At 42.0% G+C, this 72,089-nt stretch overlaps 1 protein-coding gene across 2 annotated transcripts; it reads left to right on the forward strand.

Moving 5' to 3' along the window:
- The first annotated feature begins 20,414 nt into the window (after positions 1-20,414).
- LOC147891129 (trihelix transcription factor GT-1-like) lies at positions 20,415-53,432 on the forward strand. Of its 2 annotated transcripts, none has more exons than XM_087390012.1 (5): positions 20,415-20,520; positions 20,769-21,449; positions 50,534-50,668; positions 52,438-52,662; positions 52,800-53,432. In XM_087390012.1, exons 2-5 carry the CDS (start codon positions 20,999-21,001, stop codon positions 53,018-53,020), a joined length of 1,032 nt encoding a protein of 343 aa, XP_087246138.1. In that variant the 5' UTR covers positions 20,415-20,520; positions 20,769-20,998; the 3' UTR covers positions 53,021-53,432. The 2 variants fall into 2 exon arrangements, with proteins under 2 accessions (XP_087246138.1, XP_087246139.1); XM_087390013.1 differs by having other exon boundaries at positions 20,419-20,520; positions 20,939-21,449.
- Positions 53,433-72,089: the final 18,657 nt, after the last annotated feature.

A 72,089-nucleotide genomic window follows, 5' to 3' on the forward strand; every position in this document is an offset into this window, starting at 1 on the left:
ATATAAAAGTAACTATATATATGACTTCAACCTTTAAAATAATGATAAATTTAAAACATTAGAGAAGCACTATAATGAAATATACTCCATCATTATCATTTTGTAAAAGAGACATGCAGCTAAGATTGGACAAATTGATTAAAAGGTTCAGAGACATGAAGGGGGGTCATCCACACCTATATAAATAAAATGGATAAAGTAATTAGTTTAATAAGGGAAAACATTAAATTGAAGCACTGGATTTAATAAAAATATTCCATCATCTTGCTAGAATTAGCTAGCAGAAAAAGAACTTATAGGTTAGACAACAAATTTTGCCCATAAGAATCAAATTCAACTAGTATAACTTTAAGGTAAAATATCAAAACTAAAATAATTGGACATAGGAATACATAAGTAATAAAATGCACTATTAATTTAAATAAAGCATTATCTTGATTTACACACAAGCTAGCTCAATTTTAACAACGATCAATGAATGAACCATTGAACCATGGTTAAGTGTTAAATTTTAAATAAATGGTGGAAGAAGGATTAAAATACAACAAAATAAAAAAGCCATGGTCATAGATTAAAAAAAGATTTAGAAAAAAGAGGAAAACATAAATATAAAATGCTATATATATATATATATATAAAAGAGGACATTGCAAACATTAAAAGAAAGTCGAACTCCATTACAAGAAGTAAGAGCCGAGAAAATCATCGCAAAGGGTGAGGCATGAAGTAGGAAGGACCCACGAAAGGGCTCCAAACACCATGCACATAGTCAAATACGAAGTGCAAAGGTTAAATTTATGTAGTAAGGTAGAGAAAAGTGGCAACGTACCATACTGCATGCCAACCCTAGATGAATAGGAAGTCACAGAGCTAGTCAGGAGGCTCAAGATGATGAAGTGAAATTAAAGGCCCAAGAGTTTACAAAGAGGCAACACACATTATCTATCAACAACATTCACCCTGCCAGCCCCTGAAGATGGTCGCTTGAGAAAAGAATGAAGGGTCTCATAGAGACAAGCTTGGAGTGAAGGACAGAGGCAATTGCTAAGCACAAACTCAAGTCCAAGAAGGGACAACATATCAAAGCAAAGCTAGTTGAAGTGATAACAGCATTGTGAGTTGATTTTGACAATATCAAGAGCAAGGACTGAGAGAAGGTAATGCATACATGCAATGAGAAGCTACGCAACAACAGTTACCAAGAGCAAACGAAGTACAAGATCAAGGAGAAGATCGAGAAACTATAGACCTGAGAGGTCACCAGTAAGCGATCTTGCCAAGGAGTAGCAAGAAGTAGGGGAGTGCACTACAAGAGGCACTATAGACTATAAGAGCAGGAGGAGAAGACGATCAGTGTGAGAGGATAGGCCAAAAAATATCAAGTGCATAGTAGTTCAACTAGGCCAAATTAGAGAACATAAATAGGGAGTGGTAGGATGGAAATAAAAGAGGAGAGCATAACGCTCTATCAAGAAGAGCATGTAGATTAAGGACATGCAAGAGGGGAGGGCAGTGGTGGTAGGGGTTGGGCAGTGGGTAGGGAGAAATTAAGGGTTTAGTATTAATTAGGGATTGGTTATGTGATTAGTGGGTTTGCATGATTAGGGGGTTAAGGAGTGGTTCGCAGGCAATCAAGGTTAGGGACTGGTTAGGGGAAGCAGGGGGTTTTGGATTGGGGTGTGGGTTAAGGTAGCATTATAAATAGGGAGGGGGATTGGAAGGGGGGACACACAAAGGGGAAACTTAACATCAAAACAAGCATTAGTAAGTCTAAACATAGTCGAAAAGGAAATTATGGAAAGTACATACGAGGAGAAGGGAGCGAGAGGGGTTTAGTTTTTTAGGGTTTATATAAATAGGAACCTTGCAAGTATGTAGTATAGATAATAATTGGCAAACTTGGTGGCAATGGTGTTCCTAAATACAAAGCTTCCACAATGCAAATGGAAAAAGCACAATGAGAAATTTAAAATACATAACACGTATTGTTATATGAATAGTAGGAATAATACATTAAAATAAGATTAATTAAAGTTAGATGTAAAGATACTACACACTAAAATTAGCTTCTTTATGTCATCCCAAATTTGTTTGCAAGATACTACCACCCCACACCTCCACTCCATATAGCATGGTTTATAATACATACATGTCAAATATCATATGATGTGCGTGTCATCTCCTTGTGTGAGTATTGTTACAATCATTCTCAAACTTGTACTATTTGCCCAATCCCACATCAATCCCCCATTGTATGCATTGCCTCCTAGTTGGCTGGTACATCAACACCAAGGTACTTAAATATACGAGGACACCATCTCAATGGTTGCCCATTGTACATTACATAGGGGAGTGCTTGGCTGTGTTGTCTTACTAGTATTAGCTTTGTTTTGTTGATATTAACAGCTAGCTCACTTTTTCTTCCCAAGGCTTACTACTGTAACTAATTAAATAGGGAGGGGTTTAAATTTTATACCGAGAGTGTTCATAATAAAACTATATTACTTTATAGAGTATAAATATTGTATGCGAAAAGATAATAGAAGCAAAGGGTTTGAGTAGAACAATGATTACGTAATATTTTAGTGAAAAATGACAGGGGAGGGGGGGATAAGTCAGGAAGAATGGTAAGGGTTAGGTGGTTAGAGAAGTTAGGGAAAGCAATTAGGGATATTAAGTAGGTCTATATGTATAGGATCTAGGGGGTTAGGGGGGTCACATAACAACAAGAAAGCAAATCAATAAATATATATATACATACAATAAAAACTATTACTAAATGTAAACCATTTAGAAGGCTTGTAAGATGATGAGGTGGCATATCCTCATTACTAGGGGGAGTTATTTATATAAATAAATATACTACCAATAATTAGGAAGAGGGATTTTAATGTATAAATGTTCATTATCGGGTCAGCAGAATTAAATTGGATTCTATATCATTAGTCTATAATTAAAAATAAATTGAAAATGGGGGGGGGAAACTTTTACAGTGGATTCTAAAAAGTATGACCTTTGGTGAGGGGTATTTAAGGTTGACTCTATGAACAATTAATGTGAAAGTGAGGATAAATTAACATAAGAATTCCCATAAACCTAAGAGAATCTTAAAGCTTATAACCATGACATTAATGTCCATAAGAAAACCATACCACTAATGCCTTTGGACATTAAATGATGTCAATAGATCCGAATGGAAAAAAAAGGGGGCCGGGAAAGAAAATAAAAATAAAAATTTATGACTGTGTAATTAAAAGAAAATAATGGGGAGGGCAAATTTTCAATACAGAGTTTAAAAAGAAGGGGGGGGGGGGAACACAACAAGAGAAGCAATATGGGGTAGGGGATTTAGGAAATTTTGACCCCGTGTGTGTGTGTGTGTGTGTGTGTGTGTGTGTGTGTGTGTGTGTGTGTCCTAGTAAACAATCTAGCCTATTCACTGTGGACCAATTTCTGTATTAAACAAAATGTTTACGTAAATCCTCTGCACCCATATGTAATTTCCCTTTTTAAATCACAAGTGGGAGTGCTCCATTACTATTTAGCCCCTTCTGAGAGAGTGGCAAAGTAGGAGTCAACTTAAATGCTCACATTCTTATAAGTGAACTGTAAAAAATACGAAAAGACTCAAGAGTAGTCTCCAACAAATAGTTCATTTTTATTTTATAGTAATTGTAGATAATCTGCCATAGAATAATCCTCGAAGTTGCAAACACCATATCTTCAATCCATCAAATCACAACAAATATTTTTCAATGCAAATCCAGCGGAGAGGTATGCTGACTCACCTAGTGCCATCACAACACAATGAAAGTTAGAACATTTCATTTATGTTATGGAAGCTAGGCATTGAAGCCGACACACAATTGTTATCCATGTCACCCTATCTAGATTAGCATTAATCAAATCTTGGCATTCTGATATTCCAAAGATAATTAAAGGGTTGGCATGTATAAAGAGTTTATGTTAATCTCAAGTTCAAGAAAAGAAGTGAAGTAGTACTTTCAAAAAAGCACTTGTTACTATCCTCGAAAAATAGTAAGGGGGCACTTAGGGAAAAAACGCTGGTGCCTCATAAAAGTGATAAATCTACTTTGTGCCAGAGGAGACCATAAATAGCATCGGGAATCCCTTATGGGAAACATATTTATATCCATGGCCTCTTTTGACTTTTCCTACCTAAGAGACATAAATAACCATGGCAACTTAAGAAACATATATATCCATGGCAACTTGTCCTACTTAAGAGATGGCCATGGGAAACATAGATATCCAAGGAAACTTATCCCACTTAAGAAGTATTGGAATGACTTCTAATGACTTTAAAAATAATGAATTTAAAATTATTAAAGGGAGAGCTTAAATCAAATGTTACGATTAGTAAAGGGAAAGCTTAAGATTATCCTACTCAAACTACATCAAAAACCTAAGAAATGGGTCTATTCCAATATTTTTGTCATGCCACTCAAGCATTCTAGGCTTCTTTTCTGCATTCATACCAGATAGACTTAGCAAGAGATGCTGGAGATCAAGAGGATAAGGGATAGCTCAACACTTATCTTCATTACCCAAAGATGCTAAAGTGAAAACGTTTTGCATGTAAGAGAAAGCAAGAAACCAAAATCTTTGAGTAGATTATAATCTAAGACGAGAGAACACATCAAAAGAACTCATAGTCATTCCATTCCAGCATGCATAGTGTTAAAAGTATCAAGCCTTCAAAGTGATGGTATAGTCCATAGAAATTGAACTCCTACATCTTTGTCACATATAATTATACTATTAATGCATGAAAAAGGTCATGAATGATGTACAAAGCGTATATTTTAATTCAAAACAAAGTGTCAAGTTTGTCTCATGCCAAGCCACTACACTTTGATGTCAATCATCCAATAGCTACATTAGTGAAGAAGTACCTCCAGAGGTAACACCATCTAGAAGTAATAGTACCCAAAGTCATCTCTAAAACTTTTTCATAGATGATACTAGTGCTCCCTATTGGAAGTGCCATTGAATAAGGAAAGCATAAGGAGGGCAAAGTCTGTTGGTTTCTAGCAACATGTTGGACCTTTAGAAGCTTGGGCAAGGTCTTGAGATGTTCCACTTTGTTGTAGACCACGTAAAAAGCATGTGTACCATCATTGATATGAAGTTATAAAGCATGGAGATACATAGTATTAAGTCTCAAGGTCTCGAAACCAAATTTGTTGGTAGTAACAACCATTACTAGCAACTCGTTCTGGCACCTGCTAAGCTAAAAACCATATTCTCACATTGGCATTGTAGCTCGCTTCACTAATGAAGAAAAATATTTTATTACCTGTGAGATACTCTCAGGAAAGACAACTTCAACAACTATAAACATAAAATGATCTTTTGCTTTTTAGAGAAGACACCGTTCATAATGTCAAATGCTTAGGAAAAGCCTTGTGAGGATCCATAGCAGTCACAACTGCAAGGGATGTTGTAATCCCAGGCATGTAGAGTGGTCAAATCCTAAGCAAAATCGACATTCTTATTTTAGCCTTCTGGTAAAAAGGAAGACCGAGCTACTACCCATGCTTCATGGGACATAGCATCACGAGAGCTAAAACCTTTTAGCAAGTAATTTCAATGCGTAAGTAAAGCTTACATAAGTCTGCATAAGTAAAGCTTACATGACTAAGTTCTGCAATGAAGCTAAATGAGTATCCGATGGAGCAAGAGGGAGCTAAGAGAGGGAAGATGAAGGAAAAGCATGACAGGGGAACCTATTGGTCATCCAAAACTTGCATGTAGCTTGTTGTTGTAAGAGTAAACACACTTTGGCTTAGAGGGATGCCTTGAATACCGGCACACATCTTCTGTGGTAGAGTCTCAAGACACACCCCTCCTTGTAATGGATCCCTCCTCAACTACGGTTTGCTCCTTGATTTCTATGAGTGGTGAATGGGCAAGATTCCCAAGACCAAGTTGGAAGGAAAACAAAGGGCAACGTGGCCACTTAATCTGCCACCTCTAAATACCAATCCTCTGAACCTGTTGGTCATCCAAAACTTGCACACAGCTTGTTGTTGTGATAGTATACACACTCTGGCTCATAGGGATGCCTTAAATATCAGCACATCTTCTGTGGTAGAGTATTGAGCCATCTTTTGTGGTAGAGTGAACACACTCTTGCTTAGAGGGATGCCTTGAATGTCAACACATCTTCTGTGGTAGAGTCTCAAGCCACATCCTTGTTCTTTATGTGGTGTAGCCCTCCTCAACTACAATTTGCTTTTTGCCACCTCCAAATACCAATCCTCCACATTCTCCATTAAAGTCCACCTAGGCGTACTCTCCATAAGGTCCCTTGGTTGGTTTATGGTGGCCTATTCGCCCCAAGTCCCTATTGACAAAATCCATTGCATGTGTAATCATTATACACATGCTCCATCTCAATCTAAAACATAATAAAAAATCTGCTCCTCTACTACCTTAGGGTTGGGGAACTTAACAACAACCCCCTTAACATTATACTTAGTAGTCCATATGGTCCATAGTGGTCCCTAATAGTAACATGTTAAGCCATAGCAGGGTTATTTATAATGTTCATGGAAAGGCTGCACCACATGATCCCTAATGATGGCATTCCTTCATGATAGAGGTAAAAGCCAATAATGGGAGGGCAATGAATACAAGGATATACTCAAAGAATAAAAGGATCCCTCAAGGGAAGAGTGTGTGTTCAACCTTCTCTAATCATTATATGAGATATCTTACTCAAACAATATTAAAGAATTTAAGAAACCCTTTTAATATCAAATCAGAGAGCCCTTAACTAGTAATATCAAAAATATACTATACCAATTCAAGTAATCACACCCATTTTTTGCAATATTCCAAAGTCAAATGTATTCCAAGTTTTATGACTTCCATCAAAATAAACTCCACAAGTATTTGAAGATATGCATAACATTGCTGTCATTTATCTACCCGAAGTTTCGGTGGTACAAACCAACTTCATATTGTAGAAAAGGATATATACTCTGCTCCAAATCTCTCATATGCAATTCATCCCATTCAAATCCATCATATTGTCAAATGGGAGAATTTTAGCAATAAAAAGACATATGTCTGTCCAAAACTGTAGATTATGATCATAATTAGGTATATTTATGTTCTTCCAAGATACACCCATGTGTGTAGCAAGTCCATATGAAAATGGCTCCCTTTTCAAAATTATGGGTGATACCAAAAAGCTATGTGTAAAATAACAACAAATACTATAGGGAATAGAAACATGTTCATTCATCCCACCAATGCTAGTTCATGCTCCAGTGTAATATTCAAACATATCCATCTACAAATCTGGCTAAGAAGCATGCCAACTCACCTGCATCCATCCACACCAAGGATCAGTCAAAACTGGAACCTTTTAATGTGGGGCTAAAGGCTTCTATGCTAGCACACAATTGTTATCCATGTCACTCATCTCGACTTACAGAAGTAAAAAATTTTGGCAGTTAAATGCTCAAAAATAAAAAATTGTTAATTGATGTATATTGCTTTCCTTTACATTAAATTCTGTTCCACCTTAAATCATAGAAAATAAGTATCTTTGAAACAATCAAAAATATATCTGATCTAGGGTCCTTGGGAGGGCCCTTTGGAGAAAATAACCAAGTCTCTCATCAATGATGATCTTTGTTTTGCCTTCTTCATCCTACCGACAACTGTTAGTATTTATGCCACACAATATAAGTTTATTTTCCATCTAGTGGGGTGTGGTAATATCTTCCCAAGGATCCAATTGTAGCATATAAAAACATAAGTTTTCCTAGAGAAATTTCATTAGAAGTTCCTTATAAGGGATAATACCCTTGTTTGTTAATGGGTATAGTATGGTGTCCTCCAAGGTTAGTCCATCAATAATTGTTTTAGCTTGATTAATTCTTTATAGGAATCAATTATAAGCAATCATGTATATAATTGGTATGAGCACCATGGATAGTTTATGTGACATGCTATTTGGAGGGGATGTATTAGTGCATCCAGTCGTTAATCATATATAACTCAAATGCCAAATTATATATTCTAGGGCATGGTGTGATGTGCGCGAGGATATACTATCCTCGGGTATCCATTGTATATTCTTCTATATATAATATCATGAATTGCCACATGGGTCATATAGAGAACTAAATTAATCTAGTCAGTAATCTATCGGTTGTATCATTATGGCATATTAGAGGGTACCTCATACCATTCATAACTAAGGTATCATTCCTTTTCATTCGAAAAGATAACCCCATTCTGGTAAATGTTTTCTATGGGAAAGAGTTCCTCAATTTGTTAGAAAGTCATGAAGGTTAGTATCAATGAATAATGCTCCTAATAGAGTGACTAATGTTGATCCCAACAAAGTTCTCTATGGGGATGAAGCACCTTACTTAAGGGTGCTAAGTATATCCTCTTTATTGGAAGGGTTTATGTGTGTGCGTGCACATGCACGTGCATGTGCATGCATATCTATGTATGTATGTATGTGTGTATCTATGTATCTATGGATGCATGTATCTATTTATGCATGCATGTACATACATATGTAAGTACGTATGTACATATGTATGTATCTACATACTTGCATGCTAGCATGTGTACATATGTATGTACATATGCATGTATGTATATATGTATAAGATTGTGCCTTGCAAGCAATGATCTTACAACCTTTAAGTCACGGAACCTTCTAGCCAAGTGTAGCTACAATGAATTCACATATAAAATCTCTTGGGTGGTGCTCTAAAACACAATATGAGACTCATTTTCTATGCAGAAATCTTGGTGAGTTAATGGCTAAATCTTTAGGTATACCTAGATTTGAAGGGGTCACATCCCTAGTTGTCCCAGAAGGGTAAGGATGAAAGGGGGATTGGGGAAGAGAAATGGGATAGGGGGGGAAGAAGTGACAAGGTAGTAAAGGCTTGTACAATAGCTCGATTTGCAAGTAGGTGGTCTCCATTTGAAGGGGGCTAAATCCTCTCTTATTCTTCCATTTGTGGGGGTTGGGGGTTCCAACCTAAAAGTAGGCACCCTTAAACAAGGTATCCTCAAGTAGATATTCCCTCCATGACCCCAAGAACCTTTAACAAAGTGGTCTTGACTTAATTTATTAAATTATGTATGTGGCAAGCATGGATTTTTTAATCGAAGCTATACTTATATATTAATCTAAATCCTGGTGAAAGTTTATCAAGCTAGTTTTTTTAGTTTCACAATATTGATAGAACATGGTAAAATTATACATTTTATATTTTGAAATTTAAAGTAAAAGATGTAAATCCTAGTGAAACTTTAAATTTTTTCTCATTAAAGTTTCAAATCTTGGCAAATATTTCAAATGTTTATTCTTATTAGGGCATACAAACTTCGACACCAATATAAAAGTTTCACTTCTTAATGAAACTATCATGAAAAAGTCATCCATGGTGGCAAGGGCACCTCCAAGTGGGCCTTAACATGGAATGATGTATAGATGGGAATTCAAGCCCTAGATATTACAAGCTATCATTGTGCATAGAACTTATAATTCATTCTAGCAAAGTATTGTCCCCAAAATATGCTAAGTCTCTCCAAGGGGGGCTTGACCATCAACCTATGATAATGGCCCTTTAAGTAACTCCTCTTGGTGCTCTCACTCTCGTAGAACCATAAATGGACATGATAGCAACACAATTTTATGAATTAAAAGTTTGCCTTATTAAAGTGTAAGGGTTAAATGATAACATCTTCCCATCCATCTCCATTGGACCATGAAAGTTCCAATTGTTATAAAGGAGTTAGAAGGAACGTTATGACAATAATATACAAAAATCAAATATCTCAACTCCATCATTTAGGGCTAAAAAGGAAGGCCTACCCTCTGACTTGAGTGCTGCTGGAGTACTATAAGGCAAGTAAAACTTGAGGCTTTTGTTTAAGATAGCAAGGGAGCCCCCAAAAATAAGAGGTTAAACCAGCTTCCAACACCTCTCATTTTAGTGTTATTCAAAACTGTAGCTAAACTCACAAACACATAGGATGGAAGGAGTATTCATATGTCTATGTAGACATATACAAATTGGACCTTGGGTCCTATAAAACCATGAGCCATACATCAACACTCCCCCATCATTGGATTGTCTCATCATGAAAGAAACAGAATTATGTTCAAAAAACCTCTCACAAGGGTACGCATTTTGAAACAATTCTATTGCATGCTCTTGCATGATCCTCATAAAAATGGTGGAATGGCTCAAGAATGCCTATGTCTACTTGAATGTTCAATGAAATGATACAAGATGTCAGTGTACTTGGATCTTGATTTGAAGAGCCTAAGGAATAGGAAGGGCAAGCACTTTATTGACAAAAAAGCCAAAAGTGGCCAAAACGCCCCAAATGTGCAAACATCAAAGCAATGTTGGTTTAAATGCATGATTTTGGGTCATCCAAGGTTTCAAGGAATTATGACTGATAAATTTCCATATTTGTTGGGCATAATGGAATAAGTTCCAAAAGACTTAGCATTATTTTTAAACATTTTCCCAAAAAACCAAAGGAGTAAAAGCAATGTTTTATGGCCCCAACTAGTTATAGAGATCTCTTAATCCCTATCATGATTTGCAAGTGAGTCCATTTGGCTACATGATGTATTAAAAAATCAAAACCCACACCCCTTTCAAGGTATCTTGGGTCTTATGCTTGCACAAGAGGTATCAAAAGGTTGCAAGAAGTTGCATGAAGGTGAACCAATTTGAGCATCTCATGATGTAAAAAACACCATTTATGCTCAAATTGTTAGGTTCCAAGGTAGTAACTAGCTACAAATGAGTTCCCCCTATGAATTTTAAGGAATTGAGTCCAAAGTGATAGGTCAAGCTTTCATGATGATCATTTGGTCCCAAATGTTCTTGTGGGTGGTGCAAGCTTGTCACTTCTTATTCCTTGTGAATAATTGAGCCAAATGTATACTGAACAGTTGCTAATTTGAAGTTGCAAGTTGCATCATCCCATTGAAAACAACCCATTCAGGTAAAGACAATCAAGAATTAAAGGGTTCCTTTCTAGCTACCAACTTCGTGAAATATTCAACTTCAAAAAGTGCAATTAGTAGTGCTCAAACGCACTAGGGCATAGACTAGGGACTAATTAAAAAAGATAATGCCTTTTGTCCAAGAAAATACATCATCTTCTTAAGTGAGCAAACCGAGTATAAAGGCATACATGCTCTACCACACTTGTTAATTTAGGAATAAGAGGCTAACCAAGAAGACTTTGGTGAGCATGGTAGCTGAGAATGATTTGAATATTTTAGGGACTCTAGAGCTATTTTAGGGAATCTAGAAAGACTCATCCACTCCAAATTCTATGGGTAGTGAATCGGCTTTGCTGATTGCCAAGTGTGACCAAATGGAAGGATGCTACACACATGTTACACATTAATGGGAGATCAAATATAAGAAGATGATGGATGATTCCAAATGGAAAAATGCAAGAACAGGTCATGAGTCAAGCCATCAAGTTAATAATCTAACTCTTGGTGTGATGATTGCCAATGATGAGTCAATGGACTTATGTAAATATTTGGTTGAATCCTAAGATTCATATCTAGGAGCTTCAACATCTAAGAGCTAGACTTTGAATCCAAGCTTAATCAAGGACTTGAATATTGGAAAATTTTCCAATGTAATCCTTCTTGTGTGTATTCAGCTAGCTTGCTGCACCAATATGAGATCAAGAAGACCTAGCTACTCTTTGGCATATTTCAAGGTCAACTTTTTGATCCTCCTCCAAAGGTGAATACGTTATTTTTAAAGGGCCTCTAGAAATTTTGGGATGTATATACAAAAGGAATTATTATCTCTTCGGCCTTCCCAAGGTGATCTCATGGTTGTTTATTTTAATTGTTTTCACATTCATGCCAGCGAGGATGCCATTATTTATACTCTTAGTTATTATTCTTTTTCAAAAACCTATTATGCTAAGTATCATGAGAAGTTTTGCTGCAAAAGTTTTATCAAATGCCCATAGAAGATCTAGATAACTTTTCCATTCAAGCTCAAGGGAATGAAAAACTATTTCAAGATGAGGAATGGTAGAATCAGTAGCGTGTACTTTGCCATGCATCTGTTGTCATGCAAAGATTGCCTAGCTTGATGTAAAGAATGCCATTAAATTGTTGGATGAATAAAGATAGGTTGTTCCAAGGGAAAATATAAAATATAGATGTTTATTGCCTTTGGGGTTAGCTGAGTGTGTAAGGTTTGGCAAAAAAAATCCCTTTTCCATTTCCTCTAGCTAATGGGTTGTAGTGAAATCTTCTTTATTGCCAATCTTTCTCTCTTTTCCAATTCTGAGGGTTTTGGTCACCTGTAGTTTTTCTAAGATTTTCAATTCAATGATTGCTTAAGGATATATATTGGCACGAGTCATTGCAATTCATGTGTCATCCCTTGTAAAATACTCACCATACTTTACATTTTCCTCCCCAAGAATGGTGCAAAAATGTTGTCAATTGTTACATTTTTTAATGTATTGAGGTTTTAGTCACCAATATGTGGTATGTGGGCTCAAGGTAGCATGGAGCATAGGGCCTGAAGTCATATTCTATTAAGAGGACTTGTGAGCTATGTCTAGTTGAGGTTTTACAAGAGGTAGATACCATCCTTGGGGTTAAAGACATCCTCCCCCATGAGGTCTAAGGGTGGGTTAGGGGGAGTCTGTAGGGTTTACAAGGGGTTTGGGTTGGGTTGGGTGGTGTTAAGAAATGGAGGGAATGGAGCACATACATATAAAGGCTTTTGGCTTTCAAGAGTCGAGTTTAAGAGTTTGTAAGTTTCAAGGAGTAGAATTGAGTCTGGGGAGTAGGGAATAGAGAGTGGTTCTGGGAAAAGGGGTAAGAGGAAGATTTGAGTTTTAGAAATTAGGGATCAGGGCTAAATAAAGTTGAGTTTGAAAATGGTAACAACAACTGGCGAGTTGCTTTTGAAAATTGTAGGAGAAGGAAGTGGGAGTTTAGTGGAAATTGCAAGGTTTGAGGGTAGGTTGCATGTTTAGGAGGGGAGTGGGAGATTTAGATCATGTTACTATATATTTCAAGGTGCAATGAAGCATAAACACTTGGAAAGAGTGAATGCACAAGAACACTAGCAGCAGCAAGTGAACTATACGCAATGCCTAAAGAGCTTGAGCTTCATTCCATTAGCTCACTTCACTCTATTTCACTCTCACAAAGTTGAAGCATAGATTGAAGTGATCTAAGGCCTCATAAAATCTCTCATAATGACAAGTGGAATTATGCTATTACACTTGTAGATATAGTTTGCTAATTTCTCCTTGATTAGACACACACACAATGTCAATAAATCTATTGTATCCTCAAAATGTTCAGGATATATTTCATCTTGGTTTAAAGAATAGATTGTTTGAAGCAAAAATCTCACTATAGCTTTTGAATTAAATTGCATTTATGCCTACATCATCAAAGAATTGATAAACAAAAATAGTTAAACTTTCAAGAACCAAAACTTGTTTCTCTTATTAACATGCGTGAGAAATCTTGCACCTTATTCAAGCGTTATACATTGTGCTCTTCTCCTCCTTATTGTAAGAAGTTACATGAAGACAAACTACCTCAACATTGTTTCAAGCCCCCAAATTAAAATTTACTGGTTATGGTGGCCCACTTGGACTTACTATATTTACAACTATCACAATCATGTCATGCTCAGCCCACTACACTCCTCTTCATGCTTTTCTTCACAATTATGTCACAATCTTATGCCTTCCACCTCAATTTTAATCTCTTTTGTCTTTGCATAAATAGAAGTAATACATTTGAAAGTCCATTAAATTCTATGGATCAAACATGTAAAATGTCATCATTTTCTTTGTTGAATCAACCTTATGGCAATATTAATAAATGTTGCTGTGAGAGGGAAAGAAATCCCAACTTTTTATTTGTTGGGACTTGCAAACTAGACTATGTTTTTACCTCTTAGCATGTTATTAAAGTAGATTTTATCATTTTTTTCACAACTAGTGTAAGTGTTTTATGGTCACTAGGGATGCAAGGGTTGCCCAAGATGCTACAATTTTGGGTATACTATTAAAGACTTAGTGTTCTATCTACAACATGTAGCTGTGCAAAAATACATTCTTGTAATTCTCGTCATCCACGGTTAGGTTGGATGTCATCCATGGTTAGTTTGGATGTCATCCAATGTTATCAATCTACATCTTGTGAGTGCCAATACCTTATCCTTGTTGACAACAAAAGGATAATAAAGATTACACTAAACTATCTTCCAAAGACAAAGTGATTGAATGTTCCTTGGTGTGCCATGCTTTGCTAGAATTCATCATTGCTTACCTAGATTATCGCATGCCGTCACAAAGCAGTACCAACCACTCTTGGATGTTCCACTAATGCACACAATCAATTTATGCCAAAATCCAATCAATTGAAAATGTTCTCTTTTCGTGAAAATTTCAACTAAGCATATGTTGACTAAGCATTATGCAAACTAGGCCATTCTTCAATGCCACTTTGAGCACTCAAAGAGCGCAATGAAGTTGGAAGCAGCAGAAGCAAACAACGCAGAACGGCTCACAGGTAGGAAAACGTGCGATGAAAAAAAAATCACAGCAAAAGAAGTCGGTCATATGTAGACAGATCGAAGCCTGTGAACGCAGACCCGCGCCTTACCTCCTCCAAGCGTAGCACGAGAAGCACACACACCCCGTGTCCTCGAACAAGAACTCACAGCACGCATCAGATATCGGACACCGCGTACAAGAGTGCAACGAAGTTCGAAGTAGCAAAAGCGAATAGCGCAGAATGGCAGCGAAGAAAAAAATCACAGCAAAAGAAGTCGGTCATACGTAGACAAGTAGAAGCCATACGATAAAGGCGGCAACCAAGGAATAGTCCTTGGCATACCTGGCACTGAAGGCACCGTTGGTTGCGCATGAGGAAGCCTTGGGAGATTGCTCTAGCTCAAGTCCCCTTAACAATTGGTGACTATCCACTAGATCAAGTCACTTTGTTGCTCTATTCTTTGAAGTTCCTAGTCATAAAGATATCCTTCAAGGCAAAAGTGCAAACCAGGGAGCAACCCAACGGATTTTGGAAGAGGAGAATCTCAAAAGCAAGTGTTCACAAGAGCAGGAGCTAGTCTACAAGTGCTATCGGACACGAGCTTTGCTTTCTACCTTGCAAAGTGGATTCACTTGTTGGAAACGTGTGAGTTTGAGAGCCCACAGAGATACTATTCGTCTAATAGCTGCTTTCAAAGCTTGAAAACCGAATTGAGATAAGTCTTGTGTTTGTGTGTATTTCCTTTCATACTGATTTCTTCATTGCACCGTGCACATACTTAACTATGTCTGGAAGGCGTATTCCATCAGAGATATGTTATCCTGAAGATCTACATCATGATGAGAATGTGGAAAATGATCACCATCGGTCAAGAAGAAGTTTAACACCGATGACACTTACTGAGGACGAATGGTGAGAACGCTATTAGCATGAGAAGTAACAACGTTAAGAGATTGAAGATGCTCTATGCCAAGTGATGACAACTTGGAAGCCACCTATATCGATTGAGGACGAAGAACCTATGCATGCATCAGATTCACTGGATGCATGGAAACATCATGCATGGGACCTTGAGCATGAACTTGAGTACATGCGCAACATGTGCGACACGCATAAAGCCAACGAAGAACGCACAAATCGAGTGTTAAAAGAGATGACTGAAGTCACAAAGAAGCGTATGAAGGACAGAGATGATGATAAAAGTGAAAGTAGCAAATCATCAGACACCAGTGATAGTGAGCATGGAAGAAGCAAGACGAGACATCAAAGGAAGAAGAAGTGACATGTGAAGACTTCACTACGACGACATCATGACACTACTCCTTCACATGAGTCCAGTGATGAAGACAACGTGGGAAAGGCCATCTTGAAAGAACTCAAGCTTTGTGATAAGAAGAAGTTTGGTAAGATTAATTGCAAAACTTTTTATTTTCCAAAATATGATGGTAAAAGAGATGGACAAGCTTTACTTGCGTGGATTAGTTCTTTCAATCAATACTTTTTGGGAGAACGGTACGAAGAGATCGAGAAGGTAAAACTTGCTACGAGTCACATGACAAGTAGTGCGCAATTATGGTGGAGTGTGGTTGCCGAAAGCACTCATGTTCCAAAGACATGGGAAGCATTCAAAGATAAAATCAAGAAGCACTTCCTACCTACATAGTTTGAAGAGGATACTCGTAGCCAATGGCGAAGATTGAGGCAGTTGGATAATGAGAGTGTGGACGCATACACCGAGAAATATCTTTCCTCTCTACTTCAATTGCAAACTTTGAGAAAGTGTCCCGAAAGGAGCAATGTCATACCTTTGTTGAGGGTTTATGCCCTACGATTCATGTTGATGTACATATGTTTCGACCATCTACAGCTTCTAATGCTATGGATTTGGCATTAGAGTCAGAAAGAAAGTAGGGCAGAAGCTTTGCTACTCACACCCCTCGAGTAAAGAAGCATACTTCATACTTCACAAGCAGGAGGGGGTAAGTGGTAAAGTTAGTAGATATGATGGTAAGTCTAATTAGAAACTTGCTAAGTCACGTATTAATTGAAGAACCAAAGAACTTGTCACATGTTACGAATGCAAAGAGAAAGGACACTACTCTTATGAATGTCCAAAGAATCCACTTGCTACACACAAGACAGGTACCCAAGCAAAGAATGCTACTAACAACAATGGAGGCAATGGAGGGAGAACCAATGGACGTACCAACGGTAATAGTCAGTGCAACAACTTTGCACGGATCAACTACATTGATGATGGATCCCATGATAAATCTTTCAAGCAAGAGGGCGAAGATGAGGACGACACTGAAGATGCCGACTACACCCCTTCAGGTAAGTGTTATTTAGGTAAAAGTGCATCTTATTTTTGTTTTTCTTTGTTACATATGACTGCACTATTGCACAAAAAAGAACATAGTGTCTTATTTGATGATAGAAGCACCCATGATTTCATTTCGCAACATTTAGTTGAAAAGTTAGGGCTCGCAACCATCAAAACAAAATATAAAGTCAAATCAACTTTTCAAGGATTGAATTATAATTGTTTGCAAATGGTTAAGGATCTTGACGTGACTTTAGGGCCATTAGTTGAGAGCCGTGATTTCCTAGCCGCTCCTTTGCGTGAGCAAGATCTCATTTAAGGGATGCCTTGGTGCATCGATCATAATGCCAAACTTGATTATCTTGAACGCACCATTACTCTGACTCAAGGCATTGAGACTATGACTCTAGAATGTGACAATAATCTTCCCTCTTGGCCTATATTGTCACATACCCAAGCTAAAAGAGCTTTGCGCAAATGTGAGAAGACATATCTGGTTATGGTCAATAAGATTGAGGCTAGTCCTGAGACTAAGAAAACTAAACAAGAGCCTTTGGATCCTTTTCTAGCTACCTATGACGGCGATTGCTTTATGGAAGACTTACCCCCTGGCCTACCTCAATCTAGACCTGAGGATCATAAGATTGACCTTATTCCAAGTAGCGCACCAGCATGTAAATTACCATATAGACACAATCCTATTGAGCAGCAAAAGATTCAATCCCAAATAGAAGATCTTTTGGCTACAGGGCTAATTCGACCTATTAGCTCACCATTTGGGGCACCCGTTCTCCTTTTTATCAAGAAGAAAAATGAAACTTTCCGAATGTGCATCGATTATCGTGCCTTAAATAAAATCACAGTGAAAAATCGATGCCCCATTCTGAGAGTTGATGATCTACTCGACAAGTTGAAAGGATCCACAATCTTTAGCAAGATCGATCTTAAGTCACAATATCATCAAGTGAGAGTGATCGAGCCTGATATTTTCAAGACTGCTTTTAGAACCCAAACTGGTCACTATGAATTTCTTGTTATGCCTTTTGGATTGACCAATGCACCTGCCACATTTAGTCGGATGATGAATCGTATCTTCCTACCCTATCAAGACTTTGTGGTAGTTTTCTTTGATGATATCATGATTTATAGTAGCAAGAGTCGAGAGGAACATGAGAAACACTTGAATCTTGTTTTCTCTCTCTTACGTGAGAACCAAATGTATGCCAACTCGAAGAAAAGTTCTTTTTGCCAACCTGAAATTGAATATCTTGGGCAAAGCCCTGCCAAGTAAAATTGGAGCCACCCAAACTTGTCACTTTTGGCCTCACTACATCAAACTCTTGCATAGCACATTAATCATGCACTTCATTATATCACCCTCCCGCTTACCTTACTACCAAGTCCTCAATATATCCTCAGCAATCTGCAATCAGCATCTTCCACCCTACTTTACTATCTTGCATTAATTTGAAGTACCAACCGGCACCGTCTGATGCCTATGGTACCTTGCCTCATCGCAATTGATTATTTCACTGGCATTTGCAACACCTTATCCTTTGATCATTGATTCAACTGGCTACTCACAATATCATCAACTCATCTGGCAATTCGCAGCACCTTGCTCGACGACCTTTGTTATCTTTCGCAGTATCATCAATTCATTATCTCTAGCGGCTAAAGTCTTCTACTCTAGCAGCCTATCAACCAACAGTTCGAGGCCAACGGCTTTGATCAGATGGCCAACTTTAAAGACTACCTAAAATTTCAACCAACAGTTCGAGGCCAACGGCTTTGATCGAATGGCCAACTTCAAAGACTACCTAAATTTTGTCAGGTAACGTTTGTCCCCTGACAAATTCAACAACTTCAAAATTGAAAATGAACGACTTCACAATTGAAAATGATTTTAAATTGTATGCTATATGGTTTCAGATGTTCGATGACTACATGGACAAAGAAAGTCTACTACTCTTCAGAGAAAGCTGAGAGCTTAGCTTTCTGCTTCTGTGGGGCTACCTGGATCAAAGCCATTACACTGGATACTTGAATCGCACCGTCATCTCATGGTAAAATGGTAGATTCAGGCAGGCAACGATATCTTTAAGAGGGGCAATGCAAATTGGATTTTACACTTCACTAGTTCTCTTATCCTTCTGGCATTCCAGTGTTCGGTTCTTTTAACAATATCGTTGCTAAATCAAAGGTTTATTGCATTGTTTCTCTATAGCATGTTGCAAGGTCCAAACACATACATGGAAACGCTCTTTCGGGTAGTGAATTTGATGGTTCGGTCCCTATTTCATGGGCCTTTCATCCATCGCCAATCGCTAACGCTTCTCGGAATCGCCTGCCTTGCTATTGTTGCAAAACTAGAGGAAAATAGCCCTTATAGTGGGTTCTTTAATTCAACTACATTTGACAATTTTCAATGAACCTATCAAGTTTACGATAACATAGAGTTTTCACGTCCGAATTCCGGAGTGCGATGAGTGATGCCTTTAAACTTGGGAAAATTTGTTTCGAGCCTAAAGAGCTACTTTGGATGGAGAGGGTGGTGTTGGATACCCTCAAGTTTGAGTGTTCAATCCCCACTACTGTGACATTCGTGTGGTGATTTTGCTAAGTGCTAATTGCTCTATAAAGATGCCCCTTGAGGGGAAACTATAGCTGCTAGTGTTCCAGACTTTTGCTTCTGGAATTGACGAGCTCAAGTGTTAACTTTGCAAAGCCCAGGTACTATCTGAAGGACGTTAGAAAAGACAAAGAATTAGATATTCTCACAAAGTAAACAAGAGTGATTGCGTTCCTGTCGTTGGCATATTATGAGATTCTGCACTTCTGAGCATTTGTTGTTGCAGCTTCAGCCGTTTTGCTTGCCTGTCTTCACAGAAACCATTGAAGGACAAAGCAATCCTTTGAACAACTTTCACAGTCCGAATCTTTGGAGCAGACAAGTTCCTTTGGTTGCGAATAGAGATCATAGTAGAGGAAGAGATATACCCTATATTTATAAGCGAATTGAAGCCGAGCATAATATCTACGGTCACAGTGCTATGATTTCTCGGACTATGGGAACCGCTCGATGCGAAGAGGACCTCACTCTAAGGTGACAAGGTAAACTCCTCCTACAAGTAGCACACCATAAGGTTTCTTTCTAAGTAGAGTAAAGGCAACAAATTGAGAGCCATGGCCATGTATGGGGAGATACGTAAAGTGATAGGAGAGCAGGAGAAGGATGAAAAGGCACCCCTCCCATGTATCGAGTGCTAAAAAGGGGAGTTCTTAGTTCATTCACCCAAAAAGAGAGCTTGCTAACTTCAAAAATTTCAAAAAAACTAGGAATAATCACAAAAACTTGGGGCCAACTCAGGAGAGCCAGGGCTAACAAATGACCTAGGGGTTATTATTATTGTAATACTAATGTGAGCATGTTTTTTCTCCCTCTAGAGAAGAGGCCTCCTCTCTCTATTCTGTCTCTCTCCTCTCTCCAGCTTTCTCTCTCTTTCTGAGCTGCACCGAAGCCTTGAAAACTGCTCTACACAGAGCCTCCTCGGAGCTCTCGAGTCTCCATCATCAGTCGGTGGAGATTAACTTTGTAAGTACCCTTCATCCATTCCAGGGAGTTTTTGCATGCCTTTTCAGCCGCACCCATCGATTTTCCTCTTGGTGCTTCTTCCTTGCCTCCCCCCCTCCAATTTCCCTTTTGGGTTGCAAGAAGACTCAACATTTATGTCGCTTTTTGCTCTGCTTTTTGTATTTCCTTGAGATTCCATGTCCTCCATACCTTTTCCATAATGTCTCGGCAGTCTTTCTTGCGCTAATGAGACATAGCGCTTTTTGCAGACCGGGAGCAAGCATGCAATCAGAATTCAGGGATATTTTGTCACAGAACAAAGAATGTCCGCGTAGCTTTTGACGATTCCCTGCCACTAGACATCGGTTAGGGCACCGCATTTCGTGTAAATCATTCGCAGAAGCCGTTTCACTGATGCGACATGCAATTTTAAAAGCAGGTTTCGGAAGTTGCGGTGGCAACTAAAAAACGTGGAATTTCGCACACGGGGTAGGAAGCCATGGATGTGGAGCCTATGGGAATGCAACCACCTCAACTACCGCTGCCATCTCAAGTTGTTAGTTTTGCCGAAAGAACTGGAAACGAGCTTGAAATCAAAGCGCCCAAGAAAAGAGCTGAAACATGGGTCGAGGACGAGATTCGCACCTTAATTGCGTGCAAGAAAGAGATGCTACCTTTGTTCAGTACCTGCAAATCCAATAAGCATTTGTGGGAACAAATATCTTGTAAACTGAAAGAAAGAGGATACGACAGATCTCCTACCATGTGCACCGATAAATGGAGAAACCTTGTCAAAGATTATAAGAAGGCAAAGCTTCAACATCGCCCATCATCTACCAAGGTTGGATGTTACAAGGACCTAGATGAGGTACTTGGGGGCAGGCCGGCCAAACATACTCCTTACAGAGGCCCTTCCAAATTTGGCTCTGCAACAGACGCTATCCCGAAAGGTGAGATGCATTACAGGATTCTTCTGACTTGGTAGATGCATGAAAGAATTAAGGCGGCATGGTTTCTCTATTTGTGCTTTTGGGAGAGAGAGAGAGGGCGGGGGGGGGGCAGAGTACATAAGTTCCTTGAAAGACGAGAAATCCACCCACAAGACCAGATTGAAGCCTATGTATTCACAAAAATTTAGGAATAACCTGGAAGGTTTACTATGTGGAAAGTGGCCTTGTTGGAAGGGGTGTGTGAGAGAGAGAGAGAGAGAGAGAGAGAGAGAGAGAGGCAGGGGGGGAATTCACAGCAGACGAAAATGGGTCTATGGGACGAATACAAGCAATGTCAAAGGCCTTTTCCAAAAGGAAAGACAATTATAAGAAACCTACTCTCTCTAGGAGGCTTCATTTCTTTCAAAAAAATTCAAGGCTGAGTCTATTGAGCCTTTGTCATTGCGGGACTCCCCGTCTTGCCTTAATACTGCCCATTTCCCTCGCTCATCTTCCCCAATTCTGTTGCCTTCTGCCTCCCTTCTGCTTCAATTGCGCTGGGGTGAGGTCCTCCGCTATCTGTTGTTTTGTGCCTTCTTGCCTTCCTTTGAATGCTACAATTGGCCGATTACCCCTGTTTCCCATTGAGCAAAACATTTGCGTATTGAATTTGATAATGGGGTAAGCTCTTACTGCCGCTCCTGGTGTATCTCTGAACGAATCCTAGGCCTTGAATAAATTGTCAGGCAATCCCTCCACTCCGATGTTCATTGCTATAGATGCTTGTGTTTGTTGCTTCTTGAGCTCTGAGAGGATTTGTGCATCAAGTGCCTTCTTATGCTCTTCTTCCTTCTCCTTCAATGCTTCACATACGTGCTTACTTATTAGTGTGGTTTCAATTTCTTGAGAGATTTGTCTCGACTTTGCTCAGTCTCTGTGACACCGCAATCTATTGCCCTTCTTTGTTCTTTCAATCATAGTTTCAATCAGTTGCTTTGAGCGTATGTAGTCTTCTTGTAGTTGAGAGACTTTTCTTGCAGCAAGGCTATGGGACTAGTCTCAAAAGAGGTTATTTCGGCCCATGTTGCAACTGCTGTGCTTCTTGTGTGTATACCCATACTGAAGTTAAGCAGTGGCAGTGCAGACTATTACTTTAAAAAAGAGCTTATGTAGAACCGAAGACTTGGCAAACACGAAAGTTCTCTGATCAGCTTTGATTCGACTCCAAAACAGCTGATTACGACGGGAGCAGCACAAACTTGCGGCAGCTTCCAGTTTCTCATCTCCTTCACTTTGCAGTTGAAAAAATCTTTTGTGTCAATACGCTGCTGCACATTTCAGCTTTGCAGCAGAGAGCAACACAGTGCAAACCTTTTTTCTAGCTTTGAGGTTGACATCTCTGCATCAAGTCTGCTGGTGGCAGCAGGGGAACTTCATCAGTGAAACTCCTCTGTCGTTGCCTTGCTAGCTGTTCCACATCCATCTCTGAGGGATAAATTCCCTGGTCTGGGCACATGGATGTGCGGGAAGAGCGTGGGAGATTGGAGGCTATGAGACTATGAGAAACCTGATACAAAAAGCTGAAAGGGTGGAGCTACTACATGAGCATCAACACCCATGCTAAATGCTACATAATCAATAAGAACATCAGTACTACATAGTCATAGCATCAACAACACCATCAGCATCATCATCATATATCAACAAAATCGAGAGAGAGAGAGAGAGAGAGAAATATTAACGTCCGCGGGAGGCCTCGCGGGCCTATGGGACAAAGTGCAGAAACAAAGTAAACTCATACAAGCCACAGTGGGTTGGAGCGAAAGGCTCGCTAAGGCCCTCGCTGAGTACTAGAAAACACATAAACTGAAATACTAATGTAGTACATCATCTCAAGTCAGGCCAGAAAAGCCAAATAGTGCGTAACATGAGTGAGGCATGTCAGGCGCTCAGGGCTAATGCTCCAAGAACATGATCTGGCTCCATGTATCCAAGCTTCGTGATAGCTCTCTGGTGTGACACAAAGAGCTCATGTATCTGCATCTGTCGAGCTGTCTGGCGCTGTGGTGGGGGGCGTGGTCTCCTCGATCTTTGGATCCGATGGGCTGTCAAGTGTAATGCCGCATCTCTGTCGGTCGCCTCTGAGAAGAGCTGAGATAGGTCGAACCTCAATCGTGTGTGCTCTGGTCTCCTGTCGCATGTGAGCTACCTCATGACCCTCGTCCAGTAGTGGTGTCGTGTTGACTCCCTCTACTGACCCATCTATCTCTCATGTCAGCTAGCTCCTCCTCTACTCCTGAGTGCCCTGGAGCTGACTCAAATGCATAGAAGTCGGTGACCTGCCTTTGCGCTCGGTCCACCTCAGTGTCTTGTGACGTGGTGGTCGCATCCTGCTGCTCTCTGGTCCGTCGCAGTAGTGTCTTTCTGTGTCTCCGCATCTCCATCAAGTAGAGCCCAATACAGACCTGATCTGATCCTGGAAGTGGATCAGTTGTGAGAGTGGTCAAACCTGTGTCCCTCCTAAAAAAGGCAATGGTAGCGCCCTCGGATATGGTAGTAGGCGGGACACATACAAAGAAAGTGCTCCTCGGTCTCGACCTGACCCATCGTGCATAGCATACAAGTCCGCTGCTCTTTGGGTATGCCTGCAGCTCTCCCTGCCTCAATCCTCAGCTGATGGGAGGAGACTCGCATCTGTCCAATGCCAATCCTCAGTGCATGTGAGACTCCTGTGTCCTCAAGATACTGGCATCTGATGATGAGGCCATCCTCCGATACTCTCAAGAAATGGTCATAGTAGAGCTGGGTCTTGGTGGGGAAATCCTGGTCCCCCCCCCAAGTCCAAAGTGTGAAAAGTTGGAGGAGGTCTAACTGTATGATGCGGTTAATCTCATCTCGCGGAATCAGCTCAGGGGGTGCATCCATGCTATACTGAAAAGGAGGGAGCCTGTCCATCTGAATGCCATGACTGGCGAACCAAGCAAAGACGCGTGCATACCATGCTATATCAACCCACTCTCTGCCAGTCGGATAGAGGATTCCAATGCTAGTCTCGGTAGCCTCTCACGAGGTAGGTCCCAGACTCAATGGAGGAAGGTCACTGTCGCATCAAGTTGAAGAGGGGTCATAGCAAACTTTGCCTGTACTATCTGATGGGGGATTGAGGGCTTACTACGAATCATCCTGGATCCCATGATTATCTTTAGCCGCTCAAATCTCTTCCACTCTGCTGCTGAAATATCACACCCCCAGAACGGTGCTGCATACATGGCAGTTCGTCTCACTAGGGTGTCGAAAAGCAAGCACTTCGTCGGTGGGTCCTGGAAGTGCGCTTGGAAACACTGTTGCTCTAGCCGGGCTAGAGCATCATATCCTCGTGTGAGGCGTGCTCGAGCTGCATGGATCATCGTGAAAGCTGGCCTAGTGAAAACTGCACCTAAGTATGTGGAGTCCAAAGCCAAGGAGGAGCCAAAGACTGAATCGGCCAACGCCACTACCTGCGCTCTCTTTATCATTACTAAGTATTTCTCAGCCTGCGCAGTTAGTGAAGGCAAGAAGGGCTGGTACGTGGACAGTGGAGCCTCAAAGCACATGTCCAACAAGAAAGAGTGGTTCAAGATGGAAGGTACACATCTTGACTCCAAGGTCAGTGTGGGGGATAACCGGCCATGCCTTGTGAAGGGTTTTCGTAGTATCCCATTCATCACGATTGCAGGAAACGGGGAGCTGATTTTGGGTGTACTTTATGTACCGACTTTGTGCAAGAATCTTTTGTCTATCACGAAACTCTTGAAACTTTGAGGTAGCTTGTGGAGTGTCAGCAAAGCTAGATGACTTGGGTCTACCTTCTGACCAACTACTGCGAGCTATTTCCTCACAACCTTGACTTTCGTTAGATGGTCATGAACGTTGTCTCCCTCACTCGTATCTAGATTGTATAACTGCTGCTGGAGAGTGAAGTGTTATCTGTTTCGTACAGATCCTTGAGAATGGCCCACGCCTCTACAAACGTCTTTGCCATCTGAATGTGGGGAATTCGTCCCATGCTGCGAGATCTCGTCCGCATCTCTCTCTTCCACACTGCGAGATCATCTGCATCTATTGGAATCAAAATTCTTTCTTGCTTGTCCAGAATATTCTCCAGCCTCTCTTCAACACCCGTCACAAGCTTCCAGAGTTTCCGAGCCATGAGATGGCTCCAGATCTTCACCTTCCATATGGGATACCAGCTTCCCAGGCTCGCCAAAGTTAGGGATGGATGAAGAGGGAAGATGAGGAAGGACGAGCATAGGATGAAGAGGCTATAGATGGTTCCTTCTCTTCCCTCTTCGCTGTAATAGCAATCAGCAAACTGAAAAATGGACTTGCAGTAGAGAACTTGACCACGCAGCAAACCTGAGTGTCGATTGGAGTTGCCTTCTTGCTGAGAAAACTCCCTTCTAGAGCTGGAAACCTTGCTTTATTTCCATGTTGGAAATAGGAGGATAGAATCTCTCACACCTCTCACTCCATTCTCAGCTCATACAACACTCAGAAACCTCAGATAGATGATCACACATATACTATGAAACGTTGCTGGAACAGCACAAGAGAGAGACAGAGAGAGAAAAATCAGACTATATTCTCCCACAGAGCGTGGGATAAACAAGCTCCAAATGAGCACAAGTAGGCAGCAAGGGTGCTGTCCAAAACTGCTGAGTATCTCAGGGAACTCCTCCCTCTTAGAACGCTGCCCATGAGTAGAGGCTTCAGTCAAGTGGATGAGAGAATGAGGGAATGGAGGAGTGGGGAGCTGTTTATATAGGGATCTGTAGGGGCCCCCTTTTCTAGGCGATGGGGCACCCTTTTCTAGGCAGTGGGTCGGCCAATTTGGCTGACCAGCAGCTGACCAGGCCAACTTGGCCTGGCCTATAAATAGGCCCTCAAGCAGGGCTTTTAGGGCTGCACTTGGCAGGCCACAATCCTGCCCTGCATCCCTCTTCATCCCCCTATTATCTCCTGCCCCCTTGTCCCCTCAAATCGGAGGCTCACAGGTGGGGACAGTGATATTCTAACACTCACACAGTGGTATATTCAAATCCAACTTCTTATCCATATGTGTACCCAGTAGATGTGCAGACAGTAAATAGACAACGCACAAGACAGAGGTCTAGAACCAGCAAAATATGTATCTTTCCAAATGTGGAGCAAAGCATGTACAAAAGATGTGTTTAGTGTGTCACTTGAGTGCTGACTAGATGTGGACCCCTGCACAATGAAAAGATTGCTCTCCTACCTCCTTGGCACTTCCAAAACACTCGGCCTGCGGTGCTCCCCTACAGCTTATGTGGGCCTAAGGCAGTGCTTATTGTGGATCCTTGATCTCCCTTCTGCTGTGAAGGCAGCCCAAACTCTCCTTCAATGTGGTCGTCCTTTGTTGCTTTGTGCACCACTATCCAGCTCTTCTATACTGAGTAGATCTGCTCTTTCATGTGCTTCTGGGGTCTTCAAGAACCTGAGAACTACTTCTGCTGCAAAAGGACTCTCCTTAACATCCATCAGTAGGCTGGAATGCTTGGCCTGAAATGCCCAGGACCACTCCTACACTTTGAGAGCCACCTTATGATTGCTAGAGAGCCCAGCCGGCTACACTCCTACGCTTTGGGATGAGACCATTAAGGAATGAGCCCTAGAAGGGCCCTTTTTATAGATTGGAGATGAAGACAACCTTCCCGATTTTAGCTGACCCAGTCTGTAAACCCTACAGACTGACCGGCCCATATAAATAGGCTCCAACTGGATCTCCAGACTGCCACATGGCTCTGTCACGATCTGTGACGTATTCCTTTCTCTATATCTTAGACTTATGGATGGTTTGATGAATGGACACTTGTGGAAGGGTATGCCCTTTCGACGGGACACTTCCTATGAGGCACAACCCTTCACAAGAGACATTCTATGGAAGAGACACTCCTATTGTAATGTACCCTCTCATCAAGGGTCACACCCTTCACAAGGGGTACACACCTCTTCATGCACATACACTTTGGAGTACACACCTTTTCATGTGTGACTCTTCACTCTCTATATAAGAGAGGCCCAATTGTGTGGATGACACACTACAGACACTCAAGCAATACAAATATTCCTTGTTCTCTGCTATTTTAGTCTCCTTTCTGTTCCTTAGCTCACACCCTTCACAAGGGGTACACACCTCTTCATGCACATACACTTTGGAGTACACACCTTTTCATGTGTGACTCTTCACTCTCTATATAAGAGAGGCCCAATTGTATGGATGACACACTACAGACACTCAAGCAATACAAATAGTCCTTGTTCTCTGCTATTTCAGTCTCCTTTCTGTTCTTTAGCACATTTCTAAATATAGTAAATCTAGGATTTCTTACAGTGGTATCAGAGCAAATTTTGCTCCTGCCTGTAGGAAATGCCCCCCACCTTCTAGCGCCTATCTGATACATCTCTTTCTGCTAGAAGGATATCCGCGCACATTGTGCATGGAAGAGATGGAGAGAATGAGCGTAAAAATTTTTAGCGCCAACCCCACTAAAGTCATCAATGGCCTCTCCATCTCCCCCACATCACGAGTTGATGTGAATGGACACGACAAAAATCGTGTCTTTTGATGTGCTTGGGCTGTCCCAAAACCAAGGGATGCACCTTTTTCACTATCGGACGTACCTTTTGATGAAGAGCTTTGAATCCTCACCCAAGGGACACACCCCATCGTGGAAAACGGACACACCTTTTCGTGTGGGGACACCCCTTTCTAAAATAGGGTCACACCCCTTCATAAAAAGGTACAAGAATAGGCACACCCTTTGGCACCAAGCACCAACTTACAAAAGGGTACCTAGAGGGCCTAAAAAGGGCAACCAGCCCTACGCCCAAGGCCTAACCGTAGACTACCCAAGGGTTCATTAAACCCACGTTTTAATTTTTTGGCAACTACCAACCAGCAAGAAAAAAAAAGCGAAATCCAATCGCGATTGCACATCTGCTTTCTTTGCTCCAAAACAGCCGTACGTGTTTGCGCCATATCCTTGCCGCAAGCCGTGCCCTTCGTCAGGCCTCCATCTTGCGTAGTTCTTGATTGCCTGCATCAGCTGGCTCTTTTGCATACCTGCCTATACGACCTTGTGATCGAACAGATCCCCTTTGCAGCCTCTATCGTCATCTTGCTGCCTGATTTCTGCAAATAGCGTAGGTGCCAGAAATTCGCCAAGGTGCCAGAAATTCGCCATCTTCTTCTACCGCAAATCAGCCCTGGAAGCAAGCAACAAGCAGCGCCAGATGCAAGCAGGCTGCGCCCTTTGTCAGGCTTCCATCCTACAATCTACTGGATTGTTTTTAGCAGCCGGCCCTCGCTAGTTCATCGCCACCATACCTACCTTTGACCAGCAGCCCTTGCTGCCCCTCTATCTCGATTCAGACCAGACTGGTTCTGGCTGGTGGCTCATCTCGCCACCTTAGCCTGTGAACAGCGGCCTTTTGCTGCCTTTCAATTCCGACCAGCCAAGCCTAGTCCTGCTCCTAGCACCCCATAGGTACTTGCCACTGAATTCAACGTGTCCGGTTCCACGCAATCTGCCCTTTTCTGCACCAGGCCTCTGCCAACGCCCCTATTACCTTCTGCGTGAGGCATCTCAATTACATTACTTCCTCAGCACAGTCCAGGTTGTGTTCCACGAGACACGTAGATACCTAGAACCCGATATTCCTCATGAGTTTGCTGTCCATCTTTGGAGAGACTTTTACCCCTCAGCTTCAGCATCTCGAGGGTACTCTCCACCTCCTTCAGCTCCCAGATATCCTCTTGCATAGGTTGTACCTTCCCCAAGACAGTATTTACACTCTGAAGGCACTCCTTCTCCTGGATATCCTCCACTCCCGACAGCAGCTCCTTATCCCTTCTTAGATCCGTGGACTCTGCAACCTACCCCTGTACTCTCATGAGCAGTAACACCCATTTCGGCATCACCAGTGTTATCTCAGACAGGACCTCCTTTACCAGATTTCCACGGCTGGTTCCATCGAGCAGCCCGAATCTTCTTCTAGGAATGGTACAAACTAGAGCGCAGGTTTGTGCTCTTCTCACAGGGACCTCAGATATGTCGCAACGCTCGCGTGCAACCTCTCCAGAGATAAGCGACTCAAGTCCAAAAAAGACCCCTGAAGTCAACTTACAAGGCGAAGCACTACTTCAACTTCAAATTTCTCAGCTTCAAGACAGATCTCCGACTTGGTCCAGAAAGTCCAACAACTCCAAGATTCTCGCAGTACCACACATACAGAGGATGACGTGACGCAACCGGATGACTATGTGGACTCGTTCCCACCTGAGGTAGAAAACACTGAACTCCGTGCCCTTTACCGCTTACTCCAAGCTTCCAAAACTAAAAGACTTGACAGTAAACTTCCAGAAGCCTACACTGGTCAACGAAATCGCCGAACAGTTGACCGATGGCTCGCAAAACTGCGCATGTACTTTGATACTATTGATCTCACTGAAGGCAAAAAGATTGCCTTGGCAGCCTCCCTCCTCAAGGATGTAGCTTTCCTATGGTGGCAACGACGCTTAAAGGATGGTAAAAGTGTGTTAACTCGGGAACGTTTTGAACACGTGCTCTGTAAGCATTTCATACCTCCCAATGTGGACTTCCAAGCACGTTCAAAACTCAGACAGTTGGAGCAAACAGGCTCCCTGTCTTCCTACATCTCTCAGTTCACCGCATTGGTACTGGAGATTGACGGTTTAACTGATGATGATTGTCTTTATGCTTTCATCTCAGGCCTAAACCCCTCGTTACGCATTGATATCCTCAAAGCAAACATCACCACCACAGCTGGCGCTATTGCTTACGCAGAGCGCATTACCGATTTCCAAAACACAGGGAAGCAGAATGCTAATAGAACACAGAACTCTACTATGGCCAAAGGTGCTCGCCTGCAAGATCACCCCAAGTTTAGAAGAAACTCGGGTTATCAAGGTCAGCGACAGTCTCAAGATCCCCACAAGTCTTAGAAATCGTATGTTGGATCCCAACAAAAGCACTCCTCCAAGGATCGCGCCTCTTCTTCTTCACAAAGTCATCACCGTCATCCCCAACATAAAGGTGCGGCCACTGAACAACAACTCCAGCACAAAAGGACTTTGTACCATCTGTATAGGCGACGATAGATGGTTCGATTGTCCCAAGCGACCAAAGCAAAATTCCAATATGGAACCTAGCACTTCCCAATCAGAAGATGCTACCCCAACATAAGACAAGAAAGGCAAAGCTGTTCGAATGGCAAATACCATCCACATGAGCCTTGCCAGCAACCCCGAACCTTCCCTGGCCACTCAAGTACTTTGTGTTCAAGGATCAATTCATGGAACAACGGTCACTATCCTCATCGACAGTGGCTGCTCTCATAACTTCCTAGCTAGTTCTATGGTCGACAAACTTCGGTTGACCACCAGTCCTAGTCCCATGGACTATCAGATTGAACTCGCAAATGGAACTACCTTCTTGTGCAACACTAGGATCAAAAACTTGTCTTTTCGCATCCAACATTATACGGATAAGTTGAACTTCGACATCATGCCTCTTTCTCGGACGATGTCATACTCAGACAACAGTGGCTCTACGACTATGATCCATCAATCAGTTTTCGCAGCCATACTATCCAGTTTGTCCACCAGGGAAAACTTATTGAGCTAACTGGTTCTAGGGACTCTCCTTCAACCCAGTTGCCTCTGCCCTACAAGTAAAGAAGTGGGTTCGTAAACGTCAAGTAAAGACTTCATTTCTGTTGGTTACGGCAGTAGAGGAGACACCAACAAAGGATCCTCCTGAATACCTCAACCAACCTTTTTTCCAGCCCTACCTGGATATTTTTCCACAGGAATTGCCAAAGCAGTTACCACCTCGACGACCAGTGGATCACCTAATCAAACTTATTCCTGGCAGTAATCCACCGTCGAAACCTCCTTATCGGGTTTCTTACACTCAAAATGAAGAAATCCAAAGACAGGTGTTACCTCCCAATCTCGTTGCTTCCTGCGATATCACTGAATCACGGGCGAAGGCACCTAGTCTATCCTCCCAGCCAACCTCGTTGGTTGCAAGCTTATCTGCTGAATCATTAGATCATTATGTTTTGTGAAAGCTTTCTGCTTGCATAATTCCAACAAGCCCCAAACTCCCTAGATGGATCTAGTATGCCACATGTCCTCAATTTAGGGTCCTTCTTTAATGCATCATTTACCCCTCTCTTGGGATATCTTTCAATTCATCTGCCCCTGGGCACATTTAATGCATTAAAGCCCCTTAGCCTTAGATCCACCTAGTCTAGTGTCATGTCACCCTCACCAAGGACCTTGACCTTTATTCCTTTTTGATCTTTTACATGAAGCCCAAACAAATATAATACAAACATTGATCCTTTAAAGGAAAATGCTGACTGACCCTTCCGAGGTCATGTTACCTCGACTTGAGCGTAACATTCCTTCCCTCTTCAGCATCAGCGTCCTCGATGAGAAAGTCTGGGAACACTCTCCGTAACTGGTATACGGATTCCCAGGTAGCTTCTGATAGAGGTAGACCATGCCATGCAACCAACACCGTGGGTATCTTCCGATTGCATACTTGCATTGTTCCTCGGTCTAGGATTCTTCGTCTTGCATTATCCTCTATCCATCTCTCGCATCTGAACCATAAAGTTCGCGGCACTAGGCACTTTCTGAGGTATTCCAACTATAGTTGGATTCGTTGGTCTATAACCATAGTTCAGCTCAAACGGACTGAACCCTCGGATTGAACCCTGTAGAGGAATGTTTTCTATCATTGTAGGCAAACTCTAACAATGGCTACCACTTGTCCCATGTATGTTGCCTCAATGACACATATGCTCTAAGCATATCCTCTAAAATTTGGTTGATTCTTTCTGTCTGACCATCCGTTTTTGGATGATCCCCACTACTCATTCCCAACTCAGTCCTTAGTGTCTCAAATACCGCAGTCTAAAAATAACCGGTAAATTTTAAAATTTAACATCTCTGTCTGACACTATGGATTTGGGTAATCCATGCAAACGAAATATATGTCTAATAAACAAATCCGCCACTTGCGGAGCACTAACAGACTCTCTAGTTGGAATGAAGTGAGCCATCTTGGTAAGACGATCAACCACCACAAGGATAGAATCATATCCACCTTGTGTCGTAGGCAGTCCTACAATAAAGTCCATGGAAATGCTCTCCCACTTACTTAGTGGTATCTCCAAGGGTTGTAAAAGTCCGGGTGGCTTCACTCGCTCTGCCTTACTTACCTGACATGAAAAACAACGTGTCACATATTCATGAATATGCTTTTTCATCTTTGGTCAAAAGAAATCTCGTTTCACGAGATCATATGTCTTCTCGACTCGTGGATGTCCCGCACATGGGCTATCATGGCATTGTCGAATGACTCTCTGCCTGAGATCATTCTGATTAGGTACTATTACCTTGCCATTTCTTTTCAGCATACCATCCCTTATGGCATATCTTGCATAAATTTGGCCTTTTCTGGATGCCAGGTCATCCTTTTTCCAAGGTTTTCTGGATGCCAGGTCATCCTTTTCTGGACGAACTCGTCCACCTTTTGAGTTTCTCTAATCTCGGTCATTAGAGCACTCTCTAATACCGTGAAACTCATGTTATGCATAATGCGTGACAACGCACTAGCCACTTTATTATCCTTCCCTCTTCGGTACCGGATCGTTAAATTAAACTCCTGCATGAGTTCTGCCCACCTAGCTTGGCAGCCTCTCAAGTCAGGTTGTTTATAAAAATTTTTCAGAGTATCATGATCAACATCCACATAAAACTCTGATCCATACAAATAATGTCTCCATGTTTTCAAAGCATGGACAACAGCATACAACTCTAATTCATGAGTTGGCCAATTTTGTTGAGAGGGAGAAAGCTTCTTGCTTTCAAAGGCTATTGGCCTTTCCTCTTGGAGGAGAACTGCTCCTACCGCAATGCCACTTGCATCGGTTTCAAGGAAAAACGGTTTCTGGGGATCAACTATTTTTAACACCGGTCTTGAGACCACAGCTTGTTTTATGGTGTTAAAACTTTCCTGTTGATTCTGTCCCCATATAAAAGGTACTTTATCTGAGGTCAGATCAGTCAATGGCGATACTATTTCGGAATATCCTTTGATATGCCTTCAATAAAATTGGACAAATCCCAAGAATGATCGCAAAGCGGTCAAACTCCGAGGGATTGGCCAAGTCAGTATCGCAGCTACTTTCTGTGGATCCATTTCTACCTGCTCAGGAGTAATTATGAATCGTAAATATTCAAGTCTTACCATACACAATATAGTTTTCTTTTTATTTACATAAAGACTGGCTTTCCTCAAAGTACTGAACACTATTCTTAAGTGTTCATAATGCGCAGTAATACTTTTACTGAATACCAGAATATCGGCAATAAAGTGTACAAACTTTCCGATATACGGACGTAGTAAATCGTTCATAAGCATGACGAATGTAGCTGGAGCATTGGTAAGTCCAAAGGGCATTACCAAAAACTCATAATATCCAAACCTGGTTTTATGCACATCCTCGGCTCTAATACGGATGTGATGGTAGCCACACTTAAGATCTATCTTACTGAAAATTACGGCCCTATGTAATGCATCTAGCAAATCATCGATCCGAGCCATCGGATACCTTTGCTTAATAGTGATATTATTCAATGCTCTGTAATCTATACAGAGGCGAAAAGTATCATCTTTCTTCTTCTTTAATATCATTGGCGAAGCAAAAGGTGAGAAACTTGGTTGAATCTGCCCCAACTTGAGGTATTCTTCCAGTTGTCTTCGCACCTCCGCCTCTTCAGTAAAACTCAACCTATAGGGAGGCCTATTTACAGGTTCTGCCCCCGGGATATCTTATGCTGAACATTCTGCTCTAGAGGTAACCCACTCTAGAGGTAACCCATAAGGTAGCTCATCCCTAAAACAATCAGAGAACTCCTCTGTTATTTGATCAGCCAGCTTAGCCATCTCTCCATTTTGAGTAACATCAGTGCTAGCCGAAGAATCATCAACCGGCTCTACCGATGCTATACAAAGAAACAAAAACTCTTCTTGAGCTTTTCGGATTTCCATCATGGAAACCAACGGTCCTTGAGGTATATCCCTCTCACCTCGTAAGACATACAGCACATCATTCATCTTGAATTGATAAATGTGCTTTTTCCAATCTATGGCTGGATTCTTCCTAAAATGCGAAGCCTTACCCAGGGCTATGTCTGCATGAGCAAGCTTGGTCATTTCAAAATCAAGCTTCTCAGCATAGTCCTGAATTCGAAACTCTAACTGGGTAACCCTTTGGTCCCATACTTCAGTTGAACTTCCGTCTGCCATCCTGATTGTATATGCATAGTCAGATGGGCTAGTCTTTAGTTTCAGCCTCTTTACGAGCTTGGAGTTAATTACATTGTGCGTTGACGCTGAGTCAAACAACACAGTGACCTGATGATTGGCTACTTGCCCTTTCATCTTAATTAACTCCGTATCACTAAAGGTTGTATACCCTGTTGTTGCGGACTTTGACATGATATTATCAGGTGCACTAGTTACTAACTTAGCAAGAGACACACATAACAAAAAAGGTACTGACCTTTGAGAAGATCCTGCTAGCTGAATCTGCATCTGTTTTGCTCTGGGACTTCCCTCCATTTCCACGTCGCATTCTGAGACCATCATCTCAGCCATCCGACGGTCTTTGTTCCGTGGACAATCTTTCCATTGATGAGGCTGAAGGCAACTAAAACACAAGTCTTCTCTCCTCGCTTTTTCCCTTTGCTCTGGGTTTAAAGAAGACTTCGACCAAGCCTGGGCTGCCATTGGTGTTACTTTTCTTTTCATTCCAATGGTGGTACTTGATTTAGGAGTCTCAACTGGTTTCGCCTGCTTGGCTTGACCACTAGACTGTGAGGCTCCCCCTTTGCTAATCCACTTCTTCTTAAACCCAGTTTTTTTCGGGTACCCATACTGAGTCCCAACCTGCACAAACCCACTTGGTCTGTTCCCTTTTGCATCTTCATAGTTCAGGGCTATGGCAATTGCTTCATCTAGCGTGTTCGCATACATAGCCCGAACTTCCATCTTTATCCGATAATTCAATGCAAAGATAAAATCTTTTACTTGGATTGATTGAGATAGGGGTTCATCAACCTTCATTACACTTTCTCTAAACTTATCAGTGTTTTCTGCCACTGATAAATTTCTTTGACGAAGGTTTCGATACTGATCCCAAGCTCGGGATGCTTCGTCAGGAGGTAGGAAGTGTTTTCTAAATTCCTTTTTAAACCCCTCCTAGGTAGTGGATGCTACTCCATCTTTCTGCTGTTTTATCCACCACCTATCCGTTGCCTCATTAAACATATGGGTGGCCTTGCGGATTTTCTTCATATCATTCCCGATTTCACAAATGGCGAATGCCTCGTCCCATCTGTGTAACTAGGTGTCAATGATATCGGAACTACGGTCAGACATTCGACCAGAATACTTTTTTGGCCTATAATTGGCAATATTAGGAACCTTAGCCCTCCTAGGCTCGACCGTACGAACACTGGACTCCGGTTCCATCGGAGATTTGTCTTTCTCCTCACGAGATGGTCTGGCAGACGTACTATGCACCATTTTCCTGAGTTCAGACTGCCCCACATTTGTTTGTAACTTCCGCGCTAAAATCTGTTGCAAGGCATCCTCTAACATTGCAATTCTGCCAGACAGTGTATGACCTGTTGGGCGCGACACCTGCGGGGTCGGCTGGACTCTCGACTCTACGGGATCCATCTTGGAAGCTTCTTCTTCTACTTCCATTCAGGTCAATGGGATTGTGTGTGTTTGTTTTTAAAAAAATAAAAAATAAAAATAAATAAAACACCGCTTACAACTGTAATTACAAATTGAAAGTCCAACCTCCAATTTCACAGTTAACCAAATATATATCACACTGTAACTAAAACCACTTTTCCCTTTACTAGGGAAACTTCTGCAACCCAAATTAACTCAAACACGGAAGCAAACAAACTTAGAAGGCATAGAAAGCTCCCTGGTTATATCTTTGTTGCATGAAGAGGTCAACTAGTTCCCGTAAGCCACTCCAACACGCATTTATGACCAGCCTTGTGATCACTAACATGCTGTACTGTCATAACGTCCGAACCTTGCAGAGTAACTGAACCACAACCTCTGTTACGCTCCACCCTTTGGTGTTAGCAACGTACGTAACTTTCATGGATACCATGACTTGCAAAATCCAAAGTACTACGGTTTTTTTCTACACCCAGCATCGGTAACGTTGAAGGACCTCCACGTAATGCAGATATCCAGATTAATTTCCCTGGTCCTAAGCTAGCCCATGCTCACTGGCCCTTGTAATCCTGTCTTCGACGCCTTCAAATCAACGACAAGATACACGATACCACAAGATTACGACAGCTAGTCCCTTCCTGCGATATCCCGGAGTCCTGGTCCCGAAATCCTTTGCGTGATACCAAGTATGAACATGCAGCTTGGTTGTATCGTCGTCCGTCTCCTATTTCGTCATCAGCACTGCGATGACGTCCATGAACCGTACCCTCCTGTGACAGCTAATCCCGTGACCACCCGATAGCACAGCTGCGTCATTGCTTGCGGCAACTAATCCCGTGACCACCCGATAGCCCTCGTCGCGCGCCGTTCATCCACGCTACCTAGATATTCTGCGCTCTGATACCAAATGTTACCTCCCAATCTCGTTGCTTCCTGCGATATCACTGAATCACGGGCGAAGGCACCTAGTCTATCCTCCTAGCCAACCTCGTTGGTTGCAAGCTTATCTGCTGAATCATTAGATCATTACGTTTCGTGAAAGCTTTCTACTTGCATAATTCCAACAAGCCCCAAACTCCCTAGATGGATCTAGTATGCCACATGTCCTCAATTTAGGGTCCTTCTTTAATGCATCATTTACCCCTCTCTTGGGATATCTTTGAATTCATCTGCCCCTAGGCACATTTAATGCATTAAAGTCCCTTAGCCTTAGATGCACCTAGTCTAGTGCCATGTCACCCTCACCAAGGACCTTGACCTTTATTCCTTTTTGATCTTTTACATGAAGCCCAAACAAATATAATATAAACATTGATCCTTTAAAGGAAAATGCCGACTGACCCTTCCGAGGTCATGTTACCTCGACTTGAGCGTAACAACAGGTGACCGAACGACTCGACAAAGGTCACATTCGGCCCAGTCGTAGCCCTTTCGGATCTCCTGTACTACTTGTGGAAAAAAAGAATAAGTCAATGCGCCTGTGCATCGACTACCGAGCCCTCAACAAGCTAACTATAAAAAACAAGTATCCATTGCCTCGCATCGATGACCTCTTCGATTAACTTCTACACGCAATACAATTCTCAAAGATTGATCTTCGTTCAGGTTATCATCAAATTTGCATACGAGAAGGCGATGAGTACAAGACAGCTTTTCGAACAAAGTATGGACACTATGAATGTTTGGTCATGCCTTTTGGGTTAAACAATGCCCCGGCCACATTCATGACACTAATGAACGACATCTTTAGGCCTTTCCTCGATAAGTTCGTCATCGTTTACCTCGATGACATCCTCGTTTTCAGCAGATCCCTACATGAGCACAAACAACATCTTCACCAAGTTTTTGAAGTTCTCCGCGCAAATTCTCTCTACATCAACGTTGAGAAGAGTGAGTTCTTCAAGACCCAACTTGAATATTTGGGACATGTTATTTCAGCTCAAGGCATCTTTGTGGATCCCAAGAAGGTCAAGGTAATCCGAAACTGGCCTACTCCTAAGAATGTTCATGATGTCCGCTCTTTTCTCGGATTGTCAAACTTCTACCATACAAAGGTCTATCAGTTTTTCGAAATCGCTGCTCCTATGTCCGAATTATTGAAAAGCACAACAATTTTTTAATGGTTTCCTGAAACAGAGTATAGTTTCCAACAAATCAAGCAAGCACTCACTACCACACCAGTTATGGCTATTGCTGACCCAAACCTTCCATTTGAGGTCATGACCGACGCTTCTCACATCGCTACAGGAGCAGTCTTGATGCAAAGAAGGCAGAGTTATTGCTTTTGACAGCCATAAACATTCCGATATCCAAACCCGATACCCGGTTTATGATAAGGAGTTTCTTGCCGTTGTACATGCTTATCGCTCTTGGAAACATTATCTCATGGGAGCCGACTCGGTGGTCAAGACAGACAATCACTCTCTAAAGTATATCTTTACTCAGCCAGTCATGAACGCTCGACAAGCACGTTGGGTTGAGTTTTTGGCCAACTTTCACATGACCATTGGGTACATTCCAGCACTACGCAATGTAGTTGCAGATGCTCTCAGCAGGTTCACTCTAGCATCAGCTATGGTAATCTCTACATTATCTGTGGATGTTCCGAATTCATTCAAAGGGAAGTATTTCAATGATAAAGACTTCGGCACAGCAGTACAAGTTCTTTCAAAAGATCAACCTTCGACTTCCGAATAGAAGATTTTCTCATCCTATTCTTATACGGATGACCTTATGTATTATCAAGATGGCGGCTGTGTACCATATGACAAGGATGTTCGACATCTTTTGTTAAAAGAGCATCATGTAGTTCCTTATGCTGCCCATCTAGGCATCAACAAGACTTATAGGTTACTCAGTGCAACATACTACTGGCCTCAGATGAAAAGCGACGTCATCAAAATGGTTACATCTTGCTTATCTTGTCAACAAATGAAAGCAAGCCGACGACTTCCAGCAGGACTTCTTCAGCCTCTTCCAGTTCCAACTGAAAGGTGGGAAAGTATTTCCATGGATTTCATTACAACACTACCACGATCCTCCCGAGGTAACACTCAAATTATGGTAATTGTTGATCGACTGTCCAAAATGGCACACTTTGTTGCTTGCAAAAGAAGTGCACAGGACATCGCCAAACTCTTCATACAACACATCTTCCGACACCATGGATTGCCCAAGAATATCGTATCCGACAGAGATCCTAAGTTTACCAATCACTTTTGGATTTCACTGTTCGAATCTTTGGGTACAACTCTACTGTTCAGTTCAGCTTACCACCCAGATTCAGATGGCCAGACTGAAAGAGTCAACCAAGTTCTGGAAGAAATGCTTCGACATTATATTCAGTCACGCCTAGCAGCTTGGGAAGAGTATCTATCACTCCTTGAGTTTGCTTATAATAACTTTTTCCATAGTGCCATCAGCATGACTCCATTTCAAGCAGCTTATGGACACACTCCGATTGTACCAGTGAATTTTGTACTTCAACATTGAGTGGCCCTAGCTGATCAACTGGTTCAAGAAATGGAATACATTCTACTCCAAGTCAGGGATCATATGCGAAAAGCGCAAGAGCGGTATCAACGGTCTGCCAACACACATAGATGTCACCTGAAATTTGACACTGGTGACATGGTGCTATTATTTGTAGCCCCACATCGCTATGAGACGGTTAAGTCTGTGTTTCCTAAGTTGTGACCAAGATACTATGCACCGCTTATAGGTGTTTGATGACAAGTTGGAAAAATAGCATGCATATCCTTCTTCAGAGCAGCTCACTCTTGACCTTTGGCAAAAGAGGATGGCACACATTAGTGTCAAAACTTTTGCACTTTAAAAAGGCGTAATATGATGGATGCATTAGATCGAGGTACAACCACATGCCATTTTGAGAGGGTTGCATGTGTGGTAGTATGCAGGGACTTGCATTTCAAAATATAAGCATAAGAGAACTAAGGGTACCCTTTGAGCTTATACACTGAGATATTGTTGGGCTTGAGAACACAACTTTACTTGGTGGCAAAATATGTCCCACCTTTCATTGTTGAAATCTCTAGAAATTGTGGTTCTATTTCGTAATGAAGTTCATAGACTTCATGGCCAAAAGTTACTAAGGGGAAGAGAGGCAAGGAGTTCACCATGTCATGCAATAGGATAGGTATAAACAACAATTTACAGATTCCTACATTGCACAAGAGAAAATAGTTGTAGAGTGAAAGAACATGCATCTCATAGAGGCAACCGGGTGCGTATGTGATTAACAAGCGAAGTAAGGTCATCTCACCCTAAGTAGCATGATCAAGCAAGAATTCTGTGACATTCCAGAGGTTTTGGGTGCGGTCATGTGCCAAAGAATTGAGACAAAAGCTGTATGATGAGGTTTGCAAACACATCTTTATTCACTACACTGAGTAATACCTACATGTTGAGAAGAGGGAGCAGAGACATGTCTATGAGAAAGAACAAAAGAAGGCTTTACAAACGTTTGCAAAAGACCAAAAATTCAAATCGCCAAAATTGGAATGCATGAAGCATCTCTGAACATATTATAAAAACATAACTATTTCAAACACTCACATAGTATGGCCATCATAACTTGTAGTTGAAGGGTGCTTTTCCTCTGTGAATAGCCCTTTTACCCTCTTTCCTTGCTTCCTTTACTTTGATGAGTTCCATGGTTCTTTGTTTAAGATGATGTTTGCAGAGTGACTACTTGTGAGTTTGCCTAATAATCTTTTTTTTTGCTAACCTGTTTCTGCAAAAAACTAGAGTGTGTGACCTCTTTTGAAGAACTTGAGTATGCCTTCATAGTTTTAGTGGTGGTTGCTGCTATAAGCAAAGAATAAATTTGAATAATAAACTAAATATGATGTCACCCTGAACTACTCCCACTCCACCATAGGCGATGGGAGTGATAGTGTATCCTTCCATGTCTATGGCATGATGCCAAATGGAGAAGATAAGAAGAGGCTTTGTTGCAACGATGATCCTAAGGTCTCTGATCCATGTTGAGAAGGGAAGTGATGGAGGAAGAAGCAGAGGAGTGGGGGAGGCGGTGAGGGAGCATGAACTCCCTCACTGCACGGCGTCCAATAGGTCCCTGCCCATTGGCTTTATTTGAGTGCTGATCTTGTCTTGACCAGTAGAAACAAGTTATGTACAGCCTACAGGGAAGAGATGTATTATATTACTGTATTATCGTTTCAACAACTGCTTGCTTGCCTGCTGTGCTTTGCATTTCTTGTATTTTGGTCTCTGTCGCTAGTCGAATCTTGAGTTCTCGGATCTCGTGCTATAGAATGAAAATCTGCTTCTTGGGTGCTGGTTAGGTCATCTTTGATGAATCTTGTCAAAGTGGGACTGAGGTAAGAGCTGTTATAGACGAGTAGGACTGTCTGCTTGCGGCTTTGGCTTGGAATGCTCACGTTTGATGCCTTTTTTTGTGTGTTGGCGCTCCAAATTGATGTTCATCCTTGAGTTGGTCAGAGTGGGGGAAAGAAAGGGGGTCCTCCCATCTCCCCTCTAGTAGGTAGACTGGATGTTTAAAAAAACAAAAAAGAGAAAAGAAATTTCTAGTAATGTTTGGACAACTCAACCATACAATTCAGCTATCCCTGAGGAGCTAACCATGAGAAACAAATCAGAAAAAACTGGCTGAAAGAAGACCAACCTATTTCTAGATAACCCAACTCCCTACGTAGGGAAACTTTGAAACAGGGGCTAATAGCCAAGGAGGGGGACTATACAACCAATGAATCCCTCGTGGCGTAAGAGTGTAAAAAATGTATGCAGGCCAAGCCTTGTAGAAATGCGCCCGCCTTTCAGCGGTTGCTCTAGAATCTGATGTCCTGTGCTCCCGAGTAGCACGCAGGGTGTAGATGATGTCTTGTCAGATGGCAACCAAAGTGGCCGCAAGTGAAACGTGGTGCTCGCCCATCACTAGGCTGCTGTGTGCACCCCAGATGTTCCACATCGTGATGCTAGCCACTGTTTTTAGAGAGGAAAGAGGACGATGTCGAGCAGCTGGGATCGCCTCATGTAGCTCAATCCTATGCATGTTCTATCCATGTATCTTGTAGGCTGGGGACACCTCATCAATGTGGAAGGCATGGCCCCCCTCTGTCAAATAGGCTGTCATACAAGTCTTGCTGTATCCTCTGCAACCGAGCCAGAACCCTTAGGGACCCCAGCCAGATCCTCTAAGTACTAGCACAACTCCATAAGCAATGCGGGATTGTCTCCATAACTCCGTTAGGGAAGCAATGGCATTGCCCATCCACCCTCATCTATTCCAGCCAAGGGCCTATGGGCAAGCTCTTGTGGGCGATCGACCAGAACTAATAAGAGATCTTTTGTGGCCGCAAGATGGACCATTAGCGCATCCAGAATCTAGATCTGACCTCATGAGGCACTTACGGCTCAGCCAATCTCTCTCTCTCTCTCTCTCTCTCTCTCTCTCTCTCTCTCTCTCTCTCTCTCTCCACGCCGCTGCCTCCATCCTATGTGTGTCGTATAAGAAAAGAAGGCCACCTCCTCCACTCACTCTATGTGGCCTACGCTATGGAGCTCCTCTGTCCCTGTGAAGAAGCCAATAGATTTGGTCCGATTGGTTTGGGCCCCAGAGGCCTCACATTAAATAGCCAAGCCTCCCCTGACCGTCTCCAAGCTTGTTGCTGATCCCTCCACATAAAGGGCCGTGTCATTTGCGAACTCTGAATCCAGTAGCTTGGAAGCCTCATCCCAGCATAGTTACTGCGGAACGGGAACGTTCTTGGAACGTCGAATGCTAGAACGGGAGTGGGAACGGGAACGTCGGGGAACGCCACGTCATATGACATGTTAGCATATGACATAAAATGACAAAACATTTAAAATATCCAAGATCAAACTTTAAAGTCTTAAACATTAAAAATTTAAAGACTCCAGAGTCCAGACTCCAAATTGAAACTGAAAAGAAAGTACATTTGCATGAGGATATATAATAGCTGAAAATACAAAACCGGAAAATACAAATTGAAATTGAAAAGAAAGTACATTGTAGGAGCACACAGGGAACGGGCGTTCTGCCCTACGTTCCAGCACATTCCGGAACGTTCCGCCTGATAGACATGTTCCGCTCCCGTTTCACCCGTTCCGGGCATGCCTGTAGCTCCGGACCGGTGTTCCGGCGTTCCAGGAAGGCGGAACGCCGTTCCGCGGTAACTATGCATCTCGGTCAGTTGTGCAGCCTGGTAGCGTAGAAAATAACCCTGTGGGGCAACCCTATTGTATTGAGTAAGAAAGAGAAAAGGCCTCTCCCTTGTGGCCATCAATAAGCACATGCTAGAGCTCCCTGCATAAAGAGTCCATATGTCTGAAAACCCCAATCTGGACATAGTGCCCCTCAGGGGAAAGACCACTCCACCTTGTCGTATGCCTTCTCAAGATTCGAGAGGAGGATAGCTAGAGGGTGTGACTGCTCCTGGTCCCAATCCACCGCCTCCCAAAAGGTGGAGATATTGTTCAGGATGCTACGCTGCTGGATGAAACCGGTCTGTGTGTCTTGAATGATGTTAGAGTGTTGAGGTCTCAACCGCAAAGTCAATACCTTAGCTAAGATCTTGTATCCAAGAGGCTGATAGGTCTCCACTGGCAAATGTTTGATCTGTCTCCCCCCTTCCAGATCAAGCAAATCCAACCCTAGCTTGAGGACTGAGGAAGTGAGCCCGAATCAAAGATTCCTTAGAACGCCCGTCGTAGGAGCTCCCAAAAACTCCAGAAGAATGTTGGGGTCAAGCCATCCTCCCTAAGGCACTTATGAGGAGGGAGGACCGTGAGGGCCTCCCAAAGCTCCTCATTAGTGAACATCGCCTCTAACTATCTGCACAAGCACGGCGGGACAATTGATGGAACCTAATCTCACATTGCCTCTCGGGCTATAAGAATCGAGGGAGGCTCCTTGGGCTACATGAATCCATGGAGACTCCTTGGGCTACAAGAGTTGAGGGAGACTCCTCGGACTAGAACAGTTGGCGATAAAAGTCTAGTCATCTCAAGAATCTCCTGAGGATCTATGTTCATTTTCCCCTACGCATCACGCAAACACTGAAATTGTGTCCCAATTGAATGTGGCTTAACGGTCTGGAAGAATTGTCGGGTCATCTTGTCTCTCTACTGTACCCATTTGGCTCGAGGCGCATTGGACCTCCGTGGCACGGAGATCACTCCTCACACTCTCATAGCGGTTGTTGAGCGATTGCATCCAAGGAAGAACGGGTATGTTCCAAATTCACTGACCAGAAGCCGTGTGTCATGTGTGACCGTTTTTTTCAAGCTACTGGAATATCGAAAAACAAAGTTCCCATTCTTCTATATTTGTATATCAAAGACTTATCTTATACTATGTGAACATACCAGCTGAGCATGCTTTGGAAGATCTCTGCAATCCTAGGAAGTTTTCTCATTGTGGTGGTACTGCTGCTAACACTCGATCATTCTCAGCACAACAAAATAATGGTAGTAGGCATATTGTGTGTATTCGTCAGCAGCGGAGCGTAGATCTTGTTGGAGTGAGACTGGACTTCCTCACTGCTCCTTTGTATCGCACCTGCCACCCAGGATGCCCACCACTCTGCAGCTAAACTAGCCTACAACATGCTAGCTTAGGTCTAGTTCAACAGCCTAGTAATGTAGAAATGGCAGCAAATGAATGCAAAGGTAAAGGACTGCATGTAGGTTGCAGAAATTCATGAGCTGAACCATCAAAGTATCTGGACTTGTGTGTAGATCCATAACCAGTGAGGGGCTGCACGAGCAATAGTTCTAGGAAGGGAGACTCCTAGGCTAGGAGGAAACATCTTAGTTCAGCCTAGAGCTAGTCAAGCTCAGCTGTAAATAAGTTATCACAAGATTGCATTAAGAATGAATGTGTACATAGTACAGTAGGGCCCCCTTTTATAGGTGTGGTAAGGCTGCAAGATTTTGTTTATAAAGGCTTGGAAAGTGGCTGGGGCATTGGTGAGGCCAACTGCCATCACCTTGAACTGATATAATCCCCTTTCAGTTCTAAAAGCTGTCTTGGGTTCATCCTGCTCTCTCATCCTTATCTAATGATAACCCAACCTAAGGTTTATCGTGGTGAAGTATTGGGCTCCCTTCAATTCATCCAAGAGATAGGGACATGAACCCTGTTCTTTATAGTTATCTTGTTGAGATCTCTGTAATCAATACACGTCCTGTATCATCCATCTTCTTTTTCACCAAGAGGACAGGTTAGGCAAAGGGGGATTGGCTGTGGGAGATGGTCACTTTGGGCTCCACCTGGTCGGGGCCTAGGACAAGGGTCGGTCCTGTCCCTATAGTCAGCCCATTTTTACCTACAAAAGGGCCTATAAAAGGGCCCCTCCCATCCTCATTTCTCATTAGCCACTGAAGCCAAACAAGCAAGAGGTGCCAAGAGGGCTACCAGAGATGGACCTGTGTACCATGATGGTGTGCGGAAGCGGAACCAGACTTGGTGGAGCAAGAGCCACTGGATGAAAAGCCAGGATAGGATTTCGACATCGAAGTGTTCCAAAGGACTACGACCCAGGAGTCACTGGAGCATTGTCATTGACGTGTTGGCATTGGGCTGAGATGTGTCGGTGAGAGGGGGTGTTGGAAAGGTCACCTCCCCATCTGTACAGACGAAGAAGTGCTTCTATTGTGACACGCCAGGACATTTTGCGAAGGACTGCAGAAAGAAGAAGGCGGATCAGAAAAACAAAAGGAAGGAGTCCGACTCAGATTCAGAGGGTGATACAAAGGCCAAAGCAAATGTGGTAATCGAAGAGTTGTGGTCGACAAGGAGTCAGAGACCTTTGTGAAGGTGACGGACAGCATGGAGTGCTTGGTATCTTCCATGTGCGTGGCTGTTGACACTGACACGAGGTGGATTCCATGGAGTGCCTTGGGGTCTCATGTTGATATGGATGCTGTACTTCAGAAGGAGATAGTACAGGATTACACAGGCTATTGGTGTGTGCCTCAATGAGGTGCATGGTTTGCTTTCAGAGCAAGCACACAGGCAGTACGACGATCTGGCATGTGCTTGGTGTCCTTTATTTGAGCCTTTATAGCATGCTGTGGAGAGACTTTGCTCTTAACTTGTCTCAGGTAAAGCGAGATTGGAAGGAATTGGCCTCCTTCGAAGGCAGAGGGGGAAGTGTGGGTGCTTCTTCAAATCTCGGACGCAGATTGTTGGAAGGTGATGGACAAGGTGTACTGAAGCCAGAAGAGTACCTGCTTGAGAGCTCAGTGAGAGTTCATGGTCCAGGTTATTTGGAGATATTCATTTGTTGCAGACCTTGCCAAAGGAAGGACAAGTTGAGAGCATGGTGCCTGGAAGACTCCAGGTTGTTCACTCATTATGAGGGGGACAACTAGAAGATCATGACAGCTAGATTGCTCGCGTTCGAAGGCATTGTGCTCATCTTGAGCTTGTGTCTTGCCCACTACTTGGTGGAGGAATATTATTAGAGTTCTCTCTCTTGTTTACGCTGTTCATACTATATCTTTTGAGTGAGGTATTCAAGTGTGGTCTGCATCATTGAGTGTGAGATGGAGCTGTTCTTATTCCACATAGGTTCTGAGGATAGAGAGATTCTTTCCTTCATTTCCAACATTGTATCAAAGCACGGTTCTCAGCTCTAGACGCTCTCACATCCAAGGAAGGAGTTCTTCTTCACGAAAGCGACTCTGATTCGAATTAGGTTTGCAGAGTTCTACTCATCTACCGCACGCTCTATTTGGAGGTTCTTTGCTATGTGAAATTCGCAGTAGACATGTCGAAGTCAGAAACCTCTTCTGCCATTGCTCTTCCTTCCTCCTCCTGTAGTCATGTTCACTCTTATACTATCCCCAACTTTGGAGAGTCCGGAAAGTTGGATGGGACTAATTATCCCATTTGGAAGGTAAAGATCCGGAGTCACCTTATGGCTCGAGAGCTATGAAAGCTTACAAGGGGAGTGGACGCGAAGCGGGAGGATGTTCTAGACAACAAGGGCAGGATTCTTGAGCTGGTGGATAGAGATGAACTCAAAGCATGGGAGGATAGAGATGCCCGGGCCTTGGCTTTAATCATAGGGATGACGGCGGACTTTGTGATTCCTCGTATCTAGATGGCAGATACATCAGTGGATGCATGGGCCACTGTGAAGGAGGTGCACGAGACAGATAGCAATTCTCCTATATTGACTCTACAACACCAGCTTCTCAATATGAGCATAGACGAGGGAGAGTCGGTACATGACCACTTGACGAAAGTCAAAGTGGTACGAGATCAACTGGCATCGGTTGGTCAAAAGGTGGGACTCTAGTTGGTTGGTACTGCTGACACTTGGGATGTTACCGCGTAGCTTCAAGGGATTCGTGACCACTGTGACAGTAGGAGAAAGTAACAAGCCCCTTCTTCTTTTGAAGTAGGAGGAGCCTTAGACACACGGCCAATGTCACTACTTGGAGAGCATAGAGCACTGCTCCGATCATGTAGCGAGTAATAACAAGGAGGCTTGGTATGCGGACAGTGGTGCCTCAAAACACAAGTCCAAGAGGAAGGAGTGGTTCAATACCATGGAGGAGACCATCCCGACCCGAAGGTGACCGTGGAGGATAGTCGGACATGCTCGGTAAAGGAGGTAGGCAGTATTCTGTTCATCACCACAGTGGGAGAAGAAAAGGTAATATCCGGTGTGGTTTGTTCCAAATCTTTGCAAGAATCTGCTCTCTATGAGTCAAATGGATAAACATAAGATCTCAGTACTCTTCGAAAATGGAGAAGTCACCATTAATTTCAAGGAAGATGGACAGGTGGTGGCCCAAGGTGTCGAGGAGGATGGCTTATATGGGTTGTTCATGGGGACCGGCACTCAAAGATGTGGCATGAAAGGTTTGGTCATGCCAATTACAGTACTCTTACAGAAATGCAAAGTCGAAGATGGTGGAGGGACTTCCACCTATCAGAGGCGTCGATAAAGTCTGCCAGGCTTGCTTGGAGGGCAAGCAACACCGTGAGCTATTCCCACAAGAGGCTACATTGAGGGCTAAGGGACCATTGGAGCTGGTCCACTCCGACATTTGCAGGCCAATGTCAACAAACTCATTTGAAGGTTAAAGGTAGCCTCTTTTATTTGTGGCCCCCTCCCTAGTCGGCCCATTTTCGCCTACATCAGGGCCTATAAAAGGTCCCCCTTCCCTCCTCATACTCATCAGCCACTGAAGCCAAACAGGCAGCATGGAGCAAGAGTAGGAGTGTTCTCAGACTTTTAGTTATCGAGCCCTTTGCTGGTTTTCTTGTGCTCATCTTGAGCTTGTGTAACCAGCCTTTGGAATCTCCAAAGGGTAGTGAACAGTTAATAACCAGCAAATACTTAATTTCCAGTCACTTAGAACTTTCCACAGCAAACCAAAACAACTTAGGAAACAACACCCAAGAGCTAGATCACCCTCGTCCAGCACCAAACACTAGATTAGCCCTAAACTTAGCGCCCCTTTCGATATTTCTTTATCTTTTATTCAGAAGGCATTTTCATACAAAGAAAGCACCGTTGTGTGTCAGCCCAAAGACAGCCAACTGAATAATCCGTTCACAGGCACTTCCATCCTGCTGTGTAATCACAGAAAAGGCATCCCAGTCCAGTGCAACATCCCATGGCAGCCCTTCTTCCAATTTTGGCCAAGGGTTCTAACCTGGCAGCTTTGATACCTGTCAAGAGAGTCCTGGCAGCAGAGAAATCAGACAAATCTGTCTTGGCAGCTCTAATACCCTTCAAGGGAGTTATGGCAGGAAAGAAATCAGCCAAGTCTGTCCTAGCAGCTCTGGTACCCTTCAAGGGAGTCCTGGCAAGACAAAGACCAGCAAAACAACCAACCTTGGATGTTTCTGGCACACAGAAAGGCTAGCTGCAACAAGGCAATAGGATCCGAAGGTTCTAAGGCAGTAGGAAAACTTCCGGAAAGAAATCAACAGATCGGAAGACGCGAGAAACCCTGGAAGAGCAGCAAGTATGAAAACGAATCTACCTCTGGCACCTTGGCAGGTGAAAATCAGCAAAAAGCAACCCTGGAAATGTGCTGGAGGGAAATCGCCAACCCTGGAAGCCCTAGATGGCCCTGGCAGATGAGAAATCCTGAAGGTGACCTGTTGGAAGACACCGGAGCAGCCCAGATAGATGCAAAGCTGGAAATGAACTAGCGAATTGCAATTTCACAAATCAACTCTGGCTCCTGCAACCTGCGAATCAGCTCGATCAGCCCTGGAAGCATGTAGAACAGTGAATCAACCCGCCTGAGAACTGACACAGCCCTGGATGAGTGCACCAACAGCAAACGCCTGTCCTGGACGGCACTCTGATGAATTGCGATTTCAGCAAACAGCTCCCGGGAAGGCCCTGGTGAATTGCCAATTCATGTAACAGCTCCTGGGAAGGGCGATTTTGCAGTCTGGGACCTGGCAGGGCTCCTGGCTGACGGCAAATGAGAGAAACTGGCTCTTGGAAGGTGTGTGGATAGTTGGGGAGCAGGAAAAACGAGATTCTGATCTGAGATGCAGCTGAACCAGCCCTGGCTTAGCCCCCAATCCACTCGAGCGAAGAATAGCTGCCTTTGCTTGCCCTTTAAGTCACTGGATTTTTACCCCTCTCTAACTCTCAGATCCTTTGCCTTGACCCATGGAATTAATTGCACTGAAGTGTGCTTGACAAATTTAATCAGTTTGAGGCCAGGTCAGGTTGTGAGGAATATTCCCTTGTGCTAAGATCAATGACATTGATCAATAAGGCTATTGCATGTCTGTCGTGCTGTTTTCTCTAAACTTGAGATCTTCTTCAAATGGCAGCAGCTGGTGGATGAAATTCTCGATATCCTTGGTACATTTGCCTCCAGCTTTTCGTCACAGTTTCTTGTGTGTCATTGTCAGTAGGTACTATACTAGAGTGATGAGCTTTTCTGTGGTGGTTAATTTTAGGAAGCTTTCCAACTCCCCCAATCCCTCACTTTCATGCTGATAATGGAGCTTGTAAGGGCTAGCCACTTACTCAAGGATGTCTTCTTTATTTGATACCTGTGTCCAACACAGAAATCTCCTGTGTGTAGTTATGCTAAGCCATGCCTCTTGAAACTAATTTACTGTACACTGTCCTGAAAGTTAACTATGGCAAGAGGCAACTTTTGAAATGGATTTTTGTTTCATAACACCATCTGAACATTTTCTTCCCTTGGTTGCAGATTCTGGGAAGGGACCTGCCACATTGGATAGACAGTTGGATGGTAATGGACATATTGCAGCTTCTCTTTTATCAAATGATTCCACCCTTTCAAACTGTGCAAATCCTCACATGTGGAGGGATACTTCTGCCAACGGTATGGTCTGAGACCAGCAGGGGCTAATATATTGCAAATTTTTTAAAGTTCTATGCTTTTACTTGTGCCAGGGAATATGTTTTGACAGAGTGTCTGCACCTGAGAGGAATTTGAGCAGGTGGTAAATAATTCAGAAAACTCAAGTGCGGAGCTTTGAACAAGCATTTCCCAGCCTCAGATGATGTCACGTGTTCTGCTTTCTCTTCTCCCCTATAGTTTTCCTCTTTTTTCTCCCTCCCCATATTTTTTCTTTTGTTGTAACAGTTACCCCTCTATCTGTCACCATCTCTCACCAGGCTTATGCTTGGCTTACCAATAAGAACTAAGTGCTCTTCAAAGTTGGTTTCTCCTTCTATAGAAACCAACCCCCCCTCCTTGGCCCCCATCTTTCATCTCTCTCTCTCTCTCTCTCTCTCTCTCTCTCTCTCTCTCTCTGTCTGTCTCCCCCCAATCAGCATATTTGATACCTATTGCAAATGTATTTTCTTCTGTTCTTTAGGTGATGCTTTATAGCACTTCATACCGGTTTTGAACTTTTTTTAAAAGAGAGTTTGATTGAGTATGCATGTGCTTTTTAAGTTAGGAATGTAATTTTGCATCTTTGTAGGAAGCAGTGCATAAGTGTAAGAGGTTGAGAGGTAGAGAGAGAGAGAGAGAGAGAGAGAGAGAGAGATTTTATTCCTGTTTTTTGGTCGATTTTGGTTTCTTGATTTGTTTGTTTATTTTTGCTTAGTCACCTTCTTCCTTTCTTCTTTATTTCTTATTTTCTTTTGCTTTTCGTATTTTAGTAAGCATTGGGTTTGCCCAAGAGACTCCACAGGTCTTTAGAAACCCAGTATAGCTGCTTATGCTTGGGCACTGATGACGACGCAAGTGTTGCTTTGCTTGCTAAGCATTCCTCCCTTTTGTTTTTCAAAAAAATTGTTTCCTCATTTTTCTTCTCTTTCGTTCTCTCTTTTATTTTCTTTGTAGAATTCTGGACTATAGACAACAAAAGATCTAAATTTGTACGATTGGATATATTCTAGTCTTACAAAGGGGTGTGTGTGTGTGTATAATATATATATATATACATAATTTTTAATTGGGAAACAAATTTGTCTTGATAAACAAAAGGCATTTGATTTGCATGGGAACGGTGCGCATCGCCTGAAGGTGGAAACAGGCAGGTGGTGTTATTAGAATCTAGATGGGAAGAAAGGACTTGTAAGCTTTGCAAATAGGGCAATGGATGAAAAAGAAGCTTATGTACTGCTCTGTTGCACATTAGAACACTGGCCACTTGCAGCAGCTCACTCTGTCTAGCCTTTTCTAGCGGCCCAGAAGCTGTTAGCAGCTACAAGTGATGACCTTAGAGCATAGGAGAAAAACAGCATACTTTGAAATTAGATAGGTAGTTTGGCAGGACAATGGACTGGCTATTTTTGGCTGCAATGAGATAATGATTGTTATGCATGTCTTGTTTTGTCCCATGGATTCTGTTGTCTCCCAACAGCATTGATATTGCTCTCTCTCTGTCTCTCTCTCTTTCTCTCTCTCTGTTTCTCCCCCTGTCCCCCTCCCCCCCAAACACAACTCCTCGCTCTCTTGGCTTTTGAGTCTCAGTTCTCCTGTGTTGCCATTTAGCTTTTCTTTGTTTCAAGGTGCTGTTACAAAGTGGATATATAGTTGCCATTTTACTAGTAGCTTTTCTTTGTTTCAAGGTGCTGTTACAAGTGAATATATAGTTGATGCAAGGCTCATTGATAGGCTACATGGGGTTATTGTAGGTGGCGAACGCCATTCACCTGCTGGAAGAGTCATTGTTGTAAGATCAGGTGGACTCTCAAGGAGGATTGGAATCGATGGCACAGCTGAATCAATAAAAGAAGCCATAAGACATGCTTTTGGTCTTCGTTCAAAAAGAGCAATATGGCTGGAGGATGACGATGGCATTATCAGGTGCTTTGACCGTGACATGCCGGTTGGAACTTACAATCTTAATATTGATAGAGGTAAGCTCATGTGCTGATAAGAATTTACAAAACTTGATGGAGATAAATTCACTGCTGCTAAAACTCGCAGTTCATGCGATGATGAAGGTATGGGATTCTGAAATTTCAGACCTTTTTAAATGTCATTTCTATCTCAGGCGTGACAGTAAAGGCTTGCATCTATGATGGCAATGAGTTGACTGGAGCTGCAGAAGAAAGAGTCTTGTATAGTGAAGATGATCTCCGTGAGTTTCTTGCACGCCGAGGCTGGACAGGTTTACGAGAGGTGGGTGGATGTAGGGATATAGACAGCATCGATGATCTGCAGCCCATGAGTACTTATCAACGTGGAGGTATCATCCTTAGTACCAGTCTCTGACCTTATTAATGTTTTTATCAAATCTCAAATCGGGATTGATTGGCACTACAGCCAGGAGCTTAAGTATACTGGAGGTCTCCCTCAAATTATACAATTTGTCTGTGGTGTTTCATTTGAAACACAGGTCAAATTTGGTGAGACTCTTGGCTAACAGTTTGTACATTTATAGCAGGAAGGAGGATGTTGAATCTAAAAATAATAGGAAGTTTAAATTGAAACATTCAAACATCAAGGCCTTGCAGTTACACTAGGAAGTATGTCGTAATGCTACTTCTTTGTAGGCTGACATGTTTTACATGTCAAATTGAAGTAGGCTTGACTTGCATTAATATCTTCATATTGTATCTGGTTGCTTTAACGAGTTTACTCCTTTCCATTGGTTCAAAGGCTCCCACAATAAGGGATGAATGGAATCTAGAGGTGAGTCATCTCTGCTTTGAATTGAAATTTTGTTCTGAAGAAATAAGTGGGCTTTGGATTTCTTGTTTTGTTTATCAAGAATGCACTGACCCACTCCACAGGAACTATCTATCTTCCTCTGCTGTCTCTATTTGGTGGTTTATATGCCCCCCCCCCGCCCCCCCCCCCTCCCGCCCCCTGGCCCTTCCCTTCTCTCTCTCTCTTCTCTCTCTCTCTCTCTCTCTCTCTCTCATATGATTTCCTGGAAAACCTCACTATTCTTTATCATATACAGTATCTTATACCTTTCTCCTCATGGGTGTGTATCTAGCCATCGCATAGATGCAGCTTATCCTGAAACTTAATGTCTTGCTCTCATGAAAGAATCTTTCTTTATGCAAAGGTATTGTAAAAATTTCAGATGAATCATGATCTTACATGGTAGCTAAATTTTTGTGGCTTTTGCAGCCTATCTCCCACAGGTGGGTGCACTGGTTTTAGGTATGGGGCTCAGCATATTAAACTGTTTGAGCTGCGTTCATGTTCTTAAGTCCTACAGTTTTGTCTAGCTATGTTATACTGCATAGTAATTTGTGGTTGTATCATTGAATTGGTTCACAAAGTTTAGCTTGGACAGCTTAATCACAAAGATCGGTTTTCCTAATGCTTCTTAAGCAAATACAAGAGAATGCTGGTTTACATGTTTATTATGCACCTCCAAGTATGTCACCAAGATGTTGAGAAAATGGAAATTCCTATTAATTAGTTGTGGGGAAATGAAAAGGAAGATGGCAAGGCCATGATTAAACTAAGGGTTAAAGGTGAGTTTCAATTAAAGAATAATGGAGATAGGGGGCATTAAAGAAGGAGCCATGTGAATGAGCAACCTTGAGTCTTCCAGACACCATGGTCTGAGTGTTTGTTTCAACCCATTCTCTACCATGTTTATGTTGTAAGGTGCTTGGTGGTTAGAAGGTCTTGATCTTGGCAACTTTTAAGATTTTAGAGGACATTTTTAGTAAAGGAGCAAAGCAAGCATGGATCACACATTCATCCATGGAGTCCCTTGACACTAGATCAATTGCTTCTTGGCCTCAATCTCCTTAGCCCCTCTCTTGACTCACCAACTAATTGATATCCATTTTTCATGACATAGCCCCATTATAATGTTGCTCGTGCATGCTTGGATACTTAAAAAAAAACTGATTTGCATCGATGCCCCAAATCTTTGAAGCATTTTGGTTGGAATTCTAAACACAACTAAATATAGAACTTAAGGATCTTGAAATGAAAACAAAGAACATACATACATGCACGAATGTAGTATGGTAATTCCAAATGATTAAATGTAGCACTTAAGGATCTTTAACTGAAAATGGAGAACTAATATTAGTTGGCACATATGGATCTCTATCCCACTTGCTTAACTTGATTTACGTATCTTAAGCTATACATTTTCACACAATATCCAACTCACATAAATTGTGTACTTTAAGGCATTATACCACTGACTTCTTCCTCCTTAGAAACACACTATGCTTTGTTAACATGCATAATGTAAAACTATCACCAAGATTTTTTAGTTAGCATAAGTTGGAGATCCCAATTGCTTAACTTGTTTGACCTATCTTCTACTCATGCATGCGTGCATACACACACATATACATATGCATACAACTATACATATATCTCTTCATCTGTTTGTCCATATATACATGCATACAAATGTATGCGCACATGTACAATGGATGGATCCATGTATGGATATATGCATGCATGTATACGTGCGCACGTGTGTGTTTTGGGTGCATAGCTTTTAAGACTTGAAAGATAAGTCTGAAACAAGGATCCTATAAGAGGGGCACTTTTACATAGGATGGAACGGCATAGATTTGAAAACAAGTGTTGGGTGTATTCTTATTACTTATCCCAAAAAACGTTCTCATCAACTATTGCAAGGTTGGTATAACATATCAACTATATTATGTTTTGGGTTTTTCCCCTTTCTTTGCAAAAAATCAAACTATCATCCCAAACCTCGTCATCGATCATGAGTTTGGCACCACACTTCTCTATTTCCTTTTCGAGAAAACATGACAAGAGACTTGCCAATATTTCTATTGGAATAAACTACAATGGCCATTTGCATCGATGTCTTTATAGGTACATACTTACATTGAAGAGTACATTTACACTCATTAAGGATAAGCACATCTCACACCAATTTGAGACTTCAAAGGTTTAGAATTGCACAACCGAATGCAATTATATTTTGTAACCTTTTTTCTAAGAAAGGTGATGTGATGGTAGAGCATCCAATAAAGGTGACGAGGTAGTTGGTACATGCAATGTCATTGAAACTAGTGAGTGCAAACAAGTCCAAAAAATGCTCATAAAGGGGCATTGCCAATACATTGCGAAAGTTCTTTGCAAGATCAAGGGATATGGCCTGGTAGTGCTTGTTAAATTAGACCAAAGATGGAGTCATAGTTGGAACGATACCCCATGGCTAGCCTTCCTAGATTCAATCCATTATCTAGTGAAATTGAAGATCCTTCCCTAACTTTAGGGCTACACAATAGGTGAATAGAATGCGAAGAGGTTTATTGAACTTGTCCGCATAAGTGTCAAGATTCGTAAGAGCTTGCCATATTAGAAGAGTAATGCTTCCAAACACCAATAGTCCAAGAAAGGTCTCCTGAGTGACCCTAACTTATGTTGTCATTGTCATGCTTATAGTAACCATTAAGGTAGAACAATTCTAAAGTGTGATTACCTTGCCATGAAGTGGATCCAACATCTCTTAATTTTGACTACCTTACATATGCACGCTAAACGAAAACTATGGGTCATGCTGGCACAACCTAGAAAAAGGCTATTAACTTTAAAAGATGCTCTTCTCACTTCTTAAATCATGATGTACACATCCATCTTTAACAAAGAGTAAGCAAAGTATCCTTATTTTAATGAATCATTATGTGGTGTGAATGGAGTTTAAGCACATTCCCTAGTTCATTAGATGGTAGCTCAATTTTACACAATGATGCAAATAACTATTGGTTATGTTGAGAATGGTGTAAATTGCACGATGGTCTAGAGGACCAAAAGGGTGGGACAAACCCTAATCCTAAGTTTAAGGGGTAAAGATGTATAAGTTCTAGTTTTTTTCATTTATAATGTGCTCTGTATAGTTATTCATCTCTCTCTCTCTCTCTCTCTCTCTCTCTCTCTCTCTCTCTCTCTCTCTCTCTCTCTCTCTCTCAATACCTTCCATTGAAGGCCCTTGTGCACCCAGGCTCTAGCTACAGAACGACATACAAAAATGTGAAGAGACAATAGCATGGAAGGCATGGTAGACAAGGGAAAATAGAGGAAAACATAGTAAAATAATACAAACACAATATGCCTGGCAAGTAAGTGGGAAGAAAAGAAATTAATTACACTAAAAAAGTGCAAAATTATTTGATACAATACCTACAAGAGGGTGTGTGGAAGACACATGGGGAAATCAAGCATTGGAAGCTGCCATAAGTGCCTACACTGCAAGAGGGCCACCCAAAGGTATCTCTGATGTCATCTATCATCTTCATAAGATTTGTCTAGTGTTGATTGAGAAGGTTGATACCCTGGAAGCCACCAATGTGGCCTTGCTTAATGAAAAAGCACATGTAGACAAAGCATTTGTTGCGATCAAGAAGAAGGGTGGATGAATGCAAGATGAATGGTTGAAGGAGAAGAGCAAGAAGGATGATTGGGAGAAGGAAAGAGCAGCATGGGAATCAGAGAAGACCACCCTCAAAGACCAAATGCAAGCTATGGGAACCAAACTACAACAGCTGAGAGATGCACAAGGAGCTCTGGAAGGGGCATACAAGGCAATGGAAGTGCTAAAATCTAAGAATGAAAAACTCGGGAAAGATTTGGCATCTTGCAGGCCACCATGAAAGGTAAGCATGCTGAATTTACACAAAAAGTCACTGAAGGACAAGCTGCAATACTAGAATGGAAAGATGTGGTTAAAAAGAAGAAAGGAGAAACACCAAGGCCTTAAATTTTCGGTTCGAGGTCTCACAGTGGGAGACACTCCAATGGAAAATGCCAAGGCTTTGTTCACCATAATGGGTGTAAATCTCACGTGCAAGTCATCTTGGAGAGTGGGCAAGGATGAGGCATCGGCAAGGCCACTAGTGATGAAACTCTAGACAACAATAGACATTTCCACCCTCATGAGCATGAGGGCAACTCTAAAAGGTACTGATCTCACACTCCTACAATAGGAGCAGAGGAGGGAAGGAATGGTATGTGTAATTTCCAATAAGCAGGAAAATGGGCTGCATACAGAGATGGGAAGGTGATCATCAGAAAGAGGGCAAACATGGAAGAAAATAGGGTGCATACAGAGATGGGAAAGTGATCATCAAAGAGAGGGAAGATAGGGAAAAAAAGGAAGAAGGGGACGTGGAAAACACATGATAGGTGTCTGATTCATGGGATGAGAGCACAAAATAGATTGAAGATGGTAGTATGGAACGGCAATGGCACTCTTTGGTCTGACCCAGGGGGGTTTCTCAAAGACCTGCACTGACAGAGACTTGATATTCTGGGAGTCAAAATATAGGAGGGAAATGAGGAGAGATAGTGGGGTATGGGGCTCTTGGGGAGTGGCTATTCTTTCCAAATCACACTTGAGACCACTTGGCAAGGAGAGAGGAACATGCACAACATATGTCGATACGAGTCTAGCTACTAGATGCACGATTGATCTTCATTGCAATGTGCTAATTCCCCATAGAGATAATGCATGTTAGGTCACTAAAGAGGGGCACAACTCGTATGAGACGATACATGATGACATCATGAAGTTCTCTAGGTAGGGGGTCCTCCTTCTTGGTGACTTCAATGCATGCACAGGGGATAGACAAGTGGGCTTGCTAGACTTTGCATCTGATTCTCTCATAATACTAGAGCTAGATGTAGTAGAGCTTGGGATAGTGAGGCACTTAGCAAATGCACCACATGTAACATGGTATGGGTGACATCGACTTGAGTTAGGGGCAGTCCATGATCTGATCATATATATAAAGGTCTCTAGAGATGGCCATCATCTGGTAGGATCACTTGTTTCCGACATGGTGGGGGAACAAGTACAGTGATGGGTCCCTTAGCCTTTGCCTCATGGATACATGACTTTATTGCGCTTCCTGTCCCACGTGGTGCTGAGCACTCATACCTAGCCTTTTGTATTTCTGCGATTATGCAAGTCATAGAAAGGGCACCTCCTACGCCTTCTCGTGTCCAGATCTACTTTGACTGTGCCCTTGATCTAGTCTATGTGAGCCACTTAGCTCGAGAGATTTTGGCCCCCCTCTTCCTCAAGCCTTCAAGCACTTTCGAGACTCTGGATGGTAGGAAGTTCTCTACTATGTAGCACATCAAGTTGATCACTTGTCGAACCTTCAGAGCATACACGTTACAATATTGAGAGACATCTACTTTGTTGCACATTGTCACATAAATGATTGGGAAGGGGAGTCATCAAAACTTTATAGGGAATACATTGGTTGATAATGAATAGATTCATTGGTTTATGCTTTGCTTTGGGATGTTGCTTTGATGGGCCTTTCCCAGTGGCATAGGTTGATTGCTCTAGCTCAATTGGTCCCTCCTCCTTGTCTTTGTGCTTTGGCAGTTGTGGCTAGCGGTGCCTCTCCTTATTGTTATTATATCCTTTGTTCGGGTGGTAATTGACTCTTGATTTGATCTGTGCTTCTTACTAGCAGATAGAGGTGAGCTCATACCCATCATGACTTTTGTAGCCACGTTGGATCTTTGCTACTTGCTATGAAGTTAGATGCTTGGCCTAATTCACTTGTGCATCTCGTGCCACCTTTAGCACCTTTTAGACTAGCATTCACGACACATATGTATATCCAATGTCATGACTTGAGTGTGCTTTGACAAATATCAGAAGAACATATTTGCTTATAGCCTTGCCCTTATAACCATACATCATCAATGAATAGTGCACTACATCTGATTGTGGTGGTAGAGTCAATGGATTCATCATGTGTAGTGATAGTTTGGACACTTTTGTTGCTTCTTGCCACTGTCCATGATGGTAGCCCTTTTGCATGGAATTTCTTTGCTTGGCTATTGTATGACATAATTTTCTCGGCAAATAAAGGGATGGTTAAGCTATGGGCCCTTCGATTTCTCTAGCTTTGGCTTCTTCTTTGATCGTATTTCCCTTTGTTTTGGTGATTGGTTTGACACCTAAGTGTGTGTGGGATGAGAGGTAGAGATTTTAGGTGGGGTTTTGGAAGGTGTAGAGGTAGGAGAGTCTTGGCTGAATGAGAAAAGTAAGCGCTCGTTGCCCCAATGGTCTCTCAAATGTTAGATCATCGACCTCTCATGGAGTTATGTCAAATCTCTTAAAAACATACTAGTACTTTAAAATTTAACCCCCACGAAATAGGTCCTTTAGAAATCCTTTGAGAATTGATACAAGTTTAAATATAGAGAATAATGGTGAACTTAACAACGGATGGTGGGAATGTTGCTTCATTTAAGGTTTTTGTTAAGTATTTTTAAAGGTGAAATTTTTAAAAAATGATCGTAAGATCGTAAGCTCAAAAAATGGACATCTTAGTATAAAGATATACTATTTTGAGCAAAAATTAGGACCACTTTTTAAACGAACCTTTGGTAATAAGATTGGGTACCTTTGGAAATAAAATTGGGCTCTTGAAGTCATTTTTAATGCAATTCAAGTAGTTATGTTAAGTCTACTAACATAACATGAAGGTGGGAGGGAAAAGGTCATGAGTCACCATATGCTAAAACCATGTCCTCACTAGCACTTCCATCCAAAACTGAAGCTATAACTAAAACATACGCTTGGTATTTCCACCCCAGGCTCCCATTGTGTCTAAACACTGAGAGTTTTTGGGCTTGATGAACTGGATTCAATTGTGATTTCCAATTGCAAAATCGGACAAGTAATGAAGATAAAACAAAGACTTTTACACGGTCCCGTTCTCATTCATACTGGTTACAATGCCAATCATTTTGGAGGTGTTCTAATAAGCAGTGGCATCTCGACTCAGTGAACGGATGCATGGTCTAAATGAACGAATGCATAGGTGCAGACAAATCTCTTGCAAAGCATGGGCGGCATTTCCATCCAACCCGACGGACTATACGGATATTCTCGCAGCTTATTATTAGCATACGTCATCAGAGAGAGCACTGTCTGCTCTTGACAGATTACCACAAAGGTGCCGAATCGCTACCAGTTCTGTCGTAAATTAGAGAATTCCGCTTGAACCTGGAGAGGTAACGAGCCAGGGGCGTGCGTGGGCAACGGCAGCGATTGATTTCATGGGTTCAACTTGGACGAGCATAGGAACGCCGAACAACAAGGCGGTGATAATGCAACGAGGTTGAGGCCATTGACGAGGGTGCAAGGGGGAAGGTGCCAAGGCAGTCACCGAGATCGTGTAGGAAGGGATTGGAAAGAGGGGAGCTTTTCTTCAGCCATCGTTCGCAAAGGCGGGGAAGCGCAAGGAGGGGAGGGGAGAGGGAGCGGAGGTGGGAGAAGGGCAGGGGCTGGAAGCGGCAGAAAGGGAGGGGGAGGAGGGAGGAAGGGAAGGAGATGGGGAGGGGAAAGGGGAGGAAGGGGGGAGGGAGAGGGAGGAGGAGCGAGAGAGGAGGCGGGAGAGGGAACGGAAGAGGGAGGAGAGGATGGAAGCTGTGATATGGCCACGGCGAGGGGGGCGGTGAGGGGGGTGGGAGCTGCGGTAGCCAAGGCTACGCAGAGAAGAAGCTGAAGATGAAGATGAAGATGAAGATGAAGAAGATGATGTTAAGGCAGCCATCTCTAGATACTATGGACGGTGAGAGCTTACACTCTGAGTACTTATATTGTACCACGGCTCCCTTCCAAAAGACACCTTGCGGCTTAAGGCACAATATACCTTGCGGCTTAAGTAAACACGTTCCACATTTCTTCTTCAGTTCTTGTCATTCCCAATTCTTCTTGGTGGACCTTTGACCACCCTCCTCATCGTTCGAGACGACCCGGCACCCCGTTGGCGATTAAATTAGTACATTTCAAAGGCAATTGTCTAGTAATATAATTAATAAAATTGGCAAATTTCAAATTCCAATCCACATTTGACTAGTAATATTATTAACAAGATGGCAAATCTCAACATGCTACGGCCCTCCTTCAATGAAAGGAAGAGCAACTTAGGTAATACTAATATTACAGAAACGAAACCTTTAATGCCCATTACCAATAATCTACTTTCTGAAATCGATAAAACAAAGAGTAGTTAAAGTGGAAAGAAATGCCACCTTTAAGGCCCATTAACAATTTATAAAAGGTTAAGGCAATACTTTGAGAAAAGTCATGTTGACCAAATAGAAATGAAAAACAAGGACTAGCCCACCTTACACAACCCTTTTCTCAATCTTTGACCATGCATGGTACATACCTACCAAACTATTGTGCATCAATAACCTTATACCATGGGTGTATGTTTTCGATAGTAACAAAACTTTTATTAAAAAAAAGACAAGAAGACTACACAAAGATTCTCAACACTCTCTTGAGACCTCATAGTAATTGCAACCATATCATCAGCAAACAATTGTGGACAAACCTGACTTCCATTTGGTAGTTGGACCCCTCTGATATTTCCCATTCCCACTTCTTGCTTGATCATATGAATAAGCAGAACTCTGCAAATGGCAAAGAGTAAAGGAGCTAAGGGGCATCCTTGCCTAACTAATCTCTACATTGCAAATTGACCTACTACCCCTCCATTTACACAGATTATAGCTGAGGCATTAGCCAACAAGGCCTTCACCATTCTGCAAAAAACCTCCCCAAAACCAAACTGCATGAGAACTTCCATCATATTATCCCACCAAACTCTGTCATATGCCTGATCGAAGTCAAAACCCATCAGAATGCACCTCTATCTCAAGGCTTTAGCATAGTCCAGGGTAGCAAAGACATTGAGAACATTCTCATTAATATCACGGCCATTGATGAGCCCGTTTTGCCCTCTGTCAACCACTCATGCACATGTCTCCAATTCTGCAAGCGAGGGCCTTAGTTATGATTTTATGCGAGGTATTCAACATGGATATTGGTCTCCAATCTCTAACCTTTGGCCTATTCTAAGCTTAGAGAAGAGCTTAATTAAGCCAACATTGACATGCACGGCCACATTGGCCATATCCACAAAGTCCTTTTTTATTAGCTTCCAAAAAAAAACATAGAACTCCACTATCAACCCATCATGTCCCAGGGCTTTGTCATATTCTAATAAATCCAATGACTCCCATAGTTCCTTTTCAGAGAAGGGGCAAGACAACTCCATCCTTTGATTGGCATTTACGTGCCCTCGACTCCATTCTATGGACTTCTCTCTTGGGATGGAAACAATGTCTGACAATTCCCTTTTAAACACATCTCCCAAGTGCCGAAAGTCAATCACCATATTGCCATTCCAATCTTCTACAAGATCTATGGCTTCAATTGTATGTTTATCTTTCACAACATGAAAGAAAACCATAGCAACCTACTATGGATCCTCCCTTTTTTTGCCCTTACCAATTTCAAATCTTTAATAGCTTCCTCAACTTCCATTAGCAAAGTTGATAAGACAACATCATTCGAGTCTACGACTATAGCCTCCATCAGAGAGGCTCTACATTCCATTTAGAGAACTGTTGAGAGTCCTTCTTTCTAATCTGATACGCTTCTCTGACTGCTTTGCTACTATAACGACCGCTCTAATTTCCTATCCCACCTTGCATGTGGGTAGAGGTATGAAGGAGCTTCCCGCTTCCACAACTCTGTCACCCCCTGGACACACTTCTCAACCTATAGCAAATTCTTATCAAATTTATAAGGCAAGTCAAGAGATCTCCCAATCACACCCAGGATAGCAAAGTGCCACAGTATTGGTAAATGATCCGATAGGCCATGATCCAGACAGCCCCCCCCCCTCCCGCCTCCCATGGGGGCTGACATTCACCAGCCCTTAACAAAAAAATAAAACCTATCCAGTCTACTAGCACTAAAATCAGCCCCCTTCCTTTTTTTGGACTAGGTGAACCCACTCAAGCCTTCTTTTTCTATGTCGATAGCATCTTGTACACCTTTATCTAAACTTCCTCCTAAGCTTCTAATTCAGAACCAGAAAGACCTCCTAAACCCAAAGTTCTATCCTCATAAGGTGAAGTCATGTTCCAATCTCCTGCTACAATCATCTTCCCATCATTCATCAGCAGCCTATTAAAGACTAGCACTCCGTTCTAGATGAAGCTTCATTTGTGGCATAAACTCCTAACAAATTGAACTTAAAACCAACCATCTCCACCATATTAGCTAGATAATATCATTCGACATCTCTAAAGAACTCTCTCTGACCCAATCTAGACCTAGATAAAACTGCTAAACCTCCCTTACCTCGAACTAGAGAATTTACTAAGACATCAAACCCAAGCTTTCGGAAAGCTAGCCAAATACCATAATCTTGACCACATTTTGACCTCTTGTAGCACCACTAGATTTAAATTCCATCTCTTAATAATAGCGATGCAACCTTTTTGCTTTGGTTTGTCACAACACCCTCGAATGTTCCAAGAAACCACCACTATTCTTGGCAAGACATCCTTAGCTCTCGATTTGGGCAATAGCTTTGTAAGCATCTTGAATGAAGTTAAATCTATCTTTATTACCTCCTGTAGATCTAGCCATATTTTTTATGTGTTTGGAGACACCCTTTGACTGCATCTTATTTGGTGGCAAGTTTTTGGCAATCTGAGGTCTCTCCTCCAAGACTCTCTTCTTTGCATAGGCATATGGGAGTTCCTTCTGATTGTCATTGTTTCCATGAACTTCCTCAACAGCATTATCATTTTCTGGAGGTCGGGCGGAGTCTTTAGATTGAGCATGCTAATCCTCAAATCTGGTTCTAGCTTTATGACCCACCACCTTCCATTGCTCATGAGAATTATCATCATGAGACTTAGTCGACTCTCCCTTCGAAGAAGGCAAATCCTGCTTGCTCGGTACAATTGCATGCAGTGGCTTTGAGGTCAACCGTCCTTTTGTCGCCTCCATCTTCTTGTACATGTTTTTGGAGTTGTATCAGCTTCTATTGTCTCTTCTGCTGGAGATGCGAATGTCATAGCAATTGATTGTAGATTGTCCAGAGCTACTCCCAGTGTCATGCATGATCGACTCCTTAGGCTTGGGGATTTCGTCCGTTTCTCCTGTCATGTTACCTTCCTTATCGTTCCTTTTGTGAGACTCATGTTATCCTTCCTCATGGGACACTTTTGTGCGTAATGTCCCATCTGCTTATACAAGTAGCATGCATCCAAAAATGGTCCAAATTTGACTTTTCGGGTAACCACCTCCTCCTCTAAAAGATGCACTAAAATATAATTAAAGATGGTTTGGCTACAATCCCAGAAAATCCATGCTCTTCTAGCTTCAAGATAGCTTTCGCCGATGATGGAACCACCAAAATTGTCCCAAGTGATTTGGCCACCATCTTGAACAATTTCCCCATCCATGCAAGCGTACTAGGAAAATCCACCCATACAAGACACTCCTTAAACATCCACACTAAAGGATCGACCATGGAATCGTGAGCACCACCGCACCTAAGAAAATAAGGAATTTTATATGCCAAAAACTCCTGCATCTCTCCCAACGTAGGAACCCTACCTATGAAAAATAAGTATACTCTCCCATTATCTAGCTTCTCCACCTATGGCTTAATGGTGTCAAAGTGAAGATAACAACAGACCGAATGCTTGACTCCATTTTCCATGAGGCCTCTTTTTGTGAGCTCTGCTTCTTGTCTAGCCACATCTGCACAAACAATATCCCATGCAGCCTCATTGGATATTTATGAGAACCCTCATTGAGCTTCTATGAAACTATTTTAGCATAGGACGGGGGATGCTCCTTGGAACCCTCTCCCCCTTTCCTTGAACCTCCTTCCCCCTCAGCCAATCCCCACTCAGACACTTTTGCATGATCAGCTAAACTTTTTGATAGGGGTTGGCTGATGGCCTCCCCAACCTCTACCAATCCTAATGACATATCGGGCACCATGCCAGAAGAAATCTTACTCCTTCGTAGCTTCAGACTATGACTACCCACTCCCCGAGGGGGATCTCACGCATGCAAGAAGATTGCATGGGTACGTAGTCTCGAAGGTCACTCCCCTGGGGCACCAACTCCCTTTAGTAAAGAAACCTATCAAAATCTTGAGTATGAGATGAATTTAACAATATGCCATGAGTAGAAATTATTCAAATTAACATGGTTGTGATATACACTAAAAGAGCTTCAAATATGTCTTTACACCTTGAAATTTGGATAACACATGAAAAAGCCACATTAATTTGAAAGGAGATTGGTTTTCATATTTAAACATATTTTTTGTTTTATCCCCCCCTCATCCAAAAGACCCCCCCCTTAGGCCTCACATATTATGAAAAATATGTACAAATCTTAAAATATTTCATATTTTTCAAGCTATATAACTTATATTTTCTGGGAGGGGGGACATGAAATTTTCATATTTTTCCCTTGCATATTTGAAAATTTTAAAGGAAATCCATGCATATTATATATGGACCTTGTCTCCCCATACCTTGGATTTTGGACGAGGGTAGTAACATATTACATATTGAGTTGGCGCCCCAGGGTCACTCCTAACCACCTCACCCTCTCCTATCAAGATCGACGGTAATGAGACTTACACAACCCTTTTCTTGAGTAAATTCCATATATAATCGCAAAGTTTCATAAGGTTTTGACATTGTTTATATGCAAGGGCATGCAAAGTTTCTCATTTTCCACCATCAATCTCAAGAAATTGTGCATCAGATTGCTCATACTAGGCCTTTTTCAACTATGCATGGTCCATAAGTACCTAAAAATAAAGATCGATATGCTTATACCATTAGGCGTATCTATCTGATGGTAACAAAACTTTGCATAAACCTTTGTTTCAGTAAGCTCCATATACTCAAAAGATTCATATAGGTCAGACACCATTTCTATGTGGGGCATGCACATTTTCTCATTTTCCATCGTGGATGGCACATAAGTGCCCAAGAATTATGCATCAGTGTACTTATCCAAAAGAGCAATGAAAGTAATAGAGGATGTGTTCGATGCTACCTTGCATACAAATAGGAGGGCATAGGTAGAAGCTATCACACAATCTAGCCCCTATCACGACCCTCAAGGTTGAAAGTAAAAAAGGATCAAAATAGTCACCAATGAGTACATTGTGTCTATTGGCCTAGGGCTAATATTGAGAAAGGGAGATGGCCCATAAATAATTACACATACTAGGCAATTTATGAAGATGTACTATTTCTTTTTTAGACGTGATTATAGAGAAGCCACGCTGTGAAATTATTCCAATTCGTATTTCATAAAGATTGTGTATGTACGATTTATGTTAGGTCATCTGTATATTTCATTGATAGGCCCTAAACATGTGAGGTGCATCGGCACCAACACTAGTGCCGTTTGGTTTCAATGGACCTTAGCATTTTGCAAATTTTATGAGTTTACAATCCTTTAAATGTATGGCTATTGACTAGGTAGATATAAGACCTACCCTTTGGTTTCAATGGACCTTGGCATTTTGCAAATTTTATGAGTTTATAATCCTTTAAATGTATGGCTATTGACTAGTTGGATGTAAGACCTAACCCAAATAACACAAAATATTTAGTTTAACATGTTCTATGTTAGCATTGGAAAATCAAAGCTGAAAATCTAACATCGCCTTTGAACCTAGACATACTTCTAGTCTTGTTACAAAACCATAAATGTTTGTTTTTAATCTACTTATTGCATTAATAGATCCAAAACTTGTAGTCACTATGGTATATCAAAAATATATTTACCATCAAATAGAGTTGAAGTTTTTGCACCAACACTATGTGGGCCTATCTCCTCCACAAACTTTTGCAACTCGTACTAGATCAATTTCTCCAAATATAGTACTAGAAGCGAGACATATGGATTATTGCTCATCATTGTCCTTGACATTTAGATAAACTTGCTCCAAGCAATAAATTTTTTTTCCACCAAGAACCACCTTGCATTTTGGACTAAGATTGACACAAATCTCACCTGAATCTACTTGCGTGTGTGAAAATAAAGAATTCTAGGCAATGAAACACTTTGAATGATGGAATATTATTTCCTTGCAAGGTATCACAAGCGATGAACTATAGCTTGGTTGAACAATGCTATGAGTGGCCTTCACACTAGTAAGTTTCAAAGAAATGTAGAACATATTACACTCTCTTGTACCTTGGTATGTTTCTCTGTAGCTTAATGAACAATTCTCTGCACCTCCCATATATGCTCCATAATGTCATAGTTTGGTTATTTGCTATAGTGATAAGAATGTGCCAACTTTGAGCGAAATGTGTTAAGAGAATGCACATGTACTTACATGTGTTAAGCAACACATAATATGCTTAGCCCTAAGCTCACCAAAAGACCTAAAATTTAAAAGAATAAAGTTACATATTAAACTCATTTCTATTTTGTTTCTTTTATTTTCATTTCATTTTTCTTCTTTTCTTTCATTTCTCCTTTCTTTCATTTCTTTAAATTTGTCTCTTTGTTCCTTTCCTCTTCTTCTTCTTTTTCTTTTTACCCAAGAGGACACGACAATTTCGAGCCAAGGAAGAGGGTATTATAGCTCCACCATCTCTAGGTATGTCGTTAGTCTTTCTTTTTTTGTAATTTAGAACCTAATAATCATCCATAGCTTGCATTCTCAATAGCTCATTGACAAACTATGGAGCATGGCTGCAAAGATCAAATGGTACTTGCAATATTGGAGGTCATTATTTGTACAAGCTTGGCATGAGTGAGCTATAAAGATGAATACAAGCCTTTAACCTACAGCATGTCCACTATTGCGTCTATGCATTGAGCGTCCAACCAAGTGGCAAGTTGTGGCAATGGAGTGACATTGGTGAGCTCTTAGTGAGCAAAGACTAGGACGATGGAAATGGAGGAGAAAAACAAGCTAGAGCTACATAAGTGAAGATAGGATATGATCAATAAGCATGGCCAATATTTATCATGGGTGGTGCCAACCTTGAGCTCACCAAGGAGCTTAGAGACACCCAAAGACACACCATAACAATTCTCTTATTTTTGTGTGCATTTGCATTGGATGTTGGAGGGCTATATGGTCAAAAGATGCCCATTTCCTTAATCATCCTTCTCTCTTCCATCTTCATCTCAATCCTCTCAACCCCCTCCCCACCCCCCCTTCCTCCATCTCTTGATCTTCTTGGTACGTCACAACACTTCATAGCTAGCCATCTCCATAGTTTGCTAGTGAGCTATGCAAACAAGCAAGCTCGTATCCACAGCTTGTCGAAGAGCTATGGAGATGGCTACGTCTTTCTGAATAGTGAAGTACGGGCAAGCAGGAGAAAGTCTAGGGTATCTAACGGGCATACCAAGATTGATGTGAAGATGTTAATACCTACCACCTTGTTACCTTCTCTAATTTGAGTTTTGGTGATATTACCCTCTATTGTGGCAGACATATTTGGGTGCACCTGGTATTTGGTGTGATTCTCTCTTGCAGGCACTATCATTTCGGATTTTGCTTTATTTGCATCATGGCATCCTCTTCCATATATGAAAAGGAGTTTCCAGCATTAAAAATTTTGATGGGACAAACTTTTCTTTGTGCAAAAAACAGAAAAGGGATGTGATTATTCAAAAGAAGTAGATTAAACCCTTGGAAGGGATAACAGCTAAGCCTGCAACTATGTTTGAGGATGATTGGAATGAATTGGATGCATTAGCAAAGTCTACTATTAGACTTCATCTTTGCAAAGTCAATTTATTTCATAGTAGTAAATGAGCAGATTACTGAAGATTTGTGGAAGAAATTATGCACCACTTATGAGAAGGAAACGGCCTCTAATAAAGTTTACCTCATGAAGAGGTTATTTGGGCCATAGATGAAGGGGTCTCAATTGCTTCTCACTTGAATGAGTTCAATATTATTTTTAGCCAGCTTCAGGATCTGAAGATGAATTTTGATGCAGAGATTAAGGCAATATTCCTCCTGTGTTCATTTCCATCCTCATGTGATACCTTCCGTATAGCTGTCACTCAATAACTCTACACTTGGTGGAGTACTGAAGTTTGATGATGTTGTAAGTCTAGGTAGCTAAATCACCTTGTCTTGCATTGGTTTCAAGAGCCTTTATAAATCTTGTCCATCGTTTGGGCTCTCATAGCTACTCTTTCTTTTCTTGGGCTCTTGAGAGCATCCTTGGTCATTAGAACTACCCCTAGCCATGAGTTAGGGGTAGGCCTTTGAGAAGAGAAGGCATGAGTGTAGATGTTTCTTATTTGGTTTTGGACTCTGTCTACAATTCAAAAAGCTTGGGGTTAGCCTTCAACCATGAGGGGGACCTCCTGCCTTTGCCAAAATCACACTGAAAAAGGACTATTTGTGGTCTAAAAGAGAAAAAGTTGTGAAGGTCTATGGCTTGGTACCAATTGTTTGGTCAAAGATTACTTGGGAGAGGTAGCATCTATCTAACTTGGCCTCTCTCTTGTTGTCTCCAATCTGTCTATTGCACCAAGTGAAGTCACAGAGGGTTCCTATATCAACTAAATGAACTGAGTCCTTTAGCATATCCCATGTTTGCAGTTTAGTTGATCTGACGCTTTGCCAAGCTATCTGTCCCCAAAAGTTTCAACCATATTAAAGTCCCCTAGGGGAATATAATCTCCCCTAGCACAAAGAGAGAATCCTAGAATTGAATTCTGCTTTGGATGCCTATTGGAGCATATATAGAGACCACATCAAAGGAGATAGCTTTTATGATGCACTGGGGGCTTCCCATTTGACCTAATCATGGGTGGGTTCACTAATTACTCCTTTGTAGTGAGAGAATATACCAAGGGCATTGCCCCCTCTGCCCTCTTAATGTTATTTTAGTACCATGTTCTTCTTTTATGAATAGAGAGAATTCTCTTCTCAAGCTCTTGCCCAGTTACTTTCACCTCCTGGAGGGCCAGAAAGGTTGGTGACAAGGAGTTGACTGTCAACCGGTATGATATTTCACAGCCTCCTTGAAGGGTCAATGATTCCACACATTTAGTGTTAGGAATGCAATGGGTTTACTTACCATTCCTACTTTTCCTTTTTTTAGCCTCGGGGGTTGGGATTTTGATATGAGGTGTGGCTTCCTTTATTTGAGATAGCCTTCTCTTGTTTTGTAGAAGAGCACAGCTGCTTTACCTTTGACTTTGAAATCCTTTTCAATAGTAAAAGGAGGGGAGTTATTTCTCTAAGGTGTGGCCCTCACTATTCTCTATCATGTCATCATTTTGGTTGACCTCATTCTCAAAATTTTAGGATCGTCTAGGTTGGATTTTGAACTCCTCCTCAGTTTCCTTGTCTACTAGGGCATCATAGGAATTCTTTGAGAGGATAGGGTCTTTTGATTTGTCTCCCTCACTGGGTTCCCTTATCTTGACCTCCTCTTGAGTTCTTTCTTCGACAGCTCTCTCCCTCTCTTGCTTTCTTTGGCCACCCAAACAAGCTTGTTCTCAGAATAGGAACCATTGCATCCCCTTGTGCTCACAAACCCTACACACAAACTTAGAAATCCTTAAAGAGCACCAAAAACCAATAGGTGACATAGCCAAAGTGTGAGTCGCTACTTTATAACCCAAGACATTGACACATGGGCTACCAGTTGGCCACCCACACCTACCCACCTCACCTAACACCATGTGGCATTTAATAAACTAAACTCACAACTGTCACTTCAAAGGTCAAGCACCACTTTAAAGTTATTGCAACGACTCACAACCTGATGCGTTAGGAGTCACTCTGCTATATTTGACCTGCTACATTAATCAGTCGAGTGCTTTACCAATCAGTCATTGCTCTAATCAATCAGCTACTTTAATCACCTATTGTGTTATTAGTCATTGCCATAAGGATGTCACATTAAGAGTTGCTGTTGTAATGCTAAAGCAGTGAGACTGCTGCTATAAGGCTAATGCAGTGTGACTAGCAATGGAGTGACCTTCTTAAGGGTAATGCAACGACCTACTACTTTAGGGGCCAGAAGGACACAGTGATTGATTTTGACTGGGTAGCCAGGTGCAATGGGCAATACATGCACTTGAGGGCTGGGAGAGTGATAGGTATTGAACCCAAGCCTGAGGATAGTGCTTCAATCAACATCTATATGATGCTGCACTATCAATTCCATCCGTTATCCCAACCCTAAGTTCCTATTCGATACACGGCCCCACATGAGAGTGCTCTCAACGGAAGCAAGAACGGAAGAGGGAGAGAGAGAAACAGAGAGCCACACAAGTTTTGGTGGGTGTAGAACACCCTAATCTTCTTTTTCATTCATTTATATATGTGTTTGAGTATTGTACATAATCGGGGTAAAGGCACAGTGACCTTTAACCCCCGCAACCTCCCACTTAAAGGACAATGTGACTTTAAGGGAGAACAACCAGTGAGCATACTATCCAATGCCCATCAATACACGACAATACTCAAACCGCAGACTAGGTAGACTCTTCGTC

This window comes from Dipteris shenzhenensis, chromosome 18 (genome assembly GCF_047967505.1).
Source record: "Dipteris shenzhenensis isolate YYH24624 ecotype China chromosome 18, Dip_SZ_1.0, whole genome shotgun sequence".
In the NCBI taxonomy this organism is placed as follows: Eukaryota; Viridiplantae; Streptophyta; class Polypodiopsida; order Gleicheniales; family Dipteridaceae; genus Dipteris; species Dipteris shenzhenensis.

Excerpts from the sequence above, each read along its gene's own strand:
- LOC147891129 (XM_087390012.1), top strand. The coding sequence starts at position 20,999 with ATGGATGTGGAGCCTATGGGAATGCAACCACCTCAACTACCGCTGCCA. Across the intron at positions 21,450-50,533 it reads AACAGACGCTATCCCGAAAG|ATTCTGGGAAGGGACCTGCC; the intron begins GTGAGATGCATT and ends CCTTGGTTGCAG. Across the intron at positions 52,663-52,799 it reads CAATCTTAATATTGATAGAG|GCGTGACAGTAAAGGCTTGC; the intron begins GTAAGCTCATGT and ends TTTCTATCTCAG.